A 72089-nucleotide genomic window follows, 5' to 3' on the forward strand; every position below is an offset into this window, starting at 1 on the left:
GGTTTTACGGGTTCTCTTTCCAGGGGGTGGGCTGGCTGTCCCCTTGCTGCTGGCCGATGTATCTGTGCTGGGAAAGGGTGGACTCCAAAACCCGTGCACAATGGTCAGACTTGATGCAGGGCTGGTGGTGGCTGAGGTGCTCTTCGGACTCTTACCATATGGAGGGGGTGGGTCAGGTGGTGCAAAGAGGTTAACTTTGGAGAGGAAAAGTTTTTTAGGAGCAATGGGAAGGGTAGGTGCAGTGGGTATGGGAGTGGAGGAAGAGGATGTGGTTGTAGGAGAGTCAGGTGTGCTGTCTTTGGGTGCAGGTGCTGTGACGGAGGCTGTTGTGAGGTGGTTGGCTGTTGGGTGGGTGGCTGCCTACGTTTGTGTGGTTTGGAAGAGGGGGTGACAGACACAGTGGGAGAGGACACAGGGGACGTGTAAATGGCAGTGGGGGTGGTGACTGCACGTGTGCGGACTGTACTGGAGGGTGTGGTGGTGATGGAAGTACTGGCTGATGGTGGTGTGCATGCAGGTGTGAGTGGAGACGTCACAGGGAGGGAGGAGGGAGACGAGGAGGAGGGGGACACAGAGGTGGTAGTGTCTGTTGCCATGTCTGCATCTGGATGTTGCTTGGGTGAATGCTTGTGGGATCTGTGGTGCTTATGTCTGGATGAGCTGGCCTTGGGTGTTGAGGTGTGTGCAGGCTGGTCAGATGGTGTGGATGGGATAGGCTGAGGAACAGGAGACTGGGAGAGGGTGGAGGCAGTTAGAAGAGGGAGGCTGGAAACAGGGACAATGGCTGCCGTCAGTGCTGAGGCCAGAGCATTGAACGATCGTTGATGGGCAGCCTGACCCGAATGAATGCCCTCCAGGTATGCATTGCTCCGATGCACCTCCCTTTCTACACCCTGGATGGCATTCAAAAGGGTAGACTGCCCAACAATGATGGTCTGTAGGAGTTCAATGACCTCCTCACTGAGGCCAGCAGGGGTAACTGGGGCAGGGCCTGAGGTGCCTGGGGCGAAGGAGATGCCCGCCTTCTTGGGCGAGCGGGCACGGAGCGAAGGCTGAGGGGCTGCTGGGTGGCGGCTGTACCTGTTGAGGCGGGGGGCACGGATGTTGCCGCCACCGCTAGGGAGCTCCCTTCCGAGGACATGTCGGTGTCGCTGGTGTCACCACGGGTCCCCGTTGTGGAGCTCCCCTCGCCCTCCGTATCACTGGTGACCTCGGTGTCTGTAGCATGGCCCACCGGGGACATGTGAGTTGCAGCTCCCTCGTGCTCCGATGCCAATTCTCCTCCGCCTGATGATGCTAATGCACACATGCACAAGAAGATAAAGAAAAAGGGTGGGGGGAGAAATAAAGACAGGTTGAGTGCATGCATTGTCAACACCGTTGTCGGAGAGGACAGACACAGGAGCCTCCTGCACTACGCCGCGCAATCGAGTTACACTACTCAGTACTTGTGACTAGACCTACAGGTCTATGGACAACAAATGCACACATGGGTGATGCTGGACCATGGATTGCTGTACTTCGCACCCTACTGAGGTGGGGGGCGGGGGCACAGGGCCATGCCTAAAGTAGGGGACTACACTACAGAAAGCGCCCTGGCCTAATGTCACCCACAGCCCTCCTCCCCCACCCAGACACCTCCACTGCGCGCAAATATAGCAGAATGTGCTGATACTGACCCCCTTGTGTCTGCTGTGATGTCCTCACGCACCCATCCAAATTGGGGTAGGCCACCGCTAGGATCCGGGGCATCACGGGGGTCAAGGTACGACTGGCACCCCTCCTACGTTGGGAGGCCATCCCCAGCAGTGACTCGGCGATCTTCCTGGTCCCGCGGCGGATGTCCTCCCTCCTCTTTTGGCAGTGGGTGCCCCGTCTGTTGTGGACCCTAGGGCCCAGACTTCCTTGGCGATGGCACGCCAAATGTCGACTTTCGGATGGGCGCTGACCTATTTGACATGTACAGGGTGGGAAAGGAAATATCATCATTTTTCTGCATGTTAGATGTGATTGGCCCCCCCTCCCCAACCTTGCCATGTGGCACATGCTCTCATCTGTCGTGCCTTGCACTCCTCATTCGCTCCCCTCCCCACCATCTTACATCCACCATACACAACCCAGGCATAGCCCATTCAACGTGCACCCAGTGTACTTACCTGTTGGTCTGGAGGACCATAGAGTAGCGCATACTGGGGCAGAACCCCATCCACAAGTTTCTCCAACTCTTCTGAAGTGAAGGCAGGGGCCCTTTCCCCAGTCGCAGCAGCCATTGTCTCTTCCAGACCAAGGTCACAGCAGCACTTGCAGTATAGGTCCTCTCCTGTGGATGATCAGGTCTCGAGTGATTTATCAGATAGAAAATGGCGGTCACGCCCGTGGCGGTGCGTGCCGCGGCGGTGCGTACCGCGACCGCCGGCGCACATCGTCATTGGCTACTGAAACCCATAGGGTTCAATGTTAACCAATGTGCCTTCGCACTGCGGTCTTCGACCGCCTACCGCCACGTTGTGCCACGCCAGCGCGTTGACCTCACATCCCACTGTCACACTTCTCAGGTCAGGCAGCCGCCATTTCAAGGGCCCACATGGCTCAATTTCTACTGCGTCACACAGGCCTAGGCCTTGCATTGCCACTCATACAAGCCTTTCAATGCATAGCGATTCGTGTACTGTGCAAGCTGTGTGAACGAACCTGTGGGTTGCTTGACTCTGTACTCCATGTTGTCCTTCCTAGGCACCGTCCGCTGGGACTTGCGAGGAGAAGGATGAATCCTCCTGTGTACCGACCGCTGGTGGACCTGTCGACAATGGAAGAACGACATATTATACTTCGATACCGACTTGACCGAGCCACTATACAGGAACTGTGTGCCCAGCTGGAGCCAGACCTGATATCCCCCATCCGCCAACCCACAGGAATTCCCCCTCTGGTGCAGGTTCTGTCAGTACTCCATTTTTTGGCAAGTGGGTCTTTTCAGACAACAGTGGCCATGTCATCAGGGATGTCTCAGCCTATGTTTTCTAAGGTTTTGTCCAGACTGTTGTCTGCCCTGATGAAATACATGCGGAGCTACATTGTTTTCCCTGAGGAGGATGATTTGGCCACAGTGAAGGGTGATTTCTATGCCCTTGGACATATCCCCAACATCATTGGTGCCATTGATGGGACCCATGTGGCTTTAGTACCCCCAAAAGACAATGAGCAGGTGTACAGAAATAGAAAAAATTACCATTCGATGAATGTCCAGGTGGTCTGTTTGGCTGACCAGTACATCTCCCATGTAAATGCCAAGTTCCCTGGGTCGGTGCATGACGCGTACATCATGCGAAATAGCAGCATCCCTTATGTGATGGAACAGCTACAGAGACACCGTGTGTGGCTAATAGGTGACTCTGGTTACCCCAACCTGCCTTGGCTATTGACCCCAGTGAGGAATCCCCGGACCAGGGCAGAGGAACGGTACAATGAGGCCCATGGGCGTACTAGGAGGATTATAGAAAGGACCTTCGGGGTCCTGAAGGCCAGGTTTAGGTGCCTGCATATGACAGGTGGATCCCTAATGTACTCACCAAAGAAGGTGTGCCAGATCATCGTGGCCTGCTGTATGCTTCACAATCTTGCATTGCGACGCCAGGTGCCTTTCCTGCAGCAGGATGGTCCAGATGGTGGTGTTGTAGCAGCTGTGGATCCTGTGGAGAGTGAAGAGGAGGAAGACGACGGGGACGACACGGACAACAGGGACACAGTTATACAACAGTATTTTCAGTAGCACACAGGTAAGAATCACCCACAACATTTTACATTTACTTCTGGCCTCCTGCATCTCTACTTTCTGTGTTTCCCCCCAGTTCCTTTTAACTGATTTGTGACTTTCCCTTCCCTTTTCAGAGCTGTATGACCCACTGCGTGACTTCTGCTTTGTTTGCCCATGGACTAAAGCTTATTGACATTGGTATGTTGTCATCACAATGCAACTGAACATTATTGCACCGTTATGTGTAATACATTTGTTAAGTATACAAGCAGACTCCTGATTTTTGAAGTGCAATTAGTGATTTATTTTAAGTGCTACATATAAGTCCATGATAGTAAAACGGTGATGTGTGGGGGTGGAGTAATGTCCATGGCAGAGTCCAGTTCTCAGTCTCACAGGTGCATTGCCCATATGTCTGTGGAAGGATGGAGCAGGGGCTGTTTAAGGTTGGACAGGGTGACAATGTGGGACAGTGGGATGACATCAGGGGGTATCTTATGCTGGCGGGGGTCTTGCAATCCTACTCTGTCTTCCTGTGTGATCTCAGGTTCCGCTTGCGGGGTGGTTGTTCTTCAGCAGGAGGTGGGGTTCTGGTGGCCTGTCGTTGTGTGGGGGCCTCCTGTCCACTAGCGCCGGCGGAGGTGGTAGGCTGTTCGTGGTCCTGGCTAGTGACAGGGGCCCTTTGTGGTGCCACATGGTCCCGCAATGTGGTGACTATCTGGTTGAGAGCCAGGACGATGGTCCCCATTGCGGAACCGATGTTCCTGAGTTCGTCTCTGAACCCCATGTACCGTTCCTCCTGCTGTGCCTGGTTCTCCTGGAACCTGGCCAGTACCGTCGCCATCGTCTCCTGGGAGTGGTGGTATGCTCCCATGATGGTGGTGAGGGCCTCTTGGAGAGTGGGTTCCTTGGGCCTGTCCCCCCCCTGTCACACAGCAGCCCTCCCAGTTCCCCTGTTTCCCCGGGCCTCTGTCCCCTGGACGGTATGCCCACTACCACTGCCCCCAGGTCCCTGTTGTTGTTGGGGTGGTGGGTCAGCCTGGGTGCCCTGTAGTGGCGGACACACCGCTGATTGACGCGTCCTGGAGACAGAGGCATGGGCCCGCTGGGTGGGAGCTGTGCTGGTATTCCCAGAGGGGGTTAGGTCTGCTGTGGCCTGTGGCTGTGTGTGGGGAACCGACTGTCCAGAGGTCCCCGATGTTCCGGGCTGGTCATCAGGTTGTAGGTCGACAGAGCTGCCTGTTCTGGGGGTGGGATGGACAAATCTGGACCCTCCTGGCCGGTGTGTTGGCGTTCGGGCCCTGCAGGGGTAAAAGAGTATGGTTATTGCTTCTGTGTGTGCCATGGCGTGCGATTTGTGGGTGCCCTTGTCCCCCAGTGCTGGCATTCCCTTGTGGGAGGAGTTGTGAGGGTGGTTTGTGGGGGGGAATGGGTATGTGCAGTGGTCATGCTTAGGTGATGGGTGTCCATGGTTTGTGTTGGCATTCAGGGATTGGTGTTGGGTTGGGTGGGTTGTGCTGGTGAGACATTGGCAGGGAGGATGTGTGCTGGGGGGTTGGGGGTGAGGGTGGGGGTGTGGGTTGGCATGCTGGTGGTTGGGGGGGGTGAAGTAGTTGAGATTAGACTTACCAGAGTCCATTCCTCCGCCTACTCCAGCGAGGCCCTCAGGATGCAGGATGTTCAAGACCTCTTGCTCCCATGCTGTGAATTCGGGTTTAGTGGGTGGGGGTCCGCTGCCAGTCTTCTGCACAGCGATGTTGTGTCTTGACACCATCGACCGCACCTTCCCCCGTAGGTCGTTCCAGCGCTTTCGGATGTCTTCCCGATTTCTGGGATGCTGTCCCACAGCATTGACCCTGTCGACGATCCTTTGCCATAGCTCCGCCTTCCTGGCTATTGTGGTGTGCTGCACCTGTGTGCCGAAGAGCTGGGGCTCTACCCTAATTATTTCCTCCACAATGACCCTGAGTTCTTGGTCCGAGAACCTGGGGTGTCTTTGGGGTGCCATGGGGTGGTGTGGATGAGGTGTGGGGTGGTGTTTGTGGTGATGTGAGTGGTGGTGTGTGGTGATGTGTGCGTAGATGTGGTGTGGGTGATGATGTTGGGTTCCTGTGTGTGTTGTGGTTTGCGTTCCCTGTGCTCTCTCTCTGTGTATTGCGCCTTGTCTCTGAATTTCGATTTGTGGGGGTTTGTGGGTGATGTGGGTGTGTGTTTTATATGGTGATGGGTGTGTGGGAGTGTTGTGTGTATGTGTATCAGGTGTGTGTATTTTGAATTGTCCAATGTGGCTGTGTTTTGGAAGGGTGTGTGTATTTTGAGCGCGGCAGTGTGTACCGCCAATGGAATACCGCAGTTGAAAGACCGCCGCGTGGATTCGTGGGTCGTAATGGCATGGGCGTGTTTGTGTTGGCGTGACGGTGGAGGTTTGGTCATCTCCAGTTTATCGCTGACCGCTGATGAGGCGGCCTTCCGTGGATGTCGGGTTTTTGGCGGTTTGGCAGTTGTGGGTCAGAATGACCGTGGCAGTTTACCGCGGCGGTATAATGGCGGTCTTCTGACCGGCGGTAGGAGCCTTTTACTGCCGAGGTCAGAATGACCCCCAAAGTTGTGACTCACAGACTGAACATACCTATTAGCAAAAGTTTAGATACAAAGTTGGAAAATATAGAAAAATCTGGTTCACGTACAGCAGGATTGGAGACATGTTCACATCTGTGTAACATTTGTCGTGTTATTTTACAATGGAAATGTAGAATAAACACTTGTTTGTGGTGAACTTTTTCATGTCTGGAAAGAATGAAGACATTTAATTTATTGTGTTCAAATTTGACTACAGTGAAGAGCAAAAAAAATCCTTATGTACAGTAGGATTCTTATGAAAGATGTATGTACTTGAAGAGAGCATTTTCCTCTTACACATACAAAGTTATAATACTCACATCACAAGGACTAAGCTGAGATTATGCAATAGTTAACGTTGGAGCTACAGTAATCAAAGAGAGAAGGGCATATGTTGCTCTTTATTTAAAAACTTAACAGGACTGTATATTATGGATTTAGATGACACTAGAATTATCGACAGTAGCTATGTGCGAATGCAATCATTTGTAATGCACATACAGTTAATATCCAATTGTTACAAAACCAAAACTGTCTTTCAAAACAAAAATTACATCAACCTATAATAATGAAAAAGAGTTGGAAGAACCAAAAAAAATAAACATATGGAATTTTTAGGATGTCAGTTTCAAAATCAAAGTAGGATTCATTGCTAAAGCAATGACATTAGTAGATTGCTTTCACACTTACCATCAGTGAAAGACGTAATACAGCAATATGTACATCAACCTTTCTGCAAATGCTCAAGAAATCTTTAAGAAGCAAATTGCATCACACGACCAAATATGCCACTCAACAAGTGGTGTTAGAGATATGGTATTTATCTTTTCCAGGTGCTGTTCAGCTTTCTAGTAATCAACAGCAAAATGCTCAGAAATTCTGTATGTCTGTTCTACAAATCATAGTTAATGAAACTCAACCAAGTTCTGACCTCTTCAATGTAACTTAGACTTTGGAAAATTAATGCAAATATTGCCTACACTCAAGCTCACTGTAACACACTTTGAAAGGTTTGCCTGTATGGTGATACCTGATTGTAAATGTATTCAATAAAAAAATGTAATATCTAAGGCTGCGCAACTATATTATTTTACATCTTGGAGAGAATACTCCATTAGGACACTATACCATCTACTTATAAAGTAGCACAGGCTGGACAGAATGTAATGATACCACTCTTAGGTACTCATTACGAGTTTGAGGGTCTTTTAGGAGGTCCGCTGTGGTGGCGACCGCCAAAAGACCGCCACCTTGGCGGCAATCTGACCACAGTATTAAAAGTCACACTGAGAAGACAGCCAAAAATCCAAACCAGACAGGACACTGTAGGGCGGGAAACAGGCGGTCCCACCACCAGTACCACCAGCCCAACACAAATCCACCCACCAGGTTGCGAGCCACAAATCACCACAGCGGTTCTTCAAAGGCGGAAAACCATTTGCGTTGCAAACCACCGCGGTCAGAACTCAAATCAGTCAGAGCACCACACCACATTGCATAGTTTGAATACCCCACACCTGACACACATCCACACAGGCAAAACACCTACTCACTGTTCTATATAACACACACCTACACATCCTACAATCCTTTGCAACAAAAATACCATTCAGATATCCAGAGAATAGGACAAAATAATAGATATAGAACCTTTACACAATAGGCACACATACACATCACACTTAGCACAGATCCCACATCGGCACAACTAACAGAATACACACATCACTAGCACACACAATTAGCATCAACTGTCTCAACCTCACAAAGCAGCACCCACACCTCACCAATTTACCAACACTGCACCCTTACACACACCACACCCCCCCACACACCACCACACACCGTCTGCACAACCACTACCATGTCCCCACAAAAACACCCATGTTTCACTAATGAGGAGTTGAGGGTCATGGTGGATGAAATTGTCACAGTAGAGCCACAACTGTTTGGAGCACAGGTCCAACAAACATTGATTGCCAGGAAAATGGAGTTGTTGCAAAGAATAGTCATCAAGGTCAATTTAGTAGGCACCAATCCACGCACAAGGGAGGACATCAGGAAGAGGTGGAATGATGACCTATGGGGGAGATGCGTTCCATGGCATCATGCCACCTGATTGCCGTGTAGAAGACTGACAGTGGGCTACCACATCCTCCTCCATAGTTCACATCATGGGAGGAGAAAGTCATGGACATAGTGCACCCTGGGGGCCTGACTGGAAAACCTGCGGGACTGGAGCCTTGTAGGTACCCACAACAGTCATGTCACACATCTATAATGTCCTGCATGCTTCCTCACTACCCAAATACTCTCTAATAAACTAAATGTTCCACTACACCTCCCACCTTATCACATAATGCCCCTCTCCTGCATGACACCATTCAACCCAGCCCAACTGCCCTCACAGCCCTTGGCAATGGCACGTTAACTACTGGCTATTATACAGTATTACTATGACTCCCATAATGCACTAACCCATTATTGTGAAAACATGGAATGTGCACAACACATTGCATCGTGAGGACCAGTACATGCCAATGACAGCAATGCAATGGCATACTCACAATAGCAAACAAAGCAAAACACAGCTACAGCTGAGTGACTATTCCTAATGGCCACAGATCAAATATCCCAAGCGAAAAAATAGACTAACCTGGGTTGGAAAGTAAGATGGCTGAGTCGATTCACATACACAACTTCTATGCAAAGAACACTGACCCTAGCATACTCACATACTGTGTTTCCACCAGGACACCATTGTGCATTGTTCAGCTTTAATATGTGACATCTAGCAAACCTGACTATTTAATAGGTAACAGAGGTGAACAGTCATGTCAATTATCAGACAAAACCAGAACCCATCTGCAGTGCAGTCTGTACCAAACTTGTATGGTGGCTTCCAACATGTATTATGGAAATCAAGTCACAGAGTAGGATGCACAACAAAGGTATGCTGTGCCGCATCTGTCAATGTCATTGCAGGGAATCATGTAAAGGCACTGTGTGCATCTTACAAAGAGATAACCAAACACACATTCTAACCTGAACTCTATGTCTCACTCCCTCCACAGGTAGCCAAGCCATTGACACCATGTAGGGGATACCTGAGACTGCGAGTCTCCCTCAGGATGAAGGCCACAGTGAGGACACCACACCTGCATGTCTGGACAATGACGAACAACCTGGCCAATCAGGGACACCTAGTCAGTCAACGACTCCCTGCCTCACCCTGCCCACATCAACACCCCTCATCCCTGGTGCATTCACATCACAACCAACCATTCGCCCCCAAACCTGTGTCCCAAGGACTGTTCAATCAATTGTGTGCCCCACAGTACAGGGACCTAAGTTGAAGCTTGACATCCCTGACAATGAAGGCCCTGCTACCACTGTGAGTGGGTCCACCTTGACAGAGGCACAGGCACCAGGTGGTAGGGTGCATGGTAGGGATTCTGTGGGCCAGGGGATGGCATCTCAAATGGACTCCACTGACCAGGAAACCATCTTCCAAGTCCCAGGAGCATGCCAAAGTTCCCAGGACAGGATGGACCAAATAATCATCATTTTGGGGGAAAATCAAAGGCTGCAGAGGGGCTACCACCAGGAAGTCATGCAGCAGTGGCAGGCACATAATGCTACCATGGCTACCATTGCAGGAGTGCTGAGGGAAAACAATGCCACCCTAATTGGTTCTTCAACACACCATCAGGCCCCTTCCACTCAATCAATCAGGGACTTGTAAAGCGCAGCTATTTTCAACCATGAGGGTCTAAAGGTGGTGGGGAGGGAAAACGGGAGGGGGTGACAAGGATCAGTCAAAGATCCAGGTCTTGAGGTCCTTCCTGAACTGAGACAGGGTGGGAGATTGCCTGAGGTGGATGGGGAGGGTGTTCCAGGTCTTGGCGGCGATGTGGGAGAAGGATCTACCTCCGGCTGTGGTTTTATGGATGCGGGGGATTTTGGCGAGGGCCTGGTCGGCAGAGTGGAGTTGTCTGGCAGGAGTGTAGAAGGAGAATCTGTGGTTGAGGCTGGTCTAGCGTCATGTAGGGCCTTGTAGGCGTGGGGCAGGAGCTTGAAGGTGATTTTCTTGTCGATAGGCAGCCAGTGTAGGTCTCTTAGGAGGGCAGAAGTGTGGCTGTTTTGTGGGGCGTTCTTGATGAGCGGAGCGGAGGCGATGTGGATGCGTTGCAGTTTTTTCCGGGTCTTGGCGGTGGTTCAGGCATAGAGAGCATTGCCCTAGTCGAGGCGGCTGCTGACAAGGGCCTGGGTGACTTCCCTTCTGGTTTCAGTGGGGATCCACTTGTAGATCTTTTGAAGCATGCGCAGGGTGTGGAAGCAACCCGATGAGACTGTGCTCACTTGTCGGTCCATTGAGAGTGATAAGTCTAAAATAATGCCGAGGTTGCTGGTGCGGTCGGTGGGGGTGGGGGCGTTTTTGAGGGCAGAGGGCCACCAGGTATCATTCCAGGTGGAGGGTATGGAGCCAAGGATGAGGACTTCTGTTTTGTCTGAGTTCAGTTTGAGGCAGCTATCTTTCATCCAGGCGGCGACAGCTTTCATTCCTTCATGGAAATTGTTTTTGGCGGTGGCTGGGTTGTTGGTGAGAGAGACTATCAGTTGGGTGTTGTCAGCGTAGGAGACTATGTTGAGGACGTGACTCCTGACGATTGTGGCTAGTGGGCTCATGTAGAGGTTGAAGAGGGTGGGGCTCAGCGAGGATCCTTGGGGGACACCGCAGCTGATCTTGGTGGCTTCTGAGAGAAAGGGGGGAGTCAAGCCCTCTGTGTTCTGCCGAAGAGGAACTAGGAGAGTCATTGCAGTGCTGAGTCTCGGATGGTGGCATCATGGAGGCGGGTGCATAGTGTATCATGTGAGTCTGTGTTGAAGGCAGCAGAGAGGTCCAGGAGGATGTGGGCGACGGTTTCACCTCAGTCGAAGAAGGTACAGATGTCATCTGTGGCAGCGAAAAGGGCGGTCTCGGTGCTATGATTGCTTCTGAATCCAGACTGATAGGGGTCCCGGATGTTGTTGGTTTCCAGGAAAGCGATGAGTTGTTTGTTGACTGCCTTCTCAATGACTTTGGCTGGAAAAGGGAGCAGGGAGATGGACCGGTAGTTGTTGAGGTCTGTCGGGTCAACGGTTGGTTTCTTCAGTAGAGGTTTGATTTCTGCATGTTTCTAGCTCTCTGGGAAGGTGGCAACGTAACATCTGCCCCATCTACACCTGCGGCAGCTAGTGGAATGGAGGCTCTGCCAGGTGTACCACATTCCTTAGACACCCCTCCCTCTGTAGCTTGTCTCACTGTCCTCATGGCGGGATAACTATGTTGAGAGAAGAGAATATACTATGATCACACAGTATGCACACATCATTAACACATTGTATATTATCTGACACCTAACGTCTGTAGAGGATGCGTAGGACTTCTGAGATATGTAGTACAGCCCATAGATAAGCACCTAATTCTAGTAATAAGAAATACTTTTTTTGGCATCCAATGCCATAAAAGTCTGGCGGACAGCAATAAATAAGAAACCACATAGAAGAATATTACAATAAAAACTTTAAAAAACGACAAAAACACGAAAGTACAACAGTGCAACGCAAGCATACAGTTCATAGACATCAATCAAAAGTGAGAGTAAAAAAAGTGCTAAAGTGGACACTGGGAAGGATTTGGTAGCTAGGGAGCCTTAACTAACTGCCTTCTAATACGCCACATGCCCCCAAGGAACTTGCCGACCTCGATAGCAAAAGGTAATCAAGAGTCCGATTTTGAAATCCTCAAGGCTATAGCATAATCGTGAGTCCCCAGATGCTTACAAGTTGGAGCTGGCCATTTCTTACAAAGTGAAACATAAGAAGAACAAGCAAAGAAAACATGAGCAATTCACTCCAAACGTGCCTGCAACTGGGGCATTGTGAGTTAGAGGAAGCTCTATTCTGCCATCTAGATGTTATTGAGTTGAGGGGAAGGCAGCCGAATTGAAACTGCATATAGAGCTTTCTATTGCTTGGATCGGTAATACAGTCAAGGTACGGTTCCAGAGTCCTAGTATGTTTGATGTCCAGAAACTCACTAGTTAACCACCCTACAAAGGAAGGCGAAGACACAGGATGTGACACCCACTCCCAGTGGCATGACTTCAGCTTTTCTTTAGAGGGTAGGGGTCCAGAAGGGGGACAGTTCCACGTCCCTCCCAACCCAATAATGGACAGTGATGTCTTTAATGAGCTTATCCAAGACTTCTTTTTGGAGCTGTCAAGAGAACAGACTTCCCTAAAAGCATTGGCATAGTTCTGGTGTTGCCATTATTCTTCTCCAGAACAGCAGTGGTCTTAGGTTGGCTGTGTCAGCTATTGGTTTTCGGGCCATGTCCAAATACAGGGGAGAAGTGGAGTATTTGGGGGCAGAGACACAAGTTTCCTCAGGTACATATGTTCAATGAGGACAAGATCCTTGAGATTCTCAAATCCCCATAATTCCACCCCATAGAGTGCTGCGCTAACTGGTTTTGCATTGTAGATGTGAAGCGCTTCGGCTACAGGTCTACTTTTGGATAAATGGTGCTCCCTCAATAAAACTCCTACAACTTCTCTAAGTTTCAAAGACATAGAGTTGATATGTGTTTTCCAGGACATTCTGTCCGACAGTTTGATACCAAGATATTCAAATGTGTTAACTTGTTCTAATTTCGTTCCATCCAAGGAAGGGTTCCCTCTACATGACTTATGTGGGTTAATTGCCATGAACTTAGTTTTTGCTGTATTGATTTCTAACCCTCTTGATGTACAAATTTCTTTAAAGCAATTCAATAACATTTGGAGCCCGGTGGAGTTTTGGACACTAATAGGGTATCATCTGCAAATAGGAGTGTCACAATTCTATCCTTGCCTAGAACTGGAGCACCCGAAGTCTAGGAGGAAAGGAACTGAACAACATGGCTTAGGTACAGGGAAAAAAGGGTTGGGGACAATACACACACCTGCCATATGCCCCTCATAACCTCAATGGGATCAGTGATCTGGCCTTACTGCCCCCAACTTACTCTAGCGAAATTGGCTTTGTAAAGGCTGACAACTAGAGTCAAAATTGCTCAGGGCATTCCCATATCGCTAAGCACTTCACAGAGTTTGCCTCTGGGAACTAGGTCAAAAACAGACTTTAGGTCTATAAATGCCACACAGAGACTCCCCTTCCCAAACACTACTACTTTCCAGTACAGAAGCAAAAAATGAAAAACCTGATCAATGGTACCAGTTTTATTCCTAAAGCAAGCCTGATATGGAGACAAAATATTGTTTTCATATATCCAATCATGGATTTTTGATAAGAGAGCAGAGCAGAACACCTTCTGTATTGAGTCTATGAGACTTATGGACCTATAGTTGTCAGGTGAGGACCTATTACCTTCCTTGTATAGGGGTATCACCTCTGCTCCCTTTCAGCACTTGGGAATCATTGCTCCCCTAGCAATTGCATTAGATAACAATAAGATATACTGGGCCCATTTTTTTTCTCATGCAGGACATGCCACCAGGGCCAGCAGCTTTGGAGGGTACTATGGAATAGATAGAATTGCATATATTGCCCAGATTGAACAGACCACCACAACTACCACACCCCACAGGGTGGGAGAAAAGGGGTGGAGCTATTTGTTGTTAGAGTATCCATACTATATAGAGAGTTAAAGTGGTGGAACCATTCTGATGGCTGTATATTGTTACGTGAGGGGGCAGACCCCCTATGGCTTCCATTGCTAACCAAAGACCAGAAAAGTTTAGAGTGTTCGCGCTTGCAAGCTTCCCAAATAAACTGCCATCTCTCCTCTTTCCAATCCTGCTTAGCCTTGATCTGTGTCTGCTTGTACTTGCTCCGCAAGATCCTAATACGGGGAACATCTCTCAACTTAATTGCCCTAACTAATAGTACCCGGGCCAACCTACATTCCAGATTAAACCACTTGGCTCCATCGCAGCTTGTTGGTTTGGAGAAGGCTTGAGGTTTTGGCATATTAAAGGATGATTCCAACGTTTAAAAAAAAACAGTATGAATATCTGAAAACTTAGAGATACACCCAGCCTCCTCATCCAGCTTGTCCATTAGTGACACACATGACACCAAATCTTGACTGATACAGTAGAGGGTGTCATCTTTTAGGACGACCTTACTGCACCGTAAACTACGTCTGTCGTTAGAAGGCTGAAACTCTCTGGTAATTTGACGGGGAAGGAACACATCTTGCGCCCTTTCCCAGGGGGACACCATTCTAAGGCAGAGGGGGTTATGATCACTAACAGTTGTGTTCCTGACCACCATATCATCCACCAAGAACCAGTGTTTGAGGTCAATCGAGATGTAATCAATACTGCTCTTCCCCCGTGCACCAATAAAGGTACAAGTGGCTTGCTTATCGGACTTTGTCCTTCCATTAACTGCCCTTAGGCCAAGGCCAAGTGTCATGGCCTTCAGCTGAAGAGCAGCCTGTGACCACGTTTTCAAAGGGGAGAGCTCAAGCCTGGGTATATACCAGAAATTATCTTTTTCTAGGTAATTACCCATGTCACTCATACCAAGGGGTTCAAACGTAATGTTGAAGTCCCCTACCACAGTGAGGGCGTGACTGTTAGGTCTCTCACCCAGCAAGTTCTCAAGTGATTGCAAGGTAGTGAGGTGTTTGGCCCCCCTTGTGCCCCTAGATTAGATATGGAAAATATTGATAGTAATTTTGCCAGCCCAGGACTATCTGTGTGTAAGCATTTGACGGAGCACTGAAGGGTGATTTTCACCCCAATTAATAATCCCCCAGATGGGTGGCCCACTTTACTAGGGATGGCCGGAAGATGATAAGTCATGTAACCAAGTTTATAGGCTGGTTTGACAAGCCAGGTTTCCTGCATGATGCAGATATCACAGTTGTCCAAAGAGGCATTCCAATGGAGCAGCGTAGTTTGGACTTTAGCCCCACTGCATTCCAAAAAACAATATTTACTTTTGAGCGGACACTCTTAGAAATAAATGGGAAAGAAGAATTGTCTTGGTTGTCAGGCCGTGCTACTGGAGAGCTACAAGCATAATTAGTGGCAAATGTAACTTATAGTATTGTATGGACAGACTACTCTAATTTTCTCTATCTAGCCTCTAGCCCAGGGTGCTATGACAAGGCACCTTGCTAGCAAAGAAGCGGGACAAAGGGTGGGGGAGGGATGTGGCCCCGGATCGCCCAGGCGGGAGGGCTCCAGGTGTGGGCCACTAAAGGGAGGGGGGGGTATGGATATTAAGATCTGTTTTAGTCAATGTAAAGGATCGTCACGATTGATTAGGATTTTTTTCTCCAGACTTAGTGAGGCTACAGGCACACTAGCTCAAAATTTAATTAAATGACACAATCACTTTTGCCATTAAGATTCCTATCCTGGAATATTATTGGATTAAACAATTATAGGAAAAAGTCCGCTATCGAAAAGAGGGTAATTGATCTTAATCCCTCAGTTATATTTCTTCAAGAAACCCATATTCCATTTCATAAAGTTTCAGGTTTTCAAATGTTTCAAAAAATGGCTGATTTTAAAGTTCTTGCGGCAGCCTCAGCGGCTCATAGAGGGGTGGCCGTTTTTTTAGTTAAAACCCTGAATGCACAACCGCTGGACTTTCTCTCCGACCCTGAAGGGCATTGGTGCTGGGTTCTGTGTACAATTGCAATGGAGAGGTTCATTTTTGTTAGATTTTATGCCCCTCTGACGGATGATCCGGCTCCGTATATAGACTTGTTTCACTCCCTTCTCCAACTGACAGGGAAAATTATTATTGGGGGGGATTTCAACTTTCTTCAGGACCCAGCTCTAGACTCTACCGTAAAAGGTAAGAGACAGTATAAACCTAAAGTAGCCAAGATATTTAGAGATTACGTTAAGGTGCTGGCATTATGTGATCCTTGGAGGACAAACACCCCCAACGTGAGGGAATATACCTGTATCTCTTCACGGTATAAAAGCTCCTCGCGTATAGATTTCTTTTTGATCTCTGAAACTCTGTGTTATCGATCTCAATCCGTCCAGCATTCTGGTCTTTCAGATCATGCCCTTCTGCTGCTGGAAATTTCACTCCACTCTATAATTAAACCACCGCAGATTAGAAGGTGGTTTTCAATCTCTGCCTTTTGACAGAAGAAGGATGGATACAAACTTCAAAGGCTGAAATAAGGGAATTTTTTCAACGCAATCAGGGGTTGTCAACCCCAGCAATAGTCTGCGATGCATTTTAAGGCTTACTTCAGGGGCTGGGTGATCGTTAAAGAGGTAGCTGATAAACGGGCTCTGAAACAACAAACTGCGGCTCTGTAAGATGTAGTTCACAAGTGTTTAGTTTCTTATTTGAATACCCCTTCGGATATTAATAGAAAGGCTTTCGAAGCTGCCAAGACAGCATTAGCGGGATTTTTTTTTTTTAAGTTGATATAGAGTATGGATCTTATAAACAGAAAAGTTATGAAGAAAGCAATTTTACGGGAAAATTCTTGGCATGGCAAGCTAGAGATAGTATCGCTGGCAATGTTATACACGCTTTAAGATGCCCGATTACTGGGGCTAGGCGCACTGAGCCTCGAGACCTTGACCAAATCATGCTGGAGCACTATAAACAAATCTATAGTGACGTTTCAGTTATAGATTCCAGGACCACCAAGATGTTCCTGTCGGGCCTTAATATTCCCTCTCTTTCAGAGGAGGACCGTAGGGGATTGTCTCAACCATTTACAAAGCCGGAACTTCTAGATGTAGTTAAGGATCTCCCCACATGGAAAACCTGTGGCCCGGATGGCTTCCCGGCTGAGTTCTAGAAGACTTTCATAAATGTATTTGCTGAAGAGTTGTTAGCCCTTTTAAACGGTATATTACAGGGCGAGGAAATCCCCAGAACTTGGAACACAGGGAATGTGGTTAGCTTCCCTAAGAAAAATAAAGATAGGGAGGATCCAAATGCTTACCGTCCAATTTCATTGTTAAACACAGACTATAAAATAATGACAAAACTATTGGCTAATAGGCTTAATGGGGTAATTAATGAACTGGTGCATCCCGATCAAAATGGTTTTGTGGCTGGTCGACAACTGGCTACAAACACGCACTGTTTAGCAGAGGCTCTTGATTATTTCACGACTAATAAAGTCCCTGCCATTATTCTTCTGCTGGACTCAGAGAAAGCCTTCGATTTGGTTGTTTGGGACACGCTTTATTTAATTTTATCTAGTTATAAGGTACCCACTCAAGTGATCTCTTTAATTCAAAGGCTGTACTCAAATGGTGAGGCTAATATTATTATAAACTCAAGGTCTGTTGGACAGCTTCAAATACAACGAGGGACTAGACAAGGGTGCCCACTATCCCCTATTTTATTTGCCCTTTTTATTGAACCACTTGCCATTAAAATTAGACAGAATAGTCAGGTTCAGGCACCGCTAAAATCAATGGGAAAAATTAAACTTTATGCAGATGATATTATTTTGTTTTTGGACACAAAATACTCCTCTCAGGAAGCGGCCTTAAACTTATTTAAAGAATTTCAGCAAATCGGATGCTATAAGATTAATAGGACCAAGACCGACATAATTCTTTGTGGCCCTACTCCTAATTGTCTTCTTCCTGAATTAAGAGAATGCGTAAATCCCAACCCAAAAAGATACTTGGAGGTTTTCTATTCAGCCAATATAAGTGATCTCTATGAGCTGAATTTCGCTCCTTTGCTTCAGAAAACTCAAGCTTTACTCACTCGCTGGAGGCCTCTCCCTCTTTCGATACTAGGCCGCATAGCATTAATTAAAATGTCAATTTTACCACTTTTAAATTTCTTGTTTGCAGCTATTCCGTGTGTTTTAATGCAAGCCTTTTTTTAAAAACTGGAATCCCTATTTCGCTCCTTTATCTGGCAGAACCGAAAAGCTCGAGCGGCTTTGAGTATACTGTACGCCGATAAGGAGAAGGGGGGACTGGCCTTACCCAATTTCAAAGATTATTACTATGCTTTCTTTGCACACTATTATGCTAGCTTTAAGTTAGAATACTCCGTGGGCTCCAAGTTTTTTATTGATTTTCGGGTACTAATATGCCAAGAGCATAATATTCGGAACCCAGCCCTTTTGACCAAATCGCCTAAAAAAGTTTGTTATAAAATTCTTAAATGGTTTCTTAAGAGAAGAGTGGATTTCGCTAGAAAATATTCAATCCCCTTTGTACATTTTGACACCCCAGTCTCACAGATTTCTCTAGGTTCAGGGACTCAGCTTAACGATATCACAGTGAAAAGGTGGGAGCGCACTGGATATAGTAAAATTGGAGATTTCTGGCTTGAGGGCAACTGGGAAGCCCCATGGAAAATCATGATCACAGTCAACAATGATCTTTTGCTGGTCAGATCCTATAATATTTTGCTGAGGGTTTTTAAAGACTTAGATATTAATTCTATCATTAATACCCAATCATTGGTATCAGAATTAGTTACTCCTTCGCAGGTAGGGAATGCAGGGGCATGGAGAAGGCTCTTGGCAGAAAGGTTTAAAGTGGATTTGGGAATAAGAGCTCAGAGGAAATGGGTTAGTCAGGAGGGCATGATGCTCTCAAGCGAATACTGGGAGACTATTAACCGCCTACATTTTTCTGCGCTACGAGGGGCTAATTGGCACAGAATTATATTTTTTAGCAAATTGCTGCTGTATCGAACCCCGCAAGCCCTATCCCGTATGGGGATCGGCCACCCAAATATGTGTTTTCGGTGCAAGGAAATAGGGGCAGCTGGCTGGATACATACGATAGCGACATGCAAATGTATACAGAGATACTGGGAAGAGGTCTTTGCAATGTTAACATCCATTGTGTTGGTACCCATATGTCCGAGTATTCGCCTGTTGAGTCTGGGCTATGATCCCGAGGCAAGACTCTCCCCTCGACTGGAGAAGCTCGTATTTATAGCCACTGCGGTGGCTAGGTCACTGTTGCTGAGAAACTGGCGGTCTGAATTTTCTCCTACTAGTCAAGGATGGTACAATAGGATGATTCAAGTTAGACTTCAGGAGATAAGATATGCTAGGAGAATAGGTAATGTCAAAAAGTTCTCTCTAATCTGGGGAAATTATTTCTTGGATAAGCCTGGTTGATCCCTTTTTTTTCTTTTTTTCTTTTCATTTTATTCTCTGAAAGTGACAATGTATCTTGTTGTGTACTGATAAAATAAAAAAATGAAATTAAAAAACAAAACAAAAAAAAAGAACAAAAACCTCACTTTCCAAGTACTGTGTCTCCTTGTTGACCATTTTCTAATGCAATTAATTGCTTTTATTTGAACAAGGGTTTTTATAATGGAAAATGGTGCCGAAAGCCTTGCCATTCAGAAAAGTAGTATGCCGAAATGCATCTGTCAGCTATCTTTGTGGCAATAAACAGAAACTTGTACAGACCCCCAAGAGTGCGCATATTTTGCTTTCCTCATCAGTGATGTCACTGACCATGTCATGGGTGCTGTGATATGTGAGGTCATAAGCAGTGCATTGCGGGGGCATAAATTATATTTGGGTAAGGTAACGGCTACATTTCTATGGTTTTGTACATTTTAAATGACAGTCTGTGTGTGCATGTGTGTGTGTGTGTGTGTGTATGTGTGTTTTTGTGAGTGTGTGTGTGTTTTTGTGAGTGTGTGTGTGTGTGTGCGTGTTTGTAGATGGATATGCACAGCATTGATTTGGTTTTTCCTAGTGTTTTATGATGACTGCAACTTATGATCATCTTGACCTGCTAAGCTTCTAAATGGTGACATACTTGTGTAACAATCATGTTACTTGCCTTTGAAAAATACATACTAATTAAAAAATGGATTGATATGCATTTTATACCACTTAAATTCAGGTCTCATTGTGCTACTGTGTTGTTAATTTAATAATTTTTACAATTAAATGTGTCTTTTATTACAATCTATGTTAAGTACTGGAACACAATTATTCTGTATATATAACTGTAGTCACAATTTTACATGCTGTATTACACTTCATTACACTCTTTACAAACATACGCAACTAAATAGGACTTCACTCATTGCCCTAAAATCACACATCACACACCTAAAAAACACTTATGACTACAACGGTACGTTGCACTATACACCACACCACACCATCATTGACCTTTCACTTACCTTTCATTACTATGTCATCTTCACTTGTATGTTGATGTTACCTATAGAAAAAATGAGTAATATGAACACAAGCTCTTTTTTATCTGAAATATGTGGGTAGTTCTCTCAAGAATCATTTTTGTCTTCTGTTGTTTTTTTATTTTTTTCTGTACTATTTCTTTCTTTTCAACAGGATCAACAAAAACAAAACTAGGTGAACGGGATAGAGGAAGGAAATGAAAGGAGAGGAAAAAGCCTAGGGATTTTGGGGTGGATATTGGTGTGCCATCACTGGTTGTTGATTATATAACTGTATGGCACTATTTCACCTTCATAAATGATGTTTTGATGTCCATCAACACTCACCTATAACTGTAATACGCTCCTTCTCCCTGCACTGCATATAGCCTTTCATATTTCCTTACTTACAACATATGATATCATAACTTTCATGACAACAAATATATAATTTTAAAACACATTCTTTGTCATTAAACAGTGCATAGCAGTGGGGTGAGTTATATTTAGAGGTGAGTGTTTAATTACCTGGAAACAGTGGTTATGTAGGTGCAGTAGTTATAATGTTGCAGAGCTGTTGCACACGTTTTAAATGCGTGCTAGGACTATAAATGTATAATTTGTAAGGATTGTGTAGTTTAATGGTTTTGGTCTGTTTCTTTGTGTTAACAATAAATAAGGTTTCCCTAAGTGCTTTAATTCTTGTTTTTCATTGAATCAATCAATCAAACTATCTATCTATTTATCTATCTATCTATCTAGTCACAAGAAAACAAAGGCTAACGATAAGTTATAGTTAGGGAAACGTTTTTTATGTTTGCTAGACAAGCCCAACATAAACTGCACAAACATTAAACATTTCAAGGTTGTAGTTATATTTTAAATTGATCAATTATGCACCACTTTCAATTAATATGTCCTACTAACTTACATTTATACTTATGCGCCACCTTAAAATTCGTATAACTCGTGCACCTCCATATACAGTCTTCTCACCTCACACACCACACTACATTAACTATAACTTGCCACTGTACCATGCTCTATGTTCTGCCAAATTATATAATTTCAGATGTCACAAGCATTGTTATCAATTCAATGATTTTACATGCTCTAATGTCTTCACTATGCAAGGGTATAGGTAGTGCAAGGAAGTGTGGCGAGTGAGGTGAGAAGACTGTAAGCAGAGGTATGTGATTTATGTGAACTTTAAGGTAAGTGAATGATGGCTATTTTACTGTGCAAAATAGTGACTTTCAGTGTCAGTGCTGGCGGGCTCATGACTTGCTTCTTTCCACAGAATGAATTACTTTTTCTTGCTATAATTTTCTAAAATCATTTTTGTTTTTATCTTTTAATATCTTTCTACTAAATGTCAAGATAATTAAGTAAATTAGAATATATTGCAAAGAGACTTGCACACGAAAAACCATCTACTATAATAGTGAAAACGTTTTGTATTAATCAATGATTACAATAAAAAAAGGAAATACACAGACATGATCGTCACCACTTTAGACACACCTATCAATATTTATAATACATCTGGAATTAAAACAGTATGACACTTTAAATAAAACTAGTTAAACTTGAAAACTGTCTCTCGTGCACTTTAGTTAAGATAGTAGAATGCGTGTTAGAAATGTTTCATAAGTTTGCTAAAAAGAACGTTCCTCTGTGTATTGATACATATTTTCATGGCCTCGGTGACAGTCCTTACATTAGCCTCCCTGAAAACTGCCTGATTTTGTTTTCTACGCAAATCCAATAATTTTAGGATGAGGCAGATAATATGACCAATGGTTTTGTCTTTATATCTGCAGAGCCTGCATCCCTGCATGTCAGTAAGACAAGGGTTCCACGAGCCTTCGAACTAGGATGCAGGACAGCACAGAAGTTTGAGTTATAGAAATGTTCGTTTCACTGCGACATATAGGTCTGAATGGAGATATGGGTGCATAAATAAAAATAAATAGTCTGAGACCTACTCCTCGCGTTTATACTTTGAAGATAACAGTAGGTCTTTCTCACAATTGCTTCCCAACAGTGTTATTAGTTTCCTGTGTTTTCCTCGGCATTGTGACGCGATCGCTTAATTATGGTAGTTTTTGCACTTTGGACAGTTTAAGTGTTAAGACGTCCAGTACCACTTTTCTGAAGGGGTTTATGCGTAGCTGGTCCGGGATTAATGGCTCTAGCTTGTTAGTATTTGCCTTACTTCATTCACAAATGTAGTTTGCTTTAGCTGCTATGTTCTAAACTGACAACTAAGTCAGATTTAGTTCAAGGCGTAGTTTTCAATATGGTGTGGCGTGGAGAGGTTTTTCAGGGATCTGATATTTTGCATATACGCCGTGCTCATGTCCATAATTATATTGTTACTAAATATAGGTCGTCCATGGAGAAGGAAGGGATGGGTTTTTTATTAAGTAAATTATTTTATTGACCTATTGCTTTACCTCCGTAGGTCCTAGAAAACCTTTTGATGGACTTAGTAATTATAATTATGAAGTACACTGTTCCAAAAGAAAAGCTACTGTGTACAGGGCAACTTGTAACCAGGAGCTAGAGAGTCCTCACACACCCAATAGGATTCAAGCTTCATCACTGGGCAAGCTACACATCAGACCTGTGCTGCAATGTCAGACGGACTACCCCTAGAAGGGTGGTGGCTCTTAACCAGAGGTCTTATTACCAATAGTAGTCAAACCTATGATGAACATGAACTATAGTTTTATGCAGGAGAGGGAAAAGGTGAAACATAAAATTGGCTCTGAACCACCACCATCATATTTAATAGTTCAGAAATTGCTTTAGGCCAAGATTAAAAAATGATATGGAGAGTGCTTATGGAGATGATGCGCAACCGCACTCTTAATCCAAATGAAAAAGGGAAAATGAAAACTATCCAAATTCCTATGGTGTTAGGTCAACATGTGTCGCGTCTTGGTGGTCACATAGGATCCAGTGATGCTTCTTCATTTGGGAGACTGTACACTGGACCAGTAATCTCCCTGCTCCCTCTTTTATTGTTCATATTGGACTTAGTAATTAGCCATGCTGTTTTTTTCTTTAGATGGATCTATTGACTCAAGGCCAGCTTCGCATCAACAACCATGCCTAAGTAGTCATAGTTACTTTGTCAACAACTATATTATATTTAAATAGTACAATGTGTGAATCACTCAACTTAGATTATATAATTCATTAGGATTTTTCAGATAGAATGCAGCTTTTTTAAAAATGCACAACGCGTATCAAAAGGTTATAAATAATTTCCATGACAACCGTAAGAGTACTGCTGTGATTCAATAGACCATCAAAAGTGAAGGTAAGTATCAGCCACGGTCAAGCAAAGGAACTTGTAGGCTATTTTCAAACCACTCAATGCGCCACTAGAACAGAGCTCGACTGCCTGTTTACCTGAAGTTATATTATGGATTGCTTTTGCCTTGCATGCCATTGCAAGATGATCCAGAGCTATGCAAAATGTTTCATAGTCATTTGACTTAAAATATTAATTATTCATTTTTCAGATGTACACAACAAACTAGTGCAATCCTTTTTTAGATCTGATGTTAGCCAAGGCCTATTGATATCAGTAGAAGTATAGAGTCTTTCAGCCAGCCCTCTCCATCCATTGGTCAATAGATGTGTCATTCACACTTTCCTTTCGCCCTCTACAGTATAGGACAATGGATCATCCCATTTAAGCCATTGGCTAGCCTTACTGTGAGTGATGGCATTCTGCTCTTTCACAAGAGGCACATTCACACACAAAGTAGTTCCCTTTAATGCCTGGAACTTTTATTGCAATGGGTGCTTTTTGAAACCAAAAAAATGTCTTTGCTTTTAGCCAGTGCTTTTTTCATACTGTCATGTGTTGGACAGTTTCCCCAACAGTAAAGTTTTACAAAAACCACGAAAAAACACAAGCATTGAAGAAGCCAAAAGACTAGAAATCATCACCAGAACCTTTTGGCTTTGCCAATCATTATTTTAATATTAGTGACAATGTTGAGGTACAGCAATTCTCTTACAAATTTGTCCAGCCACTCTATTTACTCAATTCATTTAACATAGCATCTGTAATAACCCACTTAAGAACCTTATACCCAGCCAGCAACGTTTCATTGTACAAGTGCACCAATCACCATAAATCAATGGTATTTATCTAGTTGCATGGCTCTCAGTTTGAGAATGTAAACCAGTTATCAAGTTTCACTGGCACTTGAGGATGAGCACAGGTGCCACAGTTTTTATCTCGGTCTAGCAGTGTCCCACTGTTGATATCAATGCAAGGGATGGACCTTGAAGCCTTATGAGGATTGGGGATTTTCCTTGTACCAGGAAAATCAAAGTTTTCCTTAAATTAAAAGGGGAGAAATTGGCTACAAAAAGTAATAACAAATTGCGCTCCAACTTTTTGGGAGCAGTTTTTTATATTGTATTATTATGTCACAAAACCTCCATTCACAGGGGGTTGCAGAACAGCCTTCCTAATGAATATTAATAAGACACATAGGTGGTCATTCCAACCCTGGCGGTCTGTGTTAAACCTGCGGCCAAACCGCAAACAGGCTGGCGGGAAAAAAAATGGAATTCCGACCCTGGCGGAAACCGCCAACAGAGACCGCCACATTACCACACCGCCCGCCACGGCAGCACAAACAAACAGCGCGGCGGTCACCGCCAACAGACAGGCGGGAGACAATGTACCGCCCACTGTATCACAACCTACCAATCCGCCACCTTTGCCGATAAAAACACGGCGGAAACAGCCATTTCGAAGGGAAAACGCTCACCTCCATACACCCCACGAGGAATCAGGACGGCATGGAACCCGAACTCCATATACTCCCAGCGATAGTGTTCCTACTCCTCTACCAGGAGCACGAACGCCGGCGCAGAAGACAACGGTGAGTACTGCACCTACGACACAGGGGAGGGGGAGGGGAAAATATTACGGGTACACACATACGCGACACACCCACCCTCACCCTCACCCTCACCCACTACAACACACACATCAATGCGTAGCAACACATCAGAGTGACACCCCCCAAACCCCCCGGAAGAATGCAAATACAAAAGGAAATGATTCTAAACATTGGAATATATTGTATTACTGGGAAAAAAAACATATCTACACATAAAAAACTCTTATATACATAAATGTACAAGTCCGAGCATTGTAGCAGGCTTTGTCCGTGGACCACTGGGCCCAAATCACATGGGCAAAGCCCACACAAGATACCTGACTCCAACGGAGAGAACACTGCAGGGGCATCAGATAGCAAAACTACAGGCACCTCAGGGGGAAGGGAAGGGGGGGCACCTCAGCCAGATGAGTGAACGACGCCAGATCCACGAGGGGCCTCCATGGCCACTGTTAAATCCTGGGGAGTGCAAAGCCACAGTCTCACAAGTCTCTCCAGTGGGTGGTTTGCCCACTGGACCATCCTGGGAAGTGCAAAGCCACAGTCTCACAAGTCTCTACAGTGGGTGGTTTGCCCACTGGACCATCCTGGGGAGTGCAAAGCCACCGTCTCACAAGTCTCTGCAGTGGGTGGTTTGCCCACGGGCCCTTCTTGGTGAGTGCAAAGCCACAGTCTCTATACAGTGGGTGGTTTGCCCACTGGACCATCCTGGGGAGTGCAAAGCCACAGTCTCACAAGTCTCTGCAGTGGGTGGTTTGCCCACTAGACCATCCTGGGGAGTGCAAAGCCACAGTCTCTCAAGTCTATACAGTGGGTGGTTTGCCCACTGGACCATCCTGGGGAGTGCAAAGCCACAGTCTCACAAGTCTCTGCAGTGGGTGGTTTGCCCACTGGACCATCCTGGGGAGTACAAAGCCACAGTCTCTCAAGTCTATACAGTGGGTGGTTTGCCCACTGGACCATCCTGGGGAGTGCAAAGCCACAATCTCACAAGTCTCTGCAGTGGGTGGTTTGCCCACTGGACCATCCTGGGGAGTGCAAAGCCACAGTCTCTCAAGTCTATACAGTGGGTGGTTTGCCCACTGGACCATCCTTGGGGAGTGCAAAGCCACAGTCTCACAAGTGGATAACAGTCTCCACTGGTTCTGGAGGGGGACTGGTGCCCAGAGTACTTCGTGCAGCCCTGCCCGACACAGATGCAGGCCAGCCCCTGCCGCTCATTGGCCAGCGGTGCTTGAGACGGCGGTGCCCAGTTCAGCGGTGCTTGACACGGCGGTGCCCAGTGCAGCGGTGCTTGAGACGGCGGTGCCCAGTGCAGCGGTGCTTGAGATGAAGGGCCCAGTTCAGCGGTGCTTGACACGGCGGTGCCCAGTGCAGCGGTACTTGAGATGAAGGGCCCAGTTCAGCGGTGCTTGAGACGGCGGTGCCCAGTGCAGCGATGCTTGAGATGAAGGGCCCAGTGCAGCGGTGCTTGAGATGAAGGGCCCAGTTCAGTGGTGCTTGACACGGCGGTGCCCAGTGCAGCGGTGCTTGAGACGGCGGTGCCCAGTGCAGCGGTGCTTAATATGAAGGGCCCAGTTCAGCGGTGCTTGACACGGCGGTGCCCAGTGCAGCGGTACTTGAGATGAAGGGCCCAGTTCAGCGGTGCTTGAGATGGCGGTGCCCACTGCAGCGGTGCTTGAGATGAAGGGCCCAGTTCAGCGGTGCTTGACACGGCGGTGCCCACTGCAGCGGTGCTTGAGACGGCGGTGCCCAGTGCAGCGGTGCTTGAGATGAAGGGCCCAGTTCAGCGGTGCTTGACACGGCGGTGCCCAGTGCAGCGGTACTTGAGATGAAGGGCCCAGTTCAGCGGTGCTTGACACGGCGGTGCCCAGTGCAGCGGTGCTTGAGACGGCGGTGCCCATTGCAGCAGTGCTTGGGATGAAGGGCCCAGTTCAGCGGATCTGACCATGGCGTGGAGGTCATTTGCCACCTGTCCTATGGCTGGGGGGGCCTTCCTGCCCATCTGTCCTGTGGCTGGCTGGGCCCTCCTGGGCTGCAGTGCCGAGCCTGTTGGTGGCCTCCGGCCCACCTGGGATGGGGCTGGCGGGGCCCTCCTGGCCAGCTGGGCTGATGGCGGTGTTGTCGGGCGTGCTGCCCTTCCCAGCCTTCCCTGATTGCCTGTGGCCCTTCCCCACCTTGGGCGGTGTGCCAGCTGTCTCCACACTTCCTGCCGGAGCCATGGTAGGGGTTTTAGTCCCTGGTGTCGTGAGGTGGATGGCTGTTGGGTGGGTGGCTGCCTGCGTTTGTGTATCTTGGAAGAGGGGGTCACAGACACACTGGCAGAGGACACAGAGGACGTGTAAATGGTAGTGGGGGTGGTGACTGCACGTGTGCGGGGGTTCTGGTGTGTGTGCTGGTGATGGACGTAGTGGCTGAAGATGTTGTGCATGCAGGTGTGAGTGGAGACGTGACAGGGAGGGAGGAGGGAGACGAGGAGGAGGGGGACACAGTGGAGGCAGTGGGTGTTGGTATGTCTGCATGTGGATGTTGCTTGTGTGAATGCCTGTGTGATGTGTGGTGCTTATGTCTGGCTGAGCTTCCCTTGGGTGTTGAGGTGTGTGCAGGCTGGTCTGATGGTGTGTCAGGGATAGGCAGAGGTACAGGTGATAGGGTCTGGGTGGAGGAAGTTGGAGGGGGGAGGCTAGAGACAGGGACAATGGCTGCCATCAGTGCTGAGGCCAGAGTGTTGAACGATCGCTGAAGGGCAGCTTAACCTGAATGAATGCCCTCCAGGTATGCATTACTCTGGTGCACCTCTCTTTCGACACCCTGGATGGCATTCAAAATGGTAGACTGCCCAACAGTGAGCGTCCTCAGGAGGTCAATGACCTCCTCACTGAGGGCAGCAGGGGTGACTGGGGCAGGGCCTGAGGTGCCTGGGGCGAAGGAGATGCCCACCTTCCTGGGTGAGCAGGCACGGGGCAAATGCTGAGGGGCTGCTGGGAGGGCGATGCTGGTGCGGTGGGTGGCGGCTGTACCTGTTGTTGCGGGGGCACAGATGTTGCCGCCACCACAAGGGAGCTCCCTTCAGAGGACGAGTCCGTGTCGCTGATGTCTGCCCGAGTCCCCGCTGTGGAGCTCCCCTCGCCCTCTGCCACACTGGTGAATTCGGAGTCCGTTGCATGGCCCTCCATGGCCATGTGGGATGCAGCTCCCTCGTGCTCCAATGCCACTTCTCCTCCGCCTGATGATGCTAATGCACACATGAACAGGAAGACCACAAAAAAAGGGGGGGGGAGAAAATAAAGACATGTTGAGGGCATGCATTGGCGACACCGTTGGCGGACAGAACAGACACAGAAGCCCCCTGCACTACGCCGCTCACTTGGGGTCGACTACTCAATCCGTGGGACATGGCCTACAAGCCTATGGACGACATCTGCACACATAGATGACACAGGGCCATGATTAGCTGTACTTGGCACCCTACAGAGGTGGGGGGCGGGGGCACAGGGCCATTCCTTACAGAGGGGCCAAGCCTACAGAAATCGCCCTGGCCTAGGGATACCCACAGCCCTCCTCCCCGACCCAGACACCTCCACTGCGTGCAAAGTCACCAGGATGAGAGTGTACTCACCCCCTTGTGTCTGCTGTGATGTCCTCACGCGCCCATCCAAATCGGGGTAGGCCACCGCCAGGATCCGGGACATCAGGGGGGTCAAAGTCCGACTGGCACCCCTCCCACGTTGGGAGGCCATTCCCAGCTGAGCCTCCGCCGTCTTCCTGCTCCAGCGTCGGATGTCCTCCCATCTCTTCCGGCAGTGGGTGCCCCGTCTGTGGTGGACCCCCAGGGTCCGGACGTCCTTGGCGATGGCACACCAAATATCGATTTTCTGGTGGGCGCTTACCTATGTGAAATGTACAGGGGTAGAAAAATAGTCATCACCTTCTGCATGCTCAATGTTAGTGGTCCCCCCATCCCTACCCTTGCCATGTGGCACATGCTCTCATCCTTCGTTTGATGCATGCCTCAATCGCTCCCCTCCCCACCATCTTTCATCCACCCCACTCAACACAGGCATTGCCCACAAAGCATGGTCGTAGTGTACTTACCTGTTGGTCTTGAGGACTGTAGAGTAGCGCATACTGGGGGAGGACCCCATCCACAAGTTTCTCCAATTCCTGAGCAGTGAAGGCAGGGGCCCTTTCCCCAGTCGCATGAGCCATTTTCTCTTCCAGACCGAGGTCACAGCAGCACTTGCAGTGTAGGTCCTCTCCTGTCGAAGATCAGGAATCGAGTGATTAAGCAGATAGAAAATGGCGGTCACGCCCCCGGCGGTGCGTACCGCGGTGGTGCGTACTGCGACCACCAGCGCACATCGTCATTGGCTCCTGAGACCCGTAGGGTTCAATGTTAACCAATGCTGCTTTGCGCCGCGGTCTTCGACCGCCTACCGCCACGGTGTGCCATGCCAGCGCATTTACCTCACATCCCATTGTCGCACTTCACAGGTCAGGCAGCTGCCATTTCAGGGGCCCACATGGCTTTCTTTCTACTGCGTCACACACACCTAGGCCTTGCATCAACACTCAACGCAAACCATTCAATGCATTGGGAATCGTGTTATGTGCAAGCTGTGGTTACGTACCTGTGGGTTGATTGACTCTGTGCTCGCTGTTGTCCTTCATAGGCACCGTCCGCTGGGACATGCGAGGAGATGGAGGAATCTTCCCATGTACAGACCGCTGGTGGACCTGTCGACAATGGAGGAAAGACATGTCATACTGACATACAGGCTTGACCGAGCCACTATTCATGAACTGTGTGCCCAGCTGGAGTCAGACCTGATGTCACCAATCCGCCAACCCACAGGGATCCCCCCTCTAGTGCAGGTTCTGTCAGTGCTCCATTTCTTTGCAAGTGGGTCATTTCAAACAACAGTGGACATATCATCAGGGATGTCTCAGCCTATGTTTTCCAAGGTGTTGTCCAGAGTGTTGTCTGCCCCGCTGAAACACATGCGCAGCTACATCGTTTTCCCTGAGGTGGGGGATTTGCCTACAGTGAAGGGTGACTTCTATGCCCTTGGACATATCCCCAACATCATAGGTGCCATTGATGGGACACATGTGGCTTTGGTACCCCCCAGCAGGAGTGAACAGGTGTACAGAAACAGGAAGAGTTATCATTCGATGAATGTACAGATGGTGTGTTTGGCAGACCAGTACATCTCCCATGTTAATGCCAAGTTCCCAGGCTCAGTGCATGACGCGTACATCATGCGGAATAGCAGCATCCCTTACGTGATGGGTCAACTCCAGAGGCACCGTGTGTGGCTAATTGGTGACTCTGGTTACCCCAACCTGTCATGGCTACTGACCTCAGTGAGGAATCCCAGGACAAGGGCAGAGGAACGGTACAATGAGGCCCATGGGTGAACTAGGAGGGTGATCGAGCGGACCTTTGGCCTCCTGAAGGCCAGGTTCCACTGCCTCCATATGACAGGTGGATCCCTATTGTACTCACCAAAGAAGGTGTGCCAGATCATCGTGGCCTGCTGTATGCTTCACAACCTGGCTTTGCGACGCCAGGTGCCTTTTCTGCAGGAGGATGTCCAGATGGTGGTATTGTAGCAGCTGTGGAGCCTGTGGAGAGTGAAGACGAGGAAGCCGAAGAGGACGACATAGACAACAGGAACACAGTAATACAGCAGTATTTTCAATGACACACAGGTAAGAATCCACACCGGCATATTACATATACTTAACCACTACTACGTCTCTACTGTCTGTCCTTTTCCCCCAGTGTATGGTAACTGAGTTATGACTTTCCCTTCCGACTTCAGAGATGTGGTCCCCACTGCGTGACATCTGCTTTGTTTCCCCGTGGACTACAGCTGTGTGACAGTGGTATGTTGGCATCACAATGTAAATATGCATTTTGGCACGGTAATGTCTAATACATTTGTTCAAAATCACAGCCAGACTCCTGAATTTTTTGTGCAATAACTGTGTTTATTTCAGTGCTCTATATTGGTGGGTGGTTGCAAATCGGTGAGGGGTGATGGTGGCGGATTGTCCATGGCAGAGTCCAGACTATTATTATCACAGGTGCATTGTCCAAATGCCTGTGGAAAGTGGAGCATGGGCAGTTTAACAATGGATAGGGTGACAATGTGGGACAGTGGGATGACAATCAGGGAGGTATCCTTTCCTGGCTGGGGTCTTGGCATCTTACTCTGTCTTCTTCCTGGATCTCAGGGCCCGCTTGTGGGGTGGTTCTCCTTCTGCAGGGGGTGGGGTGCTGGTGGCCTGTTGGTCCTGTGGCGGGGCCTCCTGTCCACTAGCACCGGCAGAGGTGGTAGGCAGTTCTTGGTCCATGCTAGTGTCAGGGGCCCTTTGTGGTGCCACAGTGTCCCGCAATGTGGTGACTACCTGATTCAGAGCCCCTACAATGGTGCCCAGGGCAGAACTGATGTTTCGTAGTTCCTCCCTGAACCCCAAATACTGTTCCTCCTGCAGAAGCTGGATCTCCTGAAACCTGGCCAGGACCGTCGCCATCGTCTCCTGGGAATGATGGTATGCTCCCATGATGGAGGAGAGGGCCTCGTGGAGAGTGGGTTCCCTTGGCCTGTCGGCCCCCTGTCGCACAGCAGCTCTCCCAGTTCCCCTGTGTTCCTGGGCCTCTGTCCCCTGGACCGTGTGCCCACTACCACTGCCCCCAGGTCCCTGTTGTTGTTGGGGTGGTGGGTTAACCTGGGTGCCCTGTAGTGGTGGACACACAGCTGATTGACGTGTCCTGGGGACAGAGGGATGGGCCCACTGGGTGGGTGCTGTGCTGGTGTTCCCAGAGGGGGGAAGGTCTGCTGTGGCCTGTGGCTGTCTGAGGGGAACCGACTGTCCCGAGGTCCCCGATGGGCCGGGCTGGTCATCTAGATCCAGGTCGACAGAGGTGCTGTCCTCACTGTGGGCCTCTTCTGGGGGTGGAGTGGACATTTGTGGACCCTCCTGCGTGGTCATGTGGCGTTCGGGTCCTGCAGGGGTATAAAAGGATGGTTATTGCATCTGTGTGTGCCATAGCGTGCAATGGGTGGGTGCCCGTGTACCCCAGTGCTGGCATTCCTGTGTGGGGGCTTTTGTGACGGTGGTTTGGGGGGGATGGGTATGTGCAGTGGGCATCCTTTGGTGATGGGTGTCCATGCTTTGTGGTCGCATGCAGGGCTTGGGGTTGGGATGGGTGGGTTGAGATGGTGAGACATTTGCAAGGAGTAGGTGTGATGGGGGTGAGGGTGGGGGTATGAGTTGGCATGCTGGTGGGGTGGGCAGGATGAAGTAGTGAAGATTTGACTTACCAGAGTCCATTCCTCCAGCTACTCCTGCGAGGCCCTCAGGATGCAGAATTGCCAAGACTTGCTCCTACCATGTTGTAAATTCTGGGGGAGGAGGTGGGGGTCCACCGCCAGTCCGCTGCACCGTGATGTTGTGCCTGGATACCATTGAACGCACCTTCCCCCGTAGGTCGTTCCATCGCTTCCTTATGTCGTCCCTATTTCTTGGGTGCTGTCCCACAGCGTTGACCCTGTCGACTATTCTGCTCCATAGCTCCATCTTCCTGGCAATGGTGGTGTGCTGCACCTGTGTCCCGAAGAGCTGTGGCTCTACCCGTACTATTTCCTCCACCATGACCCTGAGTTCTTCCTCTGAAAACCTGGGCTGTCTTTGCGGTGCCATGGGGTGGTGTGGGTGATGTGTGGGGTGGATTGTGTGGTGCTAAGTGTGGTGATGTGTGTTGGTGTGTTGTGTGAAGTGCGTGGCAATATTGCTGGGTGAAAGTAAAATGCGTGTCTGGGTGCTCGGATCTCTATTTCTCTGTGCGTGGTCCCGATTCTGTGGGAGTGGGGGTTTGAGGGTGATGTGGGTGTGTGTTTTATATTGTAATAGGTGTGTGGGAGTGGTGTTTGTATGTGTATCAGGTGTGTGTATTTTGAATTGTCCAATGTGGCTGTGTTTTGTAAGTGTGTGTGTATTTTGAGCGCGGCGGTGTGTACCGCCAATAGAATACCGCGGTTGAAAGACCGCCGCGTGGATTTGTGTGTCGTGATAGTGTGGGCGTATTTCTGTTGGCGTGACGGTGGAGGTTTGGTCATCGCCAGTTTCTCACTGCCCTTTGGAGTGGCGGACTTTTGTGGATGTCTGTATTTTGGCGGTTTGCCTGTTGTGGGTCAGAATGACCGTGGCAGTTTACCACGGCGGTATGTTGGTGGTCTTCTGACAGCGGTAAGCCGATTTTACCGCCAAGGTTGAAATGACCCCCATAGCTATTTGCTACCCCCGGTGACTTGCTGAAAATACAGGGTAGGTGCTCTGCAAGGAACAACAGTCCACCACCTGTGTGTTTGCATTCCCAAAGAGTCTCTTTTTAAGCAGCCGCTGCTCCTTAAAGGAACCACTGCTGCTTTAAAAATAAATCTTATTTGGGAAAGACTGCCTGTTTTATGGCAATTCCAATGTATTGTGCATGTGAATAAAACGAAAAAACATAATTCTTATGATTCACCGATTTAGGGCCTGAATTAGATCTGGGCAAAGGGGAATACTCCTTCACAAACATGACGGATATCTAATCTACTGTATTACTATCCCATTATATCCTATGGGGATCTTAAAAAGGCAGATGGGATTTCTCTCACGTTTGTGATGGAGCATTCCGTCTGCCCAGATTTAAATCAGTCCCTAAATCTGCAGTTCTAACGGTATTCGGACAAAATATTGAGTTTTAGATATTGAGATATAGAAATATTGGAAACACCATTGTCATACAAAAGTATTGTGATGCAGAAATATTGTTGACTAGAGTATTGATCTTTTTGTAAGTAATATAGTTTTCAAGAATATCTGTGTTGTTAATATCGTTTTCAATATTACAACAATATAGTTGTAAAAAATATTGTTTTCTAACTATCTTTATGTATTTTAGTTCATTTATAAATTTTAGGTATTACATATTGTTTGTATAATAGTTAACAATATTTCTAAATATTGTTTGATATATATTTTTTAATATATTTGCCAGTAGTAATTTATAGTGTCCTAGCAGGTTGTTAGGTTTGTAGGGGTACAGGGTGAGAAGTTAATTAAGTATAGTTAATTATAATGAATTGTTAATGTATTAATTCATATTTAACTGATTACTAAATATGTAAATTGTGTAGTTATATGTTCTAATTACATATTAGTTGGACTTGCTGGATTTGAAGGGTTAGAGTGTGGGAAGTTAATTATATAATAACTAATGACTAATTCATTATTATTTTATTATTAACATTTTACTCGATTATTAATTATGTCAATTGTGTAAATATTATCTTTTTAAAGTTATATATTAGGAGTGGGTTGCTGGATTTGTAGGGGTGTAGGGCGGGAAGTTAAATAATAATTAACAATTTATTATTAATTATTTAATTTATTATTAATTATTTTAATTGGGTAATAATTATATATTTTTAATTTATGTATTAGCTGTGGGCTGTTGTGTCTGTAAGGGCACTGGATGGAAAGCTATTTAAGTGATAATTAATTATTAACTTCTAAATAATTATTTAATTGCCTATTAACTATGTTAAATGTGTTATAATTATTTATTTTAGCATTTTATTACATTTTTTAACAATCGTGTAAATTGTTCAATAGTTTTTTTATTTTCATATATATAATTTTCATAATAATGGTTTTATATTTCTGGTCAGCTAATAAGGTTATTAAAATATGCTATGTGTTAAAAGTGAAGTGCTTTCTCTACTAATACACAGACTGGAGTGCAAATAGTAAATATTAGCCCTCTGGAGTCTAACACTTTTCCTACAGTTGCACAGACTGGAGTGGGAATAATAAATTGAACCCCTCTGAAGTCCAGGGCTATCCCTAATGTTGAATAGACTTCAGTAGGAATAGTAAATTTAACCCCTCTGAAATCCAAAGCTTTTCCTACTGCAGAGCAGACTGAAGTGGGGATAGTACATTTGACCCCTCCAACGTCTAATGTTTTCCCTATTCTTGCACAGAGTGGATGTGAATAGTATATTTTACCCCTTTTCCCTACTGTTGCGCCGACTGGAGTAGGAATAATTAATTTAGGCCCATATTTATGAAATGTTTTGCTGCTTTAGCGTCATTTTATTTACGCTAAAGTGGCACAAACATAGCTCCATATTTATATTTTGATGCTAGACCTTTCTAGCGTAGAAAGTTAGGAGTTAGGACCAATTCAAGGGAGCGCCAAACCACCTTGCGTCTCATTGCGACAATGAGATGCAAGGTAGGCGTTCCATTCCAAAAAATGGCGCTATCCCTCTAGTGTCATATTTACCTATCAACGCAAAATCAACGCTAACCAAGGAAGCAGACTTAAAAAATGGAGCTAAGTCCAATTAGCGTCACATTTTAACGCCTCATCAGGCCAGATGTTAAAAAGTTAAAAAGAGGACCACACACCACCACTAAAGGGAAACACACAGAAGGAGCCCAGGAAACCACCAGGGTAACATGGAAGTTGTACTGCACCAGCTTGGCACAGGCCGCAGACATCAGCGAAGACAGCTGGCTCCTCCACCACCACCGCAGCAACCCTGAACACCACCACAGCTGCCACAAAGACAGGAGAGGATCTTCAGACAGCGGACATCCATCCGAGGGCTCAGGGAACAAGATGTAATCCAGATTTACAGGCTGAATCAGGAGTCCATTGTACGCCTGCTGCACCATATTGCACCACACATCCCAACAAGGGTAAAAACTCCCACTAACATAGCACCCATGACCAAAATTCTTGCTGTCCTCCACATGCTGGTGTCTGGAAATTTTCAGATACCGGTTGCACAAGTGGCTGGTATCTCCCAGCCATCCCTTCTCGGTCCTTCTACCTAAGGTCCTGGACGTGATCATAGGCCTCAAAACCCACCACATTAGCTTCCCAAACACCCAGCATCTGCAGCAGGAGACCAAGCAAGGTTTCTATCAAATTGCTGGGTTTCCACATGTACTGGGTGCAATGGACTGCACCCATGTGCAACTGGTGCCGCCTGCATCAATTGAACACCTATATAGGAACCGCAAGCACACACATTCAATCGACGTGCAAGCCATCGTGGACCACCATGGTCTCTTCACCAACATCCTTGCTAAACATCCCAGCAGCGTCCATGATGCATACGTATTTCGCCATTGCACCATCGAGTGGTTCCAGGATGGCCCATGAAGGACCGCCTTGGCAAGGACCGCTGAACAGGCCAAGGACCGCTGACCAGGGCAAAGACCGCCATGGAAAGCACCGCTGAACAGGTCTGACATTGGCAACTCAAGCACCGCTGAACAGGCCAAGGACCGCTGAACAGGGCAAAGACCACCATGGAAAGCACCGCTGAACAGGTCTGACACTGGCAACTCAAGCACCGCTGAACAGGTCAAGGACCGATGAACAGGGCAAAGACCGCCATGGAAAGCACCGCTGAACAGGCCTAGGACCGCAGAACAGAGCAAAGACCGCCATGGAAAGCACCGCTAGCCCATTAGTGGCAGGGGCAGTGACGCAACTGGGACCGTCACGGGGTGTGTGCTGCACTCTGGGCACCAGTCCCCCTCCAGAACCAGTGGAGAACAGCATCCACTCCGTCTGTCCTTGGCAGGATGAAGCATTCCTCCAGAACCAGTGGAGAACAGCATCCACTCCATCTGTCCTTGGCAGGATGAAGCACTCTGGGCACCAGTCCCCCTCCAGAACCAGTGGAGAACAGCATCCACTCCGTCTGTCCTTGGCAGGATGAAGCACTCTGGGTACCAGTCCCCCTCCAGAACCAGTGGAGAACAGCATCCACTTGAGAGACTGTGGCTTTGCACTCCCCAGGATTGAAAGGTAGGCAACCCACCCACTGTAGAGACTTGAGAGACTGTGGCTTTGCACTTCCCAGGATGTTACAGTGGGCAACCCACCCACTGTATAGACTTGAGAGACTGTGGCTTTGTACTCCCCAGGATATGGCAGTGGGCAACCCACCCACTGTAGAGACTTGAGAGACTGTGGCTTTGCACTCCCCAGGATTGTACAGTGGTCAACCCACCCACTGTAGAGACTTGAGAGACTGTGGCTTTGCACTCCCCAGGATTCAACAGTGGGCAACCCACCCACTGTATAGACTTGAGAGACTGTGGCTTTGTAGTCCCCAGGATATGGCAGTGGGCAACCCACCCACTGTAGAGACTTGAGAGACTGTGGCTTTGCACTCCCCAGGATATGGCAGTGGGCAACCCACCCACTTGTGAGACTTGAGAGACTGTGGCTTTGCACTCCCCAGGATACATCAATGGGCATGGAGCCCCCTCGTGGATCTGGCGTGCTGCACTCATCCGGCTGAGGTGCCCCCCCTTCCATTCCCCCTGAGGTGCCTGTTGTATTTTTATCTGATGCCCCTGCAGTGTTCTCTCCGTTTGGATCGGGTATCTTGTGTGGGCCTCGCCCATGCATTTTGGGCCCAGTGGTCCACGGACTATGAATGGTGCAATACCTGCACTACTAATCGTGGTGTATATTTTGTTTATTGTGTATATATATATATATATGTATATATTTGGTTACTGTATTATGATATATTACAATGGTTCCACTCATTTCCTTTTGTCTTTGCATTCTTCCGGGGGGGTTGGGGGGTGTTACTGTAATGTATGGATATGCATTGGTGTGTGTGTTATAGTGGGTGAGGGTCGGGGTGGGGGTTGGGATGTTGGTTGTGTGTGTCCCTGTGTTTTTGCCACCCCCCTCCCCTATGTCGTAGGTGCAGTACTCACTGTGGTCTTTGCCGCCGGCGTTGATGATCCTCATAGAGGAGCAGGAAGACTAGCACTGGCAGAATATGGAGTTCCGAATCCATGGTGCCCTCCTTCCTCGTGGAGTGTGTAGAGGTGAGCGTTATCCCTTTGAAATGGCTGTTTCCGCCGTGTTTTTATCCGCGGTGAATCCGCCCCGGAAAAGGTCACGTATTGGTAGGTTGTGATACTGTGGGCGGTACATTGTCTTCCGCCTGTCTGTTGGCAGTGACCGCTGCGCTGTTTGTTTATACCGCCGTGGCAGTCTGAGTGTTAAAGTGGCTGTCTTTGTTGGCGGTTTCCACCACGGTCATAATTCAAATTTTTTTACCGCCGGCCTGTTGGTGGTCTTACTGCCGCTTTAACACCGTCTGCCAGGGTTGTAATGACTACCTTTGTCTATTACTTATTTTAGACAGTGCTGGTTGTTGTTGGCGCATTTGTCAAGTTACACTTCTTAGAAAGGATCATGGCTGGCCGCAGAGTGACCATTCAGCAGGTTGTCGGCATGCTTTTTGAATTGTCTTCTGACCATGATTATGAGACTAACTCTGCATCTGAGACACAGGAAGAAGTGAGAGATTCTGCCAGTGAGTTTTCTGTCCGAGAGGAATCTTCTGATGGGGAAGCCACTCTGAGTGCAGATGAATGGACTGTTTTAGAGGAGGACACTGGTGTGCCAATAGTGCAGCAGTCTGGGGCTGAAAGGATTCCCATTGGAAGACCTGACACCTGGGTTGCCTCAAACATGGAGCAGCCACAGTTGCCTGCCTTTACTGGTCTCCCAGGGTGTAGAGTAAAAACGGAAAACTTTTTGCCTGTCAATTTCTTTGAGTTGTTAATGGACGATGTAATTTTAGAAGAGATTGTTGAGCAGAATAATTTGTATGCAGCGCAGTATTTGAGGGAGAACGCTGCCAGACTTAAGCCTCAGTCTAGAGCTACCCAGTAGATTCCCACAAATCTGGAAGAGAAGAAAAAGTTCTTAGGTTTGATTTTTTTTATGGGGTTGATGAGGAAGCCGTCACTAGCTTCTTATTGGTCCACTAGTCCCTTGATTGCAACGGCTAGATTTGCTGCAACCATGATTCACAATCAGTATTTGCTTCTTCATTGGATGCTGCATTTTGTTGACAATGATTTAGCCTTGCCACAAGATCACCCTGATTGTGACCATCTATTTAAGATTAGACCTGTCCTTGAACATTTTGTAGATCGGTTTTCAGAGGTGTACGTCCCAGGCAAAGAAATGTGTGGATGAGTCTTTTGTCCTGTTCAAGAGGAGTTTGGTTTTTAAGGAGTACATTCCTAGCAAAAGAGAACGGTATGGAATTAAATTGTATATGCTGTCAGAAAGTAGTATAGGATGTGTGTATAATTTACGGGTCCACACTGGTAGAGATTCCAGTATTGACCCCCCTGGTTGGCCAGCCACTTTTGGAGTTTGTAAGAAAATTGTGTGGGAACTTGGTAGATGACTGTTCAACAAAGGGCACCATTTGTATGTAGATAACTTCTCCACTGGAGTGCAGTTGTTCAAGGAATTGTTCAGAGTGGACACTGTTGCTTGTGGCACAATCTGTTCTAATCGGAAAGGCTCTCCAAGGGAGCTTGTCTGTAAAAAACTTTAGAGGGGACAGTGCAATGCCTTGCGTAATAATGAGCTGTTAGCTCTGACATTTGCAGACAGGAGGGATGTGTACATGCTAACTACCATCCATGATGAGAGTGTTTCCCCTGTGACTGGTTGGGGTTAGGTTGTGGAAGTGCGCAAACCTGCATTTTGGACTACAATAGGCACATGGGTGATGTTGATAGAGTAGATCAGAGGTTTGAACCTTACACTGCTCTTCGTAAGTCTTATGTGTGGTATAAAAAGTTGGCCATCCATTTGTTTCATTTGGCAACTTTTAATGCTTTTATTGTGTTCAAGGATTGTTCCCCTGAGTCAAAGATGAAATTTGTTAAATTTCAGGAGTCAGTGATAGCAAGCCTTATTGTGGTGGAACAGGCAAGAGTTCCTAGAGTAGAAGTGGTGGAGGATGTGGCTAAATTGAAAGATAGCCACTTTCCTGATAAAATTCCTCCCACTCACAAAAAAGACTTGCCCACTAAGAAATGTAGAGTCTGTGCTCAAAGAGGTATCCGCAGGGAGAGCTGGATGTACTGCCCGGACTGTCTTTCAAAGCCTGGGCTGTGTGTGGCTGGCTGTTTCAGGAGTTACCACACACAGAAGAATTACTGGGAACTACCCTGAGTGTAAACTACAGTTTATATTTTTATATGTTCAGTTTCACGGTTGGCATTACTATCATGTATTCAGTTAGAGCTTTTGTGTTTGTAGTTTTGTACTTATTTATAATTAGTGGTTTCTTTGTTGTTTAAAAACAAAAAAAGTGATGATGGTGTGCATGGAGTGGTGCTTGGCTGGTGGTGTGTGTGGAGTGGTGCATGGCTGACGGGGTGTGTGGGGTGGTGCTTGGCTGGTGGTGTGTGTGGAGTGGCGCAAGACTGGCGGTGTGTGTGGGTGGCACTTGGCTGGCAGTGTGTGTGGAGTGGTGCTTAGCTGGCGGTGTACATGGGGTGGCGCTTGGCTGGCAGTGTACATGGAGTGGCGCTTGGCTGGCGGTATGCGTGGAGTGGTGCTTGGCTGGCAGTGTGTGTGTAGTAGTGCTTGGCTGGCAGTGTGCATGGGTTGGTGCTTGGCTGGCAGTGTGCATGGGGTGGCGCTTGGCTGGCGGTGTGCGTGGAGTCGCGCTTGGGTGGCAGTGCCAGCCAAACGGCATTCCACACACTCCCATCAGCTGGTGTAATTGCTGTATCAGGCAAGTGGGAGTATGAAAGTGATGGGCCCTTGAGTGGCACTTCTGTCGATGCGGGTGTTGTAATGTGCTGGACCTGTGGCTGGTGGTGTGATTGGGCTTGTGCATGTCATGTATGAAAGGTGCATAAATGGACTGTAAAGGGGTCGGTGCATTGTCGCGGCTTTACAGCTCACAAGCTGAACCATCACTCACCCTCGTGCCAAATCCAACCAGTATCTGTGGGAAAAATTACAAAAACCTGCTCTGCTGTAATCAGGCACCCGGAGGAGTGTGGCTTGTGTGGATACCACAACATTTTCTTACCCGGACTCTGCTGAAAACCTTAAAAATGTGCTTAAAAAATAATATTTTCCTCACTTTTCTTTGTAGGATCACCGCTCCAACACAAATTTCCTTCCACCCACCGTTCCCCTCAGTATCCCAAGTAAAATGATACCTCACTTGTGTGGGTCCCCAAAGCAGAGTCAGTCTTAAGATGTATAAAATAAAAATATGTGCTTATCAACTCGCCCCTAGCCCCTCAACCTCTACAGGTTTTTGGTCTTTTTCTGTTGCAGGCACCTCGGCCACCCACACAAGTGAGGTATCATTTTTATCGGGAGACTTGGGGTGATGCTGGCTGGAAGGAAATTTGTGGGTCCTCTTATATTCCAGTACTTTCCATCAGCGAAATGTGCGGAAAAAGTGTTTTTTTTGCCAAATTTTGAGGTTTGCAAAGGATTCTGGGTAACAGAACCTGGTGAGAGCGCCACAAGTCACCCCACCTTCTTTTTACCCTAGGTGCTTAGTTTTCAAAAATGCACAGGTTTGGTATGTTTCCCTAGGTGCCCGCTGAGCTAGAGGCCAAAATCCACAGCTAGGCACTCTGGAGACGTGGGGGAACACAGAATAGCAGAACAAGTGTTATTGCCCCTTGTCTTTCTCTACATTTTTTCCTTCCAAATGTAAGATAGTGTGTAAAAAAGACCTGTATTTGAGAAATGCCCTGTAATTCACATGCTAATAACGAGCACCCCGGAATTCAGAGATGTGCAAATAACCACTGCTTTCCAACACCTTATCTTGAGCCCATTTTGGAAATATAAAGGTTTCCTTGATACCTATTTTTCACTTTTTATTTCACCAAAGGAATTGCTGTATTCCAGGTATACAAGGAAAACCCATTGCAAGGTGCAGCTCCTTTATTGGCTCTGGAAACCTAGGGTTCTTGATGAACCTACAAGTCGATTATATTCCTGCAACCAGAAGAGTCCAGCAGACATAACGGTATACTACTTTTGAAAATCTGACATCCCAGGAAAAAGTTACAGAGTAAAACGTGAAGAAAAAATACTTTTTTTTACCTTAATTTCAATATTTTTTTATTTCAGCTGTTATGTTCTGTAGAAAAACCTTGTATGATCTACACAAATGACCCCTTGGTGAATTCAGAATTTTGTCTGAATTTCAGAAATGTTTAGATTTCCGGGATCCAGCATTGGTTTCACACCCATTTCTGTCACTAACTGGAAGGAGGATAAATGCACAAAAAATAGTAAAAATGTGGTATGTCCCAGTAAAATGCCAAAATTGTGTTGAAAAATGTGGTTTTCTGATTCAAGTCTACTTGTTCCTGAAAGCTGGGAAGATGGTGATTTTAGCACTGCCATTTTCAGGACAAAAGCCACAAGCCTTCTTCTGCAGCCTTTTTTTCCCATTTAAAAAAAATGTTCACTGTATCTTGGCTAATTTCTTGGTCTCCTCCAGGGGAACCCACAAACTCTGGGTACCTCTAGAGTCCCTAGGATGCTGGAAAAAAGGGATGCAAGTTTGGCGTGGGTAGGTTATGTGGACATAAAGTTATGAGGGCCTAAGTGCGAACTGCCCCAAATAGCCAGAAAAAGGCCTGGCACCTAAGGTGGAAAAGGTCCGGCAGGGAAGGGGTTATTGAGTATGCAATCACCAATCATGATGTTCTTATTTTTTACACCATACTTTTGAGGTAAAGCTTGCAATGAATATGTTGACTCGCCAATCTATTTCACGCTACTATTACATCAGGCAATTAACACCCTGCCCCCCACTTTGGTGGAAAAAGTCTGACCTTCTCTGTCCCTTCATATGTGGAAAGGAGAATACCCATTTATTGTGTGTGAGACATTATCTTAACTCCACGCCGTCTTACAAAAATAACTGCAACATCCAAATTGGAAGCCAACGGAGTTAGGATCCCTTTCTTTAAACATCTATTATTACCTTCAACTTGACCATTTACTTGAAGACTATACAAAGGAAATTTGTGTTGTGTACCATAACATTTTAAAATATTTACCATTTTGCCTGACACTAATTACATCCTAGTATAAGACAACAGAATGTTTAAAATGCCTTCAATACTAAATTCACCTTATAAAATTGTATCACACCATCTATAGTTGGACTGGACAAAAATAAATAACGCACCCATTTTGAGAAATAGTCTGTCAAGACAATAAGATATCTCATATTAGAACATTGGAATGTTGAGAGGTCCATTAGAGACAATGGACTGCTCTGGGCTTTTACTGGCTGATAACAGCATCAACATTCCAATGTTCTTTGTTCACAGCAAGAGCCTCACAGAACTGAGGGGATTTTAATCCCTTTGGTCTCCATGAGGACTTTGTTCTATTTATTGGAACATTCTGCCCTCTAATAGCTTTGTCACCCTTCATAGCTGGGCTATACTGGCAATTAAAGTCTCATTCCCTTGTTAAAGGCCTTCGCCTCCATCTCGGGCCTTTAACTCTGGAGTAGGCCTTTCATGGCCAGTATGGCCCACTAGGGCGGGCTCTAAGGCTATAAAATAACTTAGTCCTGCAAAATAAATAGATGTGTTTCCAATTGGTTACTAGGAAAAGGTGTCAAAGTCTTTGGTTCTTTGGAAACTGTCCAGTGCTTGTTAGATACAAGACACTCCTGGATTTGTTCATATAAACATCAACATTTGCTTCCATAGGTGGACCAGAAACAGTATTTATTGATTAATGTTTTAGTAGCTGGTCAACCAGGATGCCCATTGTACACAATTTTAATAAGTCTCTCTCTAAGAACTTTTGGAGGAACAAGTAAATCAGGCCTCATTAAACTACCTTCTTCAATGGTTTATGCAGAAGCAATTTGAGCAAAATTATGCAAACTAAATTTTTATCTCGAGATTAACCTTCTACCTAATGTTTTTACTTGGCTCAGGTGATGTTCAGACACACATGCATTGTCTATTCTTTCTCTGTTATAGCTCCTTCTCAATTACCAATGACATCAATGGCTGCAGTCATGCATTCATGTTCTTCATCCGTTAAAGCATCGTTCAAACTAACATTTGAAAATCTAGATAAACAGTCAGCTATAACATTTTTGCCACCTGAAATGCACCTAACTAAAAATGTGAAAATCTATAATCTAGAGATCAACCTCATTAATTTAGCAGAAGCTCTGTCAGTACCATGCCCATCCATTATGTATGAGTGGCTTAATAGCTACAAGATCAAAACACTTTCCCCGAATTGTACCGTGCACACACAGGCAAACAAATATCTTTTAATTGTGTTGTAAAGCACTTCCTTAGGCCTCTTATTCATTTTATTAGGGCCACAAATTGTTGCCAATGGAAGAAACAAAGGTTCAAGGAATTCAGCTGAACACCAGGTACATAGATTGAATAATTTATTATTAGAGAAGCAAAAGGCCCATGAAGAGCAGAAAGGATGCTTTAGCTGCAAACATTTCAACATGCAAGGCATTCCAACAAAAACACAGAATCCATAAGAGGATTCTAAGAATCCTGCAATGAAGATATTTAAAGTAGAAGAGCACTACAATACAATGAAATTGTCAAAGCACATCAGTGACATCTTCCAAATGTAGCAACACTTAGCAAATACATGGTACATATAGACAGGGCCACTGGAATTATGGAATTATGCAGCCACAGTGATTTTCGCATAGTTACAGATTAGTTGCATTTGCCACACAATCCACTGTCTGCCGCATAATCTGCAGATTTTAACAAAAACATAATTTTCATTCTAGCTCAAGCAGTTCAAAAGTTGCTAAACAATGCAGTGCATGTGTTGCCAACCAGAGGAAGGCCCTTTGCAGAGTAAAGTTTGTGTTGCTATATTGCTACATTTGGGAGTCAAACTGATACTAATGAGTTCCAGCAATGCCCTGGCAATGTTAACACGTTTGAAAATGGCAAAATAATTAAGTAATACTATCACAATATGAGCCGCATTATGTTGCATAATTTGCCTTTTCTTGCCATATAATTTACTCAACCCTGCCACAGAATTTGGCCCCCCTGTTGCATAATTCCAATTGCCCTGACTATAGTCCTGACACATGGGTTTTTCACATCAGCTCTACACCAAATAAGTAGACATCTCTGCATCAGGTCTGTTGCATGTATTTGTGACCCACATACTGCACTGACTGCACCAAATTATGTTTTCTTCTCAACCTCAATAGGCTACTGTTTGTGGGTTTTACTAATGAAAGAATGATGAGTTATCCTCAAACAAACTCAATGAAGCAACAGCTGCAAATGGCAGGCAGCTTTACAGACTACCATAGGCCTAAGATAACATGTCCCAATAAAATGGCCATAAACAGCGTTACATCATGGTGGTGGAAAAGTTCAATAATAATCTGATATTCTGAAAATTCATGATTGTTCTGTTTATGACTTTGGGACGCAGTCACAGTTTGGTGGAGTGGCTGAAAATCACCATACATTGGCAATTCAACCACCCCACTAAACCTGTGGTTTCTGACTCATTTAGCGGTGAGAGAACTGCAGAATTTCCACAGGCTGACTCTTAGCTATCTTTTCCAGCATAACCTTTCACATGTTGGGCTGTCTACAATAGGGCAAACAGGTGATAGTGGTGGTTGAACTGTCCTATTTAGTATTGAGCAAGCATTACCATATTTTATCGACCAGGGCCACCATGCAAGGTTTGGCATTTCCAAGGAAGGAAATCAAACAATGAACACGAGGAGCTGTCCATTGATGTTTGGCTTTTAAAAACAAACTTGTGCTTTTAGAGTTTGATTCTGAATAATAACAAAAAACAAGCTATTAAAATAAATATAACTTCACTGTACTGTCTGTGTATTACATGATGAGACAAAGGCCCTCATTTTGACAGTGGCAGTAAATGCCGCCTACTGCCCCGGCCGCCAAAAGACAGTTGCCGCAGCTAACATCCGTCTGCCATAATATGACCACAGCAGGTTTTCCGCCACAAGAAAGGTGGAAATCCGGCTGTGGCCATGCTGGCGGACGGTGTTAAGTTGCTGCTGCTACCACCAGCAGCACCACGTCAGTAGACCGCCTCCAGATGTATTATGTCGAATGATACGGCCTGGCGGTGTTCTGCTGGCGGGCGCTGCTGGCGGTAGAAGCACCCTGTCCCGTCCCCTGCCGGAAGACACCCTGGATGCAGGTAAGTCAGGTTTCCGACAGGGGAGGGTGTGGGGGTGTTGTGTGTGTGTGGGGGGTGTGCATAAATGTGTGAGTGTGTGCGTGAATGCGAATGAGTGTTCTTTACATGTGTGGGAATGCGTGCATGAATAGAAATGTGAATGCATGTCAATTTGAATGTGTGTACGAATGTATGTGTGAATGAATGGATGAATGCATGTATGCCTGTGTGAGTGAATGTGTGAATGTGTGGTGTGTGCCTGCGAGTGTGTGTGTATGGGGGGAGGATTGAAAGGGGGAGCGTAGATGGAGGGGGGTGGGGTTTGTCTGGGGAGTGTTGGGGAGTGGGTGGACTGGTAGGGCCTACCGCCATGGTTTTCGTGGCATTATGAATGCCACGGAAACCATGGCAGAAGGCAGGGTCATAATGCCGATGGCAGTACAGTAGTGGCTGCCGGGTTGGAGATTGTTATCTCCGGCCCAGCAGCTTCTACCGCCATGGTGGTCGGCTTGGTATATTGGTGGGTTGGCTCCAGCAAACCCTCCAATGTCATAATGTGGTGGTATGTTCCGCCAGCCTGTTGGCGGTAATATCGCCACATTTCCACTGACCGCCTGGCTCATAATGACCCCCAAAATGTTTACAATCTATTGTAAGTTTGGCACACATTTAAGCATTAGTCAATGTAAGAGAAGCAAAAGATACTGATCATGGTTTTTGGATATGTCCCTACTAACCCTTTTAAGAGCGGATGTCAGCCAATGGGTTACACCTGCACTACCTCCTCAGTGCGTGTGTCGGCCAGTGACTGACACTGGGGAGGTATGTAAAGTTCTCCAGAGGGAGTCCTTTATTTTTTTGTACATCACGCTGTTCAGGAAGAGCCTGAATTTTTATTTTTTACTGCAATTATGATAGGCACGCAGGGCGCACTGACATCAATTCATTAAAGATGAAAGTAAAATGAGCTGATGGGCTCATTTTACTTTTCCTGAATTAGCGTGCAGGGCAAATCCCAGACCCTCGAGCACTGATTCTCATGGGAAGAGGTATTGTTGGAAAGAGGAGAATCCTCCCTTACCAAAGGTACCTCTGCCCAGTGGATTCCTGCAATGGGGGTGCAACAGGAGAGTGATCCCCAAGCAGGGATCACCCCACTAGCCACCAGCGGCAGGGGGAGAGGTCCCTTGGGCAAGGGCTTGGGCCCCCTCCTTGACTACTTTTATATTTCAGTCGTTCTGCCCCCCCCCCCTGCAGAAATTAACTTTGCTCTGCCCCCGGGGGTGCAGAAGGCCCACTAGACACCATTTTTTTATTTAATTGTGTAGGACTGTAGGACTGGGGCTGCCCAGCATGGGCATGACCATGCCACCACCCAGAGAAAATGGGGAAACAGTCTTTCTGGCCCCCTGTGGGGCAGCGCAGGTAATTACCCCTGATCTGCCCCTCAGGGTGGGCAGAAAACCCACCAGATGTCAGGAAGTTTAAAGAAAAATAGGGTGGGGGCTGCCCACCATTGGATAGCCATGCACCCAACTAGATGGGCAACAGTCTTTCTGTCCCTGGGAGGCAGATTGGAATACTTCCCTGATCTGCCCACCAATGGGGCAGAAAGCCCACTACAACTTGGGATATTTTATGGGGTAGGGGCTGCCTACCGTTGCATGGTTTTGCTCCTATCTCAAGTAAATGGGGTAACAGTATTTCTGCTCGCCCAGGGGAAAGAGTGGGGTAATTACCCAATGCTGCCCCTCCAGTGGGTAAAAATCCCAATAGATACTAGGAATTTTTGTTTAAATATAGGGTTGAGGAATGCCCAGCAATGTCACGACCATGCCCCCACCCCAAGTAAATGGGGAAACAGTCTGGGGGCATATGGTGTATGCTCACTGTCTGGATTTAACAGACCTGTTTCTCTTAGGAATAATTCTTTAAATCCTGATGATAATCCAGCGCAAATTAATTTTGGGATTGAAACGTTGTTGACACAGCTGTTCATTAACTCATTTCACTATTTAGACATAAATAGAGCAATACAGAATAAAGTGCAAAAATTTGGAAAATTCTAAATCCCAAGTGAGATGCAAAATCAGTCAGATAACAGACAGGATCCTTAGTAGCACCAAAAAGCCTGCTGGCTCACTCACAAATTTAGAGTTTATGTACAGTTTTCTTGCATGGAAATTCAGCAATTCATGCAAAATCATCATGGTGGGAGCAAAAGAATTATACTCTCAGCAAACCAGAACATGGTTCTATAAAACATAATATTTCTTTAGCATATAAGCACTATATCTCACTGTATGAATATTGATTCTGCCCACTCTGTGCTAATGTTATCCGTGAAGGCAGGACAATTTGTTACAAGAACAAGAGCAAACTATTGTGAATGAATACAATACAGTGAACTAGAGCAGTGGTTCCCAACCTTTTGACTTCTGTGGACCCCAACTTTATCATTATTGGAATCCGGGGACCCCAACTAAATCATTATTGGAATCTGGGTACCCCCCACTGAGTCATTACTGAAAGCCGGGGACCCAGGCCCATACATTGTTTATGAAGCACAAAGTATATGCAAGAAATACCGACACAAGCATTCCATCAAACACTTAAATGATAGCACATTTTATATAATTTGAAAACATGTTAAATACATTTAAAAAAAATAAAAATAAAAAAAAATGCTTATTTTGAAAGGAAGGTTGGTGCTTTTCTAAATTCAATTGAAGCCACATATTGTCCATACTATATTATGTTTGGTGCACCTGCACTTCTCCCATGAATCAATCTGAGAATAATAATTTAATTTTTAGCTTCCAATTTCAAATTCCTTGGCATTTAAAGTATGTTTTAAGATTTTCAATTGTACATTTAGGCATTTTATTTATATACACTTTATTAACCTGTTAATATTAGTTAATTTTCTAAGCAGTTGTTAACCCCCTGAGGAGGCTTTGTGAACCCCCAGGGGTCCCCGGACCACAGGTTGGAAACCATTGAACTGGAGGAAGGGCTTGGAAAAGCGCAACATTACCTTGTCCATGTTGGATTGTTTTCTTACAGAACAGCAAGAACAACGATAATGGAAATAAACACACATGACTCTGGTTGACTGTATGCTGCAGAAATGATCAATAGTGAATACGCAAGAGTGAACATACATTTTGAACAAGATGGTTTTGATGCCTAAACTGAGGCCTACTTCTCATAGGCCAGAAAAACACACTTTAACCAAATCTTAGCAAAGTTGTTTCAAATGCAATAGCATCATGTGATTGTGTGCATGTAAATTAGAGAGTAAATCCATGTGCTCCTTGTTGTTAATAATGCACAAAATATAAAATGCAAAAACTCTAACACTAAATTCAGGCGAGCAGTGTGTCTTTTGCTTGGCTACCACTACACCACTGCTTCAGCAAGGACAGATGATCAGCTCAGGGTCTGGAAGTGTAATTTGGCATACCATATATTGGGAAAAATCACAAGATTTATATAGCATCCCAAGAAAGCACTAACCTTGCAATCATAACAAATGAAGAAACTATATGGGTAAATAATGTAAACACTGAAAATGAGATACTGCAAATACAGAAGAAGATTACTACGTAAGCCCTTAAAATTAGTATTACTGCATTAACTGCAAAAATAGTGGATCTGTTTGGATGCCTATGGTTTAGCATGGCCCAAAATGTGGAAGAGGAGAGCCTCTGCAGACAATGGAAATATATTGCCCTCATTCCTTTGGGTGGAAAGTGGAGATCCAGACACCAAAGTGAGGAGGTGAAGAAATTCCATGAACTTTGATGGCAAGGTACTGTATATGAATTCTTCCTGAGCTCTGACAATTGGTGGATGGTGGGGGTGGAGCTTTACTTTGTTGTTCAAGGTGAGGACATTTCTTGGCCATTACCTTTTTTTTGCATATCCCTAATTGCTGGTTCATGAAAAGAAGCTGTGCAAAGATTTCACACTTCAATGTGCTTCTGTTGTGGGTGCTCCTGCTTGGAACACAAAATTGGTGTCTCAGGGGGTGGGAGGCTAGCCTAAGAAAGGCACTTAAAGGAGAACAATCCTAAATTGATACTGCTACAGGAGATAGTAAAGACAAGGCCATGCACAAATGGCTACTTAAACCTAAAGGCAGAGAAACAGTAAAATCAACACTCTGGTACCTTATTGTTAGTGCTCCTACTACTCCACCATCAATGGTCTGTCTGTTTGAAATAAGGTGCAACGGCTTGCCCTGGCTTCCTTCATCTATATGTTGTGTGCCCTTGATGTTCAGAAATGTGTGATTTTGGATTGAGATACAGTTCAAAGCAGCTTTGGAAAAGGAAAAACTTGTAGCAAAGAAGAGTGTTTAAATTTAGGTTATGTGTACAGTGATTTGTACTGTGTCACTGTGTGTGCAGATAAACAGTGTGTGAGGGTCCAACGGGTGTTGGTGCAGTGCACAGCACCACTGTTCTTGACATATAGAATCAGTGCATGCCCTTTGCTTCCTGTGCGATAATGTCAATGTGTTGTTAAACTCTAAGGCCCATATTTATACTTTTACACGCAAAACTGTGTTAGTGCAGTTTTGCGTGTAAAAGTATAATATATAGCGCCGGCTAGTGCCATTCCTGGACGCCGGCCGGGCGCCATATTTATGGAATGATGTTAGCTGGCACTAATGCCCTGTTAGTATCCTTGCAAAGGACACTAACAGGGTGGGGGAGGCGTAAGGGAAACTGGAGCTTGTGTGCCGAATTATGGCACTAAACTGTTTAGAGGCAAAAAATGCCTCTAAGCAGAGCAGTGCCATTTCCTGGCGCACAACCCCATGGACATGCCTAGGGGACAAATGTCCCCTGGGCATGTCCAATTGGGCCAGCACCATGCAGGGATCCCCAAGTCAGGGCCTCCAAGAAGGAAAAATAAGAAAAACAATATACTTACCGGGACTTACCTGGGATGGGTCCTCCATCCTGTGGTGTCCCTCCGGTGTGGGTGGGGGTGTCACTGGGGCCAGGGAAGGACACCTGTGGGCTCTGTCCATGGTCTCTGATCATGGAAAAAGACCCAAAAGTCCCCTAACACCTTCCCATACCCAGGCGTTAAATAATGGCGCTAAGCAAGCTAGCTTAGCGCCATTATTTAAGGCCCCCGTGCATGATGTTTTAGCACGAGGGATAAATATGGTGCAAGGGTCATACCGTCATTTTCTGGATGGGAACGCCTAACTTGCATCTCATTGGCGCAAGGTAGGTTTTCACGTCCAGAAAATTACATTAACTCCATAACTTTGGCGCTAGACATGTCTAGCGCCAAAGTATAAATATGGAGTTAAGTTTGCGCTGAATTAGCGCAAAAAAAATGGATGCTAATTCAGAGCAAATTGAGTATAAATATGGGCCTAAGTTTGGACCATTAAATCTGGATTGTGAAGATCCCTGGCCTATGCACTCTACCCCAGATGGATGAGTCTAGCTGGACTAAAAAGTTTGAATCCAGAAATCCCCAATTAAATCTGGTATGCATGGACACTAGATTCTTGTATGTTTGCTCTTGCTTGAGACCATAACCCTATCAAGCATTCCTGAAGATGGTCCATAGTAATTCTAGTACTACAGCAATGCCAAACACCATCATCAAAGGAGTTTCACAGTTTTAACTGTCAAGTACTGCAACGTCTGATACAGAAATCCATGCCAGATATTCCAAAACACTGCTCTGGGGTAGGCTTTGACCAGTAATGAATGGAAGGCTAGTCCAAGGAAGATTTGCACTTGGAGTGGTTAGAAGTGTGAACTGATAGTGAAAAACAGTTTGAACAAACATCTGCTCTGCTGGATGTTGGTTTGACATTTGAGAGTTGAATAGGTTTTTCCCAAACATAGGAGTAGGCATGGATCCCCTCCTTTCTCCAAAACCACTTCTGCTGAAGTGTGCACCTCCTACTTCCAGACAATTAGTAAACACTCTGGGTGTAGACATCATGCTGAACAGACAAACTCTGAATTAATATTTGCAGCGTAAGTCAAACCTAAGGTCTTGGTGATAAACTAAATGAATAGGAATACGAAGTAAGTATCCTTAGGGTGTAATGTGATCATAAAGACACCTGACTGTAGTTGTGGTAGCACACCAAGATGCTGAGATATAAGATGGGATACAATGTTCTCTCTTTCTTGGGTCTAATAACTATATGGAATAAATCTCCTTTCATGCCATGATAGAGGTAGGTTGTTTATGACTCCTTTTGTCGAAAGGGTCAGACAAGCAATGACTGCCTCTTGAAACCACAGTAGGTCAAGTTTATTTTGTGGGTGTGATGGACCTGTATAGTGTGTAACTTGTTTCTGTTGCATCTTTGAGTTATGATTGTGAGCAGCACTGCTTTGTGGATATTTCCTTTCATTTAAAAGTATACCTTAACCCATCTTCCCATCCATTCCCTCCTCCTAGTTTTGTGTGATATAGGAGAGTTTGTTTTGGGGAAATGGGGTTCTCCACTGTTGCACAGGTGTATTATATTTGCATTAGAGGAGTTTGTTTTTCTATACAATAGCTTGCATACATTTTGTTTCTAGCTCAGTCAGTAGAGTAAAGACTATTTTCACTCACAGATGGTGATCATAACAGCTGCAAATGGGCTACTTACCACGTTGAAGCTGTATGCTGCCACTCATCCCTGTAACTTTGATAAGTTTACTCTTTATTAGAAGGAGGACCCTCCTGAATAGCTTGAGTGACCTCTAATGATTAGTAAGCCCAGTAACACGTGCTTTCTAATGTTGGAGTCTTGGGACACTTCATGACACTTTGTGCTAATACTCTTTGCCTTGACTGGAGATTAGGGACTCAAAACTACATCTGAAAATTTCAGCCTGGGTAAACAGTTGTTGTCTTTTGTACAGGACAAGGGTTCTAGGAGAAAACTCTTTTCCACCTGCATAGTGACACCCACTCTAAAATGCTGCTTTCTAAATGATAGGATTGCATGGAGTCATTTCATCTGGAGAGGAAGTTTCAGTAAGTCTCAAATGCCTGCCCTTCCAACGACACTTGGGGCCTTATTACGACCCTGGCGGTCTTCAGACTTCCAGGGTCGTGGTGGCAGTCTGACCGCCACCAAAGCGGTGGTCTGACTGATTTGATGGCGGTCTGATCGCCACAATATGAGTGTTGCGGTCGGACCGCCAGCACCGCCAGTTTCCCTCCACAGGAGGGGCTGGCGGTGCTGTCAGTCCTAATCCACCAGCAAGCAGCGTCGCCCTGGGGATTACGACCCCCCATCTCTGCCAGCTTTTACATATGTAGGAGGCTGGACTGGTTTGTAGTGAGTACCAAGGGGTACTTACACCTTGCACCAGGCCCAGGTATCCCTTATTAGTGTATAGAGTGTCTAGCAGCTTAGGCTGATAGATAATGGTAGCTTAGCAGAGCAGCTTAGGCTGAACTAGGAGACGAGTGAAGCTCCTACAGTACCACTAGTGTCACTTGCACAATATCATAAGAAAACACAATACACAGATATACTAAAAATAAAGGTACTTTATTTTTATGACAATATGCCAAAGTACCTCAGAGAGTACCCTCAGTATGAGGATAGCAAATATACACAAGATATATGTACACAATACCAAAAATATGCAGTATAGTCTTAGAAAACAGTGCAAACAATGTATAGTTACAATAGGATGCAATGGGGACACATAGGGATAGGGGCAACACAAACCATATACTCCAAAAGTGGAATGTGAACCACGAATGGACCCCAAACCTATGTGACCTTGTAGAGGGTCGCTGGGACTGTAAGAAAACAGTGAGGGTTAGAAAAATAGCCCACCCCACCCCAAGACCCTGAAAAGTGAGTGCAAAGTGCACTAAAGTTCCCCAAAGGACACAGAAGTCGTGATAGGGTAATTCTGCAGGAAAGACACAAACCAGCAATGCAACAACAATGGATTTCCAAACGAGGGTACCTGTGGAACAAGGGGACCAAGTCCAAAAGTCACAAGCAAGTCGGAGGTGGGCAGATGCCCAGGAAATGCCAGCTGTGGGTGCAAATAAGCTGCTACTAGGCAGTAGAAGCTGAGGATTCTGCAAGAACGACAAGGGCTAGAAACTTCCTCTTTGGAGGATGGATGTCCCACGTCGTGAAAAGTTGTGCAAAAGTGTTTTCCTGCCGAAAGACCACCAACAAGCCTTGCTAGCTGCATATCGTGCGATTAGGGTTTTTGGAAGCTGCTGTGGCCCAGGAGGGACTAGGATGTCGTCAATTGCGTCAGGGGACAGAGGGGGCACCCAGAAAGACAAGAAGCCCTCACAGAAGCAGGCAGCACCCGCAGAAGTGCCAGAACAGGCACTACGAAGAGGAGTGAAATGGTGCTCACCCGAAGTTGCACATAGGAGTCCCACGCCGCAGGAGGACAACTTAGAAAGTCGTGCAATGCAGGTTAGAGTGCCGTGGACCCAGGCTTGGCTGTGCACAAAGGATTTCCACCGGAAGTGCACAGAGGCCGGAGTAGCTGTAAAAGACGCGGTTCCCAGCAATGCAGTCTGGCGTGGGGAGGCAAGGACTTACCTCCACCAAACTTGGACTGAAGAGTCACTGGACTGTGGGAGTCACTTGGACAGAGTTTCTGGATTCAAGGGACCTCGCTCGTCATGCTGAGAGGAGACCCAGGGGACCGGTGATGCAGTTCTTTGGTGCCTGCGGTTGCAGGGGGACGATTCCGTCGGCCCACGGGAGATTTCTTCAGAGCTTCTAGTGCAGAGAGGAGGCAGACTACCCCCACAGCATGCACCACCAGGAAAACAGTTGAGAAGGCGGCAGGATCAGCGTTACAGAGTTGCAGTAGTCGTCTTCACTACTTTGTTGCAGTTTTGCAGGCTTCCAGCGCGGTCAGCAGTCGATTTCTTGGCAGAAGGTGAAGAGAGAGATGCAGAGGAACTCTGATGAGCTCTTGCATTCGTTATCTAAGGAATTCCCCAAAGCAGAGACCCTAAATAGCCAGAAAAGAGGGTTTGGCTACTTAGGAGAGAGGATAGGCTAGCAACACCTCAAGGAGCCTATCAGAAGGAGTCTCTGATGTCACCTGCTGGCCCTGGCCACTCAGAGCAGTCCAGTGTGCCAGCAGCACCTCTGTTTCCAAGATGGCAGAGGTCTGGAGCACACTGGAGGAGCTCTGGGCACCTCCCAGGGGAGGTGCAGGTCAGGGGAGTGGTCACTCCCCTTTCCTTTGTCCAGTTTCACGCCAGAGCAGGGCTGAGGGGTCCCTGAACCGGTGTAGACTGGCTTATGCAGAAATGGGCACCATCTGTGCCCATGAAAGCATTTCCAGAGGCTGGGGGAGGCTACTCCTCCCCTGCCTTAACACCTTTTTCCAAAGGGAGAGGGTGTAACACCCTCTCTCTGAGGAAGTCCTTTGTTCTGCCATCCTGGGCCAAGCCTGGCTGGACCCCAGGAGGGCAGAAACCTGTCTGAGGGGATGGCAGCAGCAGCAGCTGCAGTGAAACCCCTGAAAAGGCAGTTTGGCAGTACCAGGGTCTGTGCTACAGACCCGTAGGATCATGGGATTGTGCCAACTATGCCAGGATGGCATAGAGGGGGCAATTCCATGATCATAGACATGTTACATGGCCATATTCGGAGTTACCATTGTGAAGCTAAATATAGGTAGTGACCTATATGTAGTGCACGCGTGTAATGGTGTCCCTGAACAATGTGGGGGCACCTTGGCTAGTGCCAGGGTGCCCACACACTAAGTAACTTTGCACCTAACCTTTACCAGGTAAAGGATAGACATATAGGTGACTTATAAGTTACTTAAGTGCAGTGGTAAATGGCTGTGAAATAACATGGACGTTATTTCACTCAGGCTGCAGTGGCAGGCCTGTGTAAGAATTGTTAGAGCTCCCTATGGGTGGCAAAAGAAATGCTGCAGCCCATAGGGATCTCCTGGAACCCCAATACCCTGGGTACCTCAGTACCATTTACTAGGGAATTATAAGGGTGTTCCAGTATGCCAATGTAAATTGGTTAAATTGGTCACTAGCCTGTTAGTGACAATTTGGAAAGAAATGAGAGAGCATAACCACTGAGGTTCTGGATAGCAGAGCCTCAGTGAGACAGTTAGTCATAACACAGGTAACACATTCAGGGCACACTTATGAGCACTGGGGACCTGGCTGGCAGGGTCCCAGTGACACATACAGCTAAAACAACATATATACAGTGAAAAATGGGGGTAACATGCCAGGCAAGATGGTACTTTCCTACAACATAGCATTAGCACCACCATGTAAAGGCTGGCGGAGACAGGGTGCCCCAGGGGGGCCCTGCACTGCCCATGCACTTAGCATGGGCAGTGCAGGGGCCCCCCGTCCAGCCCTGTTGCAATGTTCACTGTCTGCTGCTGCACCCTACGCACTACAGCATTGCTGCCGGCTCACTTATGTGCCGGTGTCAACGTTGTAGGCCGTTCCCTGCTGGGCCAACGGGCAGAAAAGGTGACCCAGCGGGGAACTCTTAAAGGCACTCGTGGGAAGGCGACCGCACTGGCGGAAACCTGACCGCAGGACTTCTGCGGGCGGTGAAAACCGTCTGCAAAAGTTGTAATGACCCCTTTAGTAATTACAGCATGATCATCCTGCTCTGCCACCTCAAGAGGAAGGCATCATTCTAGACATCTTCCGAATCTGTGATGGCCCACATGCTGCTAAAGGTGGTGCTGAAGGATAAGGCTTTTTTGAGGTTTCTATATTTTTGTCACACTGCGAAACCCTTTCCTCCAAAATGAACTCTTCAGAAGTAGAAGTACTCATCCCAAAAGTCTCCATTTTCGGAGTGTTTGCAGCCTAGGACAGTGGAAGAATGTGTCTTGTGAAGATGTCTTTCCTTGCAAGCTACACAAGTGGGACAAGATACATTTTAGTATTGTTGACTGAACAGAATTTGTAAAAAGTCTGAGATGTTTGATGTTTGTTTTCAAACCTCTGACTCACATTCTCTATTATCAGACACCCAGAATGACGTGACCAAAGAAGTGACACCCAACATTAAGAGAAAAGGGCATTGTCTCACATTACTGTGGTTGAAATATCAACCTGCACATATACTGTGACAATAATATTGGACCTGAAATATCACCGGTGGAGTTGGTGATAATACATCTACACTTACCTTGAGGATATTTCATAGCTGATACCATACTGACATTTTATAGATACAAGGGCAAAGTTTTGATCTCAATAATGTGGCCTACAACCAAGGTGAGTCGATATCTCAACTACTACCGGATTTTATGTTGCTTGAGTTATTTTAAGAAAAGGACTTTGAATAATTACAGACTTGAGCAACCTTGTTGCACAAGTTAACCAGGAACGACAAGCTCTTAAACAATCCATATATTTGTTTACAGTAGCAAACTAAACATTATCCAGTAAAACCTTAAAGACAGCTTACAGGTCAGTTGTGGAAGAGTAGTCCCCACAGACTCTTAGAGCCTGGTCTGTCTCGCTACTGGCTTTCTTGTTTCCTCCTTAGATCTATTTGTTAAACCTTTGGAATGTTAGCTAATTTATTTTTAAAAGACGCCATTAATGCACTATTTGGCATTTCTTTTTTCTAGAATTTCTAGAGGGAGGAGAGAACCTTCAAACTCATCTCAAAGACTTTGGACTTGCTTGGGATCGTTCAGTATATGCATTTAAGCCCTTTCCTGTTCAAAAGTTCACCTGTGGCTACTGCTTCCCTTCTCCCTTCAGTGCTAGACGGCAGCTCCTCCCTATCCAAAGCTGTCTCTCCTCCTTCTGTTCCCTTAGCAGGGTGGCAGTGCCTCTTAATCAGAGCTGTTGCTCCTCTTTCTCATCAGTCCTGGGCTGAGCAGCTACTACCCTCTTGGTGCAGGACAGCAGTTCCATTCATTTTATCTAGAGATATCTTCTGGGGTGGGTTGCCTCTCTTTCCCTTTTATAAGCTATTTCACCTTTATGATTCTCAGCCACAGTTCCTCTCCTGATGCCACAGTACAGTTCTTCCCCTTGTATCCAGAGGTACCCTTCTCCTACTGGGCTCTCAGGGGCACACAGGATCCTACTCCATTTCTCAACTGCTTGAAATTCTATAGTTTGCAGTTACTTCTCATTGTCAAAGTGAAGCGATCTTGTTGCTCACCAGAATAGTCACACCCAGGAACAATCACATAAGGGATGCCAAAGGATGACTCATTATGACTAAATGAAGAGGGCAATACAGTCAAGTAATTTGCATAAGTAGAGTGAACATGGGCTAAGAAAGAAACTTCATGAGGGAGGACCACTAACAAAGGAGGCCCATCAGCTGATAGCCGACTCACAAATGTGCAGCAAAGCTCCCATTTTAGCTCATCATCAACCTCTCTACATCCCAAACATGAGGAAGTTGCCAGGTTCCTGAGCAAATTCCTCCTACATATCAGAGTTAAATGTGTGTCATACTATGTTATGTTTTTACGTTATGCTATCTTTTGTAAAGTTATGTTTTTTTATCAGCGTTTTATAGAGCACGTTTGCGCTCAGTATATCTTTGTAGCTCCATGGGCTGACTGGGATGTGTGCTACACAGGTCCCTTTCAGGCACAATTCTGAGCTGTCATATAAAGAAATGTTTAAGGTATTGTGTGTAACGTTATGGTAAAACGTTAAAAAATATAAAGTGAAGATGTACACACACACAAAGTGCCTGATTTACAAAGGTAAACTTACACTTTTGTGTAAGTTTGCAGCTGTTTTGGTATTCACAAACTAGAAGTTTAATTTTACGAATAGTAATTTAATGACTGCGGAGACTCTGCACTCCGGGCGGAGACTCCACACATAAAACGATAGGCCTGCTCTATATTTTTATGTGCCGAGTTATCTGCCCTGAGTGCAGAAGCTCAGTAGTCAAACAATTATTATTAGCAAAATTAAACTTGTAGTTTGTGAATATCAAAAAATAGTAAACTTTCCAGTTTGTGGTGGAAATGGTGTGATACCCATAGGAGATCCTGGAAAGCCATACATTGTTTAAACGTTGACTGAAAAAACACATTTTCCTAATTCTCTGTGATGGAAAATTCTGGAATCTGCATGGATCAACTAATTTCCTATCACCTACCATCCCCCAAGTCTCCAGATAAAAATGATACCTCACTTGTGTGGCATTCAGGAATGGCGCTAACCGGCACTATACTTTTACACGCAAAACAGCGCTAATGCAGTTTTGCATGTAAAAGTATAAATATGGGCTTTGGGCCATTCCTGCACTCCTGCTGGGCACCATATTTATGGAATGGCGCTAGCTGGCGGTAATGCCTGTTTTGCGTCACTGTAAATGATGCTAACTGGGTGGGGGAGGCGTAGGAGAACTGGAGGTTGTGCATCAAATAATGGTGTTACACTGTTTAGAAGCAAAAAGATGCCTCTAAGCAGAGTAACGCCATTTCCTGGCGCACAACCCCCATGGACATGGCTCATGTCTTAGGAAAGACAGGAGCTATGCCCACCACCCCATTGGCCATGTCCAAGGGACAAATGTACTCTCGGCATGGCCAGTGGGGCCAGTGCCATGCTGGGGGCCCCAGGTTAAGGCCCCCGAGAGGGTAATATACTTACCGGGACCTACCTGTGGTGTCACTTTGGTGTGGGTGGGAGTGGGTGTTGGTGTCCCTGGGGCCAGGAAAAGGCACCTGTGGGCTCTTTCCATGGTCTTTCACCATAGATACATGCCCACAGATCCCCTAATGCCTGCCCATACCCAGGCCTGCGCCATTATTTAAGGCCCCCATTCACCCGTGCATGATTTTAGCACAGGGGGATATATATGGTGCTAAGGCCATATCGTCATTTTTTAGCTGGGGACACCTACCCTGCATCTCATTGACACAAGGTAGGTTTCCACGTCCAAGAAATGACTTGAACTCCATTACTTTGGTGCTTGACGTGTTTAGCACTGAAGTATAAATATGGAGTTAGGTTTGTGCTGAATTAGCGTAACATTTTTTAATTCAGCGCAAATCAAGTATAAATATGCCCCTTGATCTGAGGAAGATTTGAAAGCAAACCAACAACCTGCTGAGTGGTAATCATACAATTAGCTATAATCCTTACTAATACAAGTAACACAGCAAAAAAGTCAACAATAATACTGGCCCTGATTTAAATGTTGGCAGAGGGGTAACTCCGTCACAAGAGTGACGAATATCCTGTCTGCCGAAATCTAAATCCCATTATATTCAATGGGATTTAGATTTTGGTGAACACGATATCTGTCACCATTGTGACAGAGTAGCCCATGTGCCAATATCTGAATCAGGCCCACTGTGTAAGATAAGTAATAAGCAAAGTGTGGCTTTATCAAACAGAAGGTAAAACTGATGGCTTATAATAATCTAGAAAGAAAAGTCAATCAATACAAAACACACCAAGACCTATATACTCAAAAACGATAACACTCACTTGCCAGAAATAGTAAGGCTATGGATCAACTACACCTACTCTGAACAGACACAGCAAACACCAAAGAAGTCCCACTGGAAAGGGAAAAACACATTATACATATCACTAGGCAGTATAGACCATGCACAAATCAATACGCTACTTTGAAAGACAATCACACAAAAAGCAAAAGATTCCAACATTATAACAGCAGTCCAAAACAATTATACAAACAGACCAAGAATACACATTGGATTAAAAGATTACAAAATGAGTTGCTTATCAATCACAGCTCCACAAACTACAGATCTGCCAGAGCTGCACTTTTGGACAGGACTCACCACCAAGACAGAGGAAACAATTAGCTCTACAATGAAAAAAGGAAAATTAAAACACAAATAAAAATGATAACAAAATATTAATCAAAAGACACTGATATTACCCCAAACCGTGGTGTGACAAAGGCAAAAAAGGACACTACCAGATGGAAGCAAATCTTACCCCAGAAGCAGATACCCCACCACAAGCATAATTAAATTGCCAGGTGACTCATGTTACCTACCCCCCTGAGGCTCAAACTATTCAAAAAAGACCAACCCCCCCAAAAAGATCATATGTCCCCAAAGGGGCGGTCCCATACAAAGTCCCTGTCATATGGCTTCCATCACCCCCCCTCAAACCCAGAGGGCAGATCTGCCTAAAAATGCTCAACCCCCCCTCCCAGTGTCTTTTGGGCTTCTCCGACCCCCCCAGAGGGCAGATCAGCCTAAAAACAGCCTATCTGCCTTCGAGTGGAATTAAAAGATGTCCCCCAGGGGGAGTGACCCTTGCCCAAGGGATCACTTTTCTTCTAAACACATTTCCCTGGTGTCAAGTGGGCTCCTGCCCACCTCATAGGGCAGATCAGCCTAAAGACAACTGATCTGCTCTCTGGGTGGGCTGAATATCAATCAATCAATCAGGTTGTACTTGTAGAGGGTGGCTTATCACCCAAGAGGGTATTCAGGTGTTTGCAGCAGATATTAGTTGAAGAGCCAGGTCTTGAGCCCTTTCCTGAAGTGGGTCAGTGAGGATGTGGCGCGAAGGTGGAGGGGAAGGGAGTTTGAGGCTTTGGCACCGAGATGGGAGAAGGAATGTCTTCTGGAGCAGCAGATGTGAGGTATCTGCTCGAGGGAGTGGTGTGCAGATTGGAGATTCGTGGGAAGTTGGTAGAAGTACAGGCAGTGGTTCATGTGGATGGGTTACTGATCATGGAGGGCTGTGTAGGCATGGGTCAGGAGTTTGAACTGGCATCTCTTTTAGATTGGGAGCCAGTGGAGGGCTTTCAGGTGGTTTGTGATGTGGGTTCTCTTGGGCAGGTTGAGGATCAGTCTGGCGGTTGCATTCTGGATCATCTGGAGTCTTTGCAGGAGTTCAGTGATGATGCCTGCATAGAGTGTGTTGCCATAGTTCACTCAGCTTTTGACAGAGGGCCTTCATCACCATCTCCCTGGTGTTGAGGGGAAGCCAGTTAAAAACCTTCCGGAGCATGTGAAAGCATGCTGCAGAGATGGTGTTGACCTGATGTTTCATGGAGAGTGTGCTGTCAAGGATGATGTTGAGGTTGCGGGTGGTCTTTGGGTGTGGGGGGTCCTAGTTCTGATGGCCACCAGGACTCGTTCCAGAGGGTTGTGTGTCTGCTGAAGATCAGAGCTTCCATTTTGTACATGTTAATCTTCAGGCAGTTGTTCCTCATCCAGGCAGATATGTTCTTCAGAGAGTTGTGGAAGTTGGTCTTCTTCAAGGTGGGGTCGGCTGAGAGTGACAGGACGAGCTGCATATTGTCAGCATAGGAGATGATGTTGGTGTTGTGCGATCTGACAATGTCTGCAAGTGGTGTCATGTAGACATTGAAGAGGGCTGGGCTGGGCTGAGTGATGAGCCTTATGGGATGATGCAAATGGTGTGCTGGGCTTGCGAGGTGAAGGTAGGGAGGAGGACTCTCTGGGCACACCCTGTGAGAAAGGATCCAATCTATCTGAGTGCATCATCTGTTATTAAAATCTGATGCAATCTATTGATGAGTGTGTCGTGGGAGACTGTGTGGAAGGCTGCAGAGATGTCGAATGTATTGAGGTTGAGGTTGGGGTTGGGATTTTATTGGTATCATGTGGTAGGTGGAATCCTTGTCCCATCCTGCATGATTGTGATATAATGCGGGTGCCTGTGCCAATGCCCAATCAATGGCATGCATTTCAACAAGCTTTCTAAGAACAAGGGGTGAGAAAGATTTTTCAATCACATTCTCTCCATAAGGGAGATTGCAGATGAAGTATGGCGGCCAATCTTTTTCAACCAACAAAATAACGTAAATAGAGACTACACGGTCCCAAAATATAGTGTCAATTATGTGTTCAGTGTCCCCTTCTAACTGAATAGTTACTCTGTACACCCTATCTGGTGCGGCGACACTCATGCCCACAGTCTCAACTTGTAAGTCATCAGTTGCATTCACCTCCAGATGCTCTTGAAGATCCTGGTGAACTACTGTGACCTCTGCTGCACTGTCGAGCAGTGCCTACTTCTTGTTCTTCAGTGAAGCCCTCTTTTTGAGTGGCATGTCGAATTGTAACTGATGCCATCTTTTTCCTCTTAAACTGGGTTTTTTGTTGGGGAAGTGTCTCTTCCTTTTTAACTGAAACTTCAGATGAGCAGTGTGAGTCCTTTCTCGGTTTCACGTGCTCAGTTCGCTGTTCTGACCGGTCACCTCGCTCACTGCGTTTTTCCAGGGGAGTCCTGAAAGGAACGAGATTGGCGTGTATCAGTATATTGATATCTGTCAGATGTTTTTGTATTATCCCTATTTCTAAGGTTATACCTATTTTGTGGGGTCTCCGTAGATTCTCTCCTTCCTTTTTTTAGGTGTTTGTTGTTTTTTATCCCAGCGTTTTTTGGAACCTTCAGGTGCTTGCTTGCTAGTATCTTTATTAGATCTGACCTGAAATTGTAGTTTAATCGTCGAACCCCCCTACTATCTCGACCAATGCTTGAATAGGTCTCTGCGATAATCTTTGGTAGCTCCTGCTCTTGATCCTGAAGAGGAACATCACAGAGCCTAATGCACACTGCTAATGCTACTGCTTCCCCTTTAAGATTACTTAATGTTATTTAGGACACTGTGGCGAAGTTGCCCATTAATAGCATCCCCAAATCCAGGGCCGGGACTGCCCCATATTCATCTTGAATTTGTTTGAACATCTCCGGAAGATTGGCAAGTGTTGGTGTACGGTGTGCGATAGTATAGAGAGCAGCAAATACCATGCCCCATGTATTGCAGTTATCAACCTTGTAAACCATCTCGAACGGCAAGCACATAGTAAGAATTCTATGTTTATCCTGAGGTCCTGTGTGTGGAAAAACTGCTTCTAGTGCATTTATTTTTTGAGCTAACCAAAATGGCATTTCTTCCCACTTGGTGGGTACCTTACCCATGATCGAATGTACAGTCGCATGGTTAGTGCCTGGTGTGGCTGCATTTTGTTGCACTGGGGCAGCACGTGCTGGGTTAGTATTTAATGTTTGCATAACAAACAGTTCTAATAATCTGTATATTGATGTGAGCTCTATATATAAGCAGCAAACTTCAGCTATTGTTAAAGTTACTGCATCAGGGTGGGGTGTATATGTGGTCAATAAAGGCCAGGTTGGGCCGTCGTTACTCAGAGAACCTAACCTAACATGTAATATTGTATGTGGTAGGGCGCCATCAAGCCAGTTTTTATGGTCTTGATAAAATAAAGGTATTCCTAAATATGCATAAGCTCTGTAGTGGTGAAATGTATTTGTGTTCCCATCTACTGCTGGAAAGGTGACCCAAGAATACAAAAGTTCTGTTCTACAGACTGGATGAGCCTCAACAACAAATGTAACTGGACCCTCCAGACTGTTAGGCCATTTGCCAATAAAGGTGCAGTAAGGGGTGGGCGCACATTTACTGCAATTGATACCGGTTGTGTGTTCGCCATGGTAGTGTTATGTTCAGAGATAAGGATACTTTGTGGGGATTAGTCCTTTTAAAGTTCAAGTGTGAACATCCTACAGCTCAAGATAGGTACTATCTATTTAGCCGAGGAGGAAGTCCTCAATACCAAGGACATCTCCGTATATAGTATCAAGGTGTCTTTTGCCTTAGATGAGACAGAAATACTTAGGAGGATCCGAATGTGTGTGCCTAACCAAATGTTGGTGGCGCCATGCTAATACTTATGCTAATGAGGCTAATGAATTTTGGAGACAGGATCACATGGATAGTGGGTGCTAAGTATGATTCCTCACCAGATGACACCTGTCAACCTAATCTGGTTCTCCGGCTAACTAGCAGCGCCTCATCTCTGGCTGAGATGATTGTGGCAATTGGGTGCATGACAAGAAGACTCCTCAGGGGAATCGTGGTCAATCAGATCCCATCCCTTTCTCTCAGTTACCAAAGAGTCTCCATCAGGTAAAGACAAAAGAAAAAGAATGTAGTTCAATAAGGATTTATTGAAGTAACTGCATCTTAGATAAAAAGGCATGTATTGCAATAACTAGGATGACAAAACACAATAAAAGCAAATAGGTGGCTTACAGAATAAAACACAAGAATAGTCCTACCATACTATCACAAGGAGTGATGTATATGTTTCTCCTACCTAAGCACAGCGTTATAAGCCTAATCTTCACTTCGGGTTTCCCCCATGGGGGTACATCATCCCTCATACCTAAAGGAAGAAGCTTGTGGTCTAGAGAGACATCCTCCCCATGTGAATCAGGGGTCCGGCCGTCTAGGCTAGTAGCTGCAGCGACATGGTCAGCAATCAGCATGCAGTTGTGGTCATCTGGCTGGGATCTCCCTCTAATGCGTCTGGGACAAAGGGATGTTTTTATAATAAAATAGCTAACATTCTAAGAAATAGTCCCCACATCTGAGTGTGTGTTTTCTGTGAATGTTGGAGAAACAGCATACCACGTTTGTCGGCAACCCTATCTGACTGTAGCCTTGGAGAAAGCACAAAGGCCCAGCTGTATGAAAAAAGCCATTTGCGATTCGGAAATAGCGATTTTTAAGAAATCGGTATTTCTGAGTCGCAAAATGCTATGTAACAAATTTGCGAGTCGGAAATAGCGATTTCTTAAAAATCGCTAATGCAATTTGCGAGATGCAAATACCAAATCGCAAAAATATTTGCGATTCGGTATTTGAAAATCGCAAACTGTGAAAACAGTCACCTGGCACAGCCTGATGACATCACAAGCAGGAAATGAGTCAGCCCATGCTGTTTCCAGGTACCACATCCACAGGAGCAGTCACAGAGTCACAGATCAGCCCCAGAGAGCAAGTTTGTGAGCAAGCCAGGACCTGACATCAACATGGCCAATGCTGGTAATGGGAAGGAGAAGGGAGAGAGGACGAGGAAGCTGAAATTCAGTGAGCAGGAATTGGAGGTGCTCACTGAGGAGGTTGTCAGGAGCGATGACTGGCTATTTGGGAAGAGCTCACTCCAGGTACCAGAGAGTGAGAAGCGAAAACTTTGGGCTGACATCAAGACCAAAATCTGCGCAGTGGGGGTTGCGCAGCACTAAGTGGAAAAGATACGCAAGAGGTGGTACGACCTGCTTTCCCGTGCCAAGGAGAGGGTGGCCAGTAGGCTAAAGGAGGCAAGGAACACAGGAGGCGGACCATCTACCCAGACACCCTCCACCCCCATGGAAGACCTGGTGGAGTCCACACTGCTTCCAGAAGCTGTCAGTGGGGTCACTTACATTGACACTTCCGGCACACCCAGCACCAGTAAAGGTAAGTCCAAAAATGATATGTAACCCCATATGTGCATGGACAAATGCCCCTTAGGAAATAGCAAGTAGTGCAAAGCATTGTGATAAGTAGTCCATTCCACATCTTACATGCGGCACAACAATGCCTTATGGGAGTGGTAGTCCACAACCCAGAGCTGTAAATAGCACATAGAATGCAATTAAGTAGAGCGACACCCAGAGGAACAAAACACCCAGTTCATAGTGATACGATGTAAGTGCACATTTATTACCATTGTGCCACATTTGGTGATACATACATAAATGACATGCTGCACATTGTCATCGCAGATGGCTCAGGCCCAGCAGCAGCAGAATGTGCCAATGTGGGGGATGCAGAAACACAGCCTCTGTCCGACTCCAACACCAGCGAGTCATTGTGTATAGCACCAATCAGACGCAGGGCAAGGGTGTTACTTCTCCACGATTCGAACCTGGACTTCGACGAAATGCTGATGAATGCCACACACCACCCCCAGAAGCTAGATCCACAGGAAGGCAGCAGTCCCTGCCCCAGCGTCACTCAACTCTCCGCAGGAGGCCTCACGATCCAGGCACACAGCACACAGATGGAGGTGAGGGCCCATCATTCTTTGGTGGCCTTGAAGCGTCCATGCTCAAAGTGCAGCGCCTGCAAAACAAAAACATGAGGGCAATGCACAGGCAGATGCAGTCACACAATGCCAATATGGGGGGGCTGCACAAGCAGTTGGAGTGTCTGAATGCTAACATCTGCAAGCTGCATGAGGGACAGCAAACAGCTGCGGAGAACATCAAGGAACTGACAAATACTCTGTACTGAGATCAGGCATGAGCGAATTAGCCACTGCAGGTGCGAAAGACAATTCATGGGAATGTTCAATGGCTTTTGCAGATCTGTAAATCGTTTTGCTACATCTACTACCCTGATATCACTGCGTGCTGTGGCCACACAGGTGGAGGCAGCACATAGCAGTCGGGATGTTGCCCAGGGATTGGTGCAAATTACCAAAGTTCTGGATGCTATGCTGACAGCACGCAGTGCTACACCCAGCGAACTGGGAGTTGGGGATACTGAGGATTCATCTAGCCTCAGAAGTCTTGCAGTGCCCGTGATGGATCCTAGGCGTCGCAGTGCCAGGCACAGTACTGCCTGTGACCCTGATACAAGACGTGCCGGCGAGGCCACTGCGCTCTCAAGTGGAATGCGTGGTCGTAAGGAGTGACATTAAGGGCCACAGGGGACTACCTTCACATGTAGCAATACAGTAAACTATGATGACAATAGTGCGACACTGTTAAGGCTCATGTCAGACTCATGTGTATTGCTTTGTCCTAGTGACACGTATGTTACCTGAAGTCAAGGTAATAAAGGTGCTAACTACCGGAATACATGTCAGTGAGGTTGTGTTGTCATAACTTACATCCGAAATGGTTGTGTATGATGTCAGCATGCCTTTGCCTGCCCTCTGCTGCACTGGTCCTGTCTGATGGCTGTAGGGGTGGTGTGGGTTCATCATCCTCATCTGAGTCTGGCTCCGATATTTTCACAGGTATGCCCCTGGTGGTAGCTATATTGTGCAAAATTGCACATGTGGCCACTATTCTACAGGTCGTGTCCGGGCTGTACTGTAGTGCCCCTCCACTTTTGTGGATGCATCGGAAGCGACTCTTCAGCAGGCCAAAAGTGCGCTTCACAACATTGCGGGTTGCCTTGTGTGCTGAATTGTATCTCCGCTCTGCTGGTGTTGCAGGATTTAGGTAGGGCGTCATCATGTAGTTGCGCCCTGCGTAGGCACTGTCTCCTGGAAGGAACAGAGGGTATAATGAGTAGCTGTGCCATCTGACGTCGCACTGCCATCAATGCACCATTGTAAAGAGGGAAATTACCTAGTAGATATCCTTCACCAAATTCCCCAGCTAGCAGTCTTGTGTGAATCCCGCTGTGGCGAAAGAGGTACGAATCATGTGTGCTCCCTGGGTACCTGGCCACGAGATCAGTTATGATGTAGGAGGCATTGCATATCACCTGTATGTTCATTGAATGTTGGTATTTACGGTTGCAGTTCACATACTCTGTGGCCGATGGTGGACAGATTGCAACATGTGTCCCATCTATGGCACCTAGGGGGAACTGTGCTATCTGGTAGAAATCAATTTTTGTCTGCTGTATTTCCTGTGGGTGTGGGGGAATCTGATGTACTGGTGTATCCTGCTCAGCATGGCATTTAGAAATGCATTGAAAAATCTAGAGAGGGCACTCTGTGATACCCCTCCAGCTGCTGCTATGACCCCTTGATAGCTCCCTGAGGCAACTAGGTGCAGAGAGCATAATACCTGCACATGGGTGGGTATGCCATTGGTCCTGTGTGTTGTGCGTTGCAGTATGGGTTGTAGCTCAGCTATCAGGTCAAGTATCATGGCTGAGCTCAACCTGTACTTTTCAAATATTTCCTCCTCAGTCTGGTCAAAAAGGGTAATGCACTCTCTGAAAATGCGCTCCTGTCTTCTCCTCCCTCTCCTCAAACCTGCCAAGATCCTCATTCTCCTCACCATGAAGTAGAGTGCAGCCATTGAGGAAAAGAGGCTGAGGCATTCTGGGCCTCTTTATATAGGTTGCACCTGGCTCCCCATCTGGTTTCAATCCGTGGTAATTTGCATGTGCAAAAGGCCATTCTGCAAAATGTAGCAAATTTTTGATGCATCGAATTGTGACATGGTTTTGCGTGTCGCAATGTGCGTATCGCAATTTGCGACGAGAAATACCGAATCTGTATTTGCGAGTCGCTATTCAGACTCGCAACTTGCGAAATGCAAATAGCGATTCGGTATTTCATGTCGCAAAATGCGATACGCACATTGCGAAACGCAAAACCATGTAGCTTCGCAAAAAATCACAATTTTTGCGATTCCTTGTTTTTGGCCTACGAATGCCTTTCATACATCGCAAATCACATTTTTGCATTCGCAAACGGCCGATTTCTGCAAATCGCACCATTTGCGTATGCAAAAACATTTGATACATCTGGCCCAAAGTGAATAAAATGTCCTACTAAGAACGCAATGCTATCCTAGGCCAAAGTACAATGAGATAAAGAAAATAAAACAGCACCGCAAATGTTGCTATTGCAAGGAAAATAAAGCTATGTTGAATAAAATGTAACAGGGCTAAAGTGCACAACGGTAGGCCTAGTTAACATAAAACAACATGTCAAACCATGGCTAAAATAGCTATATAACAGTAGGATGCGGATGCCATCTGTTTCGGTGATCAGGGTTGTCTTGCTGCTGTAGTTGACTCTGAAGCCTGATGGGGACTGCTACAGTAGGTTGTTTCTCTCTAGGTGTTCAGTAAGTTGGAGGTTGATGGCCTTTTCCAGGACTTTGATGGGGAACGGGAGCGGAGAGATTGGGTGGTAGTTCTGGAACTCATTGGGGTCTGCAGAGGGTTCCTTGAGAAGCGGTCTGGCCTCCACGTGTTTCTAGTCTTCAGGGCAGGTGGCTGTGGTTAGCGAGGCATTGAGGATGGTGGTGAGCTGGTGGCTGATCTTGTCTCTTCTGGGGTTGAAAAGCCAGGCCGGTTCTGAGGTGTGGCTGTATCTGATTCTTTTGCTGGACATAAAGATGGGGGTCCAGTTTGTGCCCAGCTTGTATATGGTGTCTGTAACCAGACGCTTGAGGCTGATGTACAATCTTCTAAGGAGGTTGGTGGAGCTGGTGTCCGTGGGGTCGTCCAGGTGGAAGTTGAGGTCTTCCAGGAAGACATAGTGTTTGGATTCAATGGGGAGAGGGGTGATGAACTCAAAGATGGTATCACTGAGGTTAGTTCATGGTCTGGAGGTCTGTATGCAAGAGTACCTCTGATGGCGGTGTTGTCATCGGTGTGGAGCTAGAAGTTCAAGTTTTCCATGATCGAAGTGGTTTCATCGTTGATGATGGTGCAGGTGATCGACTCCTTTGTTACGATGGCAATGCTGCCTCTGGGTCTGTTTTTCATCTTGTAACCGGTGGGTGTTGCCATGGTGATGTCAGGGGCCAATGCAGGGATGACCCAGGTCTCTGTGATGAAGATTACATCGGGGCGAGGGTGGTGTTGCTGTCTCTGACTTCAGTCATGTGTTTGTCAAGTGATCTAGTGTGGATCAGGAGACAGCTGAAGTATTCCAGGAAGGACTCATCTGCCTGGATGTTAAGGCATTGGTTATAGCGATGGTGGTAGATCCTGGGGTGGAGGAGTACCGACAGCTGATGCAGGTGAATGGTCCGGCTGTGGTACGTGGTTATGCAAATCAGCAGTTGTTGTTACATCTGAGGCCCGGGGGCACAAACCTCTCTGGAGGAGTATCTGTGGGAGTACAAAGTCCCAAGAAGTCATGGTTTGCTCCCTGCCCTTTCAAGCCCACCACCAGGGTCCTAATTTTGGGACTTTCCAATGCTCTAATAAGCTTCCGGACCTTCCCCTACATGCATATTATGACTTCCAGCCATTTGGGCCCTCTTTCGAAATTACCTCCATTCCGAATCCATGCTGGATTTTGTGGAAACCAGTCTGCTCATGCTTGGAACTCCAATACCTATAATACCTTGCTCACTGCTTCAAACCATGTTGAAAAACTATAACCCAGAGTTCAAGTGGAATCTAGACTCCTGTAGAAGACTACTTTTCAGCATCTATGTTAGGTTCTTTAGAAATGGAGAATGAAACCTTGTGCTCTCTATTTTGGTCCCCTTAGAGCTGGTCCAATGGTTGTGTGAATAATACTGTGGCTCATTACCCATAATCCACTCAGAATAGCGATGGTGCCTTGTCTAAAAAAGAAGTTAATGAATGTCGTTGTTTGAATTCTGAATTTTTTCTAACTCTTCACTATTCTGAGGTTTTGTCTTCTAGTGCTAACTTATGTTAGGCACTGTGTCTGATATGTGTCCCACTACTTTTAAAGAACCCCAAATGTCAGTCTAAACATCTTTTTGCTTTCTCTTCCTGGGGGTACAGTCAGTTCTACCCCAGAGGTATCACATGTACAGGCCACTGGAATACAGACAAAACCTGAACAAGTGCCCCATGTAATCCCTGATGTGGCAATATCCCGTGACTCTGACCAGGCTCTTGATCTAACTGCTGTAACCGAAGCCAACCTCCTCACTGAGAAGGAACAAAATCCTGACCCCTTTTTTGCCCTCTCGCTTTCAAGCACACCACAAATTGACAGTCAGGAAATAATA

The sequence above is a fragment of the Pleurodeles waltl genome, chromosome 2_1, assembly GCF_031143425.1.
Source record: "Pleurodeles waltl isolate 20211129_DDA chromosome 2_1, aPleWal1.hap1.20221129, whole genome shotgun sequence".
Taxonomy (NCBI): Eukaryota; Metazoa; Chordata; class Amphibia; order Caudata; family Salamandridae; genus Pleurodeles; species Pleurodeles waltl.